Source organism: Enoplosus armatus, chromosome 18 (genome assembly GCF_043641665.1).
Source record: "Enoplosus armatus isolate fEnoArm2 chromosome 18, fEnoArm2.hap1, whole genome shotgun sequence".
Taxonomy (NCBI): Eukaryota; Metazoa; Chordata; class Actinopteri; order Centrarchiformes; family Enoplosidae; genus Enoplosus; species Enoplosus armatus.
Window position 1 is genome coordinate 16,613,348 of NC_092197.1, and position 72,089 is coordinate 16,685,436.

At 41.1% G+C, this 72,089-nt stretch overlaps 1 protein-coding gene across 1 annotated transcript; it reads right to left on the bottom strand.

The window, feature by feature from the left end:
- Window positions 1-2,357: 2,357 nt before the first annotated feature.
- On the bottom strand, window positions 2,358-32,134 carry lrrtm4l1 (leucine rich repeat transmembrane neuronal 4 like 1). Its single transcript, XM_070925105.1, has 3 exons — window positions 32,107-32,134; window positions 29,786-31,416; window positions 2,358-2,423 (listed from the first exon to the last, which is right to left on the bottom strand). Exons 1-3 carry the CDS (start codon window positions 32,132-32,134, stop codon window positions 2,358-2,360), a joined length of 1,725 nt encoding a protein of 574 aa, XP_070781206.1.
- Between the last annotated feature and the right edge of the window lie 39,955 nt (window positions 32,135-72,089).

Genomic DNA, 72,089 nt, shown 5'->3' on the forward strand with positions numbered 1-72,089 from the left:
TGAAACAGAGATGCAGGAGACTGACCAGAAACGTCATAAATAATGGGGAGAAACCGAAAGGGAGCGAGATGTGGGCACCCGACAGAGAGGGAGGACGAGACGAGCGAGGGAGAAGTGTAGAAGCAGGGGGAAAAGGTAGAGAGTACATGAAAATACCACAGGGAGTGCCGGGCAGATTGGCCATCTGGACCTCTGAGCTGACAGCTTGACATGTTCCGAGAGCAGCGAACGTGGAGCAAATTCACTAAGCAGGGCCCCCCTCGTGACATATGCAACACATTACACAGGAAGCGTAATTAGAGGGCTGGTGGGACCCGCAGTGAGCGTCACCGTGAACAGAACGGTCGAATGGAGATCAATGTTCTGCTCTCTAAATTAATGAGGCTAATGGTGATGTGACAGCCTCGTCAGTGGAGATTGGTGGGGAGCGGGACGGATTCCAACGGCCGTGAATGGAGACGTGGAACAGGGTACAAGCTTATTAAATTACAGTGGACAGCAGAGCGCGCACACACAAACACACACACACACGCAATAAGGAAATGCTTCACACACACATAGAGCTTGAACACAAAAAAAATGATTGATGAATATTTTAATTTGACCAATTCATATCGCTCACCAATAAAGTTATTATTTTCATTATAAAACATACTGCTGAAAGTGAACAAAGAATACAGCTGCTTACTAAATATCAACAAATCCAAGAGGGGGAGGGGGGGCGGGGAAGCGGAAATGTACAAAAGAAAATGAGCATTTTCCAGTGTAGAAAGGTTATGTTTGAAGGTTGAAACAAACAATTCACAACTCAATGCATCTCAAATATAATTAAGAACTCATAATGGATGAAACACAAGCACACGCGGAGCCGCGCACAGCAAACATCTGCAGTCTCTCCGAGGGGAGACACGGGCCGAAGGTTTCAAGGAAAGTGAAGCACGTATTCAACAGAAGTCATAAAATGTAAACAGTGCTCGAAGGTATCTTTCAGACAGGATCTTCCTACTGAAGACTGTCGCTGCAAGATCATTTGTTCACAAAGACGTACACATTACACACATGGAAAAAAAAAAGCCAATTCAGTAACGGAGCACTGCTGGATGTGAGGGGAGGTTGAGGCTTCTTTTTGATTTTTATTGTGGACTTCTTTTAGGACGGTAAATCCTTGATTGGTTACAACCCATGTTCGGGAGAGCCAAAAGCCAAGAAAATGCTCCATTTGGCTCTTTGGTATTTGGTGTTGAAAATGGCAGAAACACATATTCATAAAGTACAACATTAACAACATTATAATTTCAGAAAATTACATTTTACCCTTGACAGGAGCTTTTTTTCTTTTTCCCTCTCCTTTGCGTCTGATTGCCCTCTCTGTCCTCCAAATCAAACTACATAGTCGAGGTTTGATTGCAATTAGAAACAACTTAGAAAAAACTTTTTAAAAAAGCAAACAAACAGAAAAAACTTCTCCAGTCATTGGCTGGGGGATAGTTTGCTTTCCTCTGGCAACTTTTTCACCGGCGTCAAACAATCTTCCAGCTGCTGACTTGATTTCCACCTGATGGAGCGGATTCCTTTCTACTGACAGGTGCACAGAAACTCCTTTTTTATATATATTTTTCTGCTCCAGTGAGGCACATTTACACCATCCTAGCCTTTGATTAGTCTTCCTTTGAAAAAAAAACAAAAAAAAAACTGAAAGAGATTGAAAGATGTCAACATGATGCTTCATATGGAATCAAAATATGGAAACCCACTTTAAATTATACACAGCTGTGTTAGCAGAGCGGTCAGAGCCACTCGTTCAATGCGTTTTCATTAATGATTCATTGCTCAGTTTACACTTTTTAAAGCCTCTTGAATGTGTACAGTTTTTGCCTGTGTTTAAAACAATGCCACGTTGTCCTCATGGAGACAATAAGCTATTATAGTCTGTACAATTAGCTCTCATGTTGGTTATAACCATCCAATAGTGCTCATGAGTCTTCCTCCGAGGCTCTGCTATTCACCATAGGACTGCATTTCCACAACCATCTGTGTCAGTGTTTGTGTAGTGATGAAGCACGATGGGATGCAGCGAAGCTGATGACCAAAGACCATAGGCTGAAAAAAAAGACATTATAAAATCTTGAGAAAAAGCAAAAGACAGTATTATCTCCTCTTTGTCTTGGTCAGTGGTTGCCCTTGTTAGCGTGGAGGACCATTTTTAAATGCATCCGTGAATGTGAATTATGGGAGTAGGATCCTGATGGCTTCTCTGCATATGTCTCTCTCTCTTGTATCCCTGTTTCCATGTGGTTTGCTGCACCATCCAAAGCAGTTCCTTTTTTTGGGGGGTGGGGGGTGGGGGGTGGGGGGGGTTAACGAATGGTAGACACATCTCCCAGCCAGGAACCAGGTAGAGGGCGTGGACACGTGTACTCATTCTGCAAGGCAAGGGAAAGAAACAAAGTTAAAACCATTTAACAGCTGGTCTGTGCCAGTTACAGAGGTGGTGGTTACAATGTAAAGTTAATTACAGTGCCCAGTGATTTGATAACAGTACAATGGGGCTGTGACAGTGCCAGCAAAGCAAATTAGGGTAAGCAATTAAGCAGATGATGAAATCCCATGTGCTCAGATATCTTAGAAGGCTGAGGTGGAGTGACTCGCCCAATGTCTTTTAAATGAAAGCCCAACACAGAACTCTTACAAGTGTTCATTTTGAAAAGTCAATCTAAGCTTAAATTATTATTATTATTTTTTTTTTTAAAAGCGTGTTCAGTTGAGCCAGCTCAACTAAACATTATGTCACTTTATGTCACGTTGTTCCCAACAACAGATGTTTCAATTAGTCAAGCACTGATCGGCTCAAATATATAACTATGTCAGTGTACGTAAGTTAAGAACATGACTCGTGCCAGAAGTTGAGGGTACATTTGCCATATTTACATATTTACATATATTCAAAACTCAATTAGTCTATAGTATATTTTCTGATTACTTCAAAGGGACCAGCTTTCACGTAAAGAGCATTTTCTTTTTTCAGACGACAGCCATATTGACGGTGTAGGGGTTAGAAGAGTGGCCAAATGAGCTATTATTAAATACTTTAAAAGGATGCAAAGAATCATGGGAGCAACTTTTACATTCACGGACTATACAGCCATATGTAAATATAAAGCAGTGAAGAAAACATCATGTTATGATTCAATACATTTTCAGTTATGCAAAAAAGACATATTATTACATTTTCAACGTCTTCCCAATGTAATGTGTGGCTACACCCCTATAATCAGTCTAAAATGCATTTACTTGAAATAAACAGGCTCGTTCCTGTCACACAGCATATTTGTATCACTAGGAACAGTAAATTAGAAATCATGACAAGTGAATGATTCGGGACCTTTAAATGTCAGCGCTTTCCCACAGGTCAACTGCAGCTTGTTGAGATGTCGCAAATTAGTAAGAGATTTTGACATTTTCCTCTCATTTAAGTGCTACAAGCTTTGAATTGATCCCCACACTGAAAGAGGCAGAGGCACACTCGGCCCACATATCCAAGTTTGCCTCTGAGCGTTTGTGCTCTGAATCCCTCTACTTTACAACTTAACCTTTAAAGGAGCCTATTTGCGACTTGGCTACAGGTAAATCCACATTGCCTTAATAACACAAACGCTGTGAGTTTTGCCAGGCTAAGCAATTTTTTGTTAAAGCTTTCAGAATCTGCTCGAAATTATGCCCGGCTCAACTTTTTGCTGCTCAAGCCGAGATTGTTGTCAGTGTGAAGCAGATCTCTGTAACATAGGGCTCAGACGAGTATGCCCTGAGCAGAACTTTTATTTAAGCGTTATCAAATAGGCTGATAAGCCTTCACTCAACTCTTTATCTGCCTCTCAGGTGGATGTGAGTGAAGTGAGGGCGGCTGCACAAATTGCCATGCCTTAGACAATTTCAACGGAGCACAAAAAGTGACAACAACTTGCAGCAAAAGCTCAGGCTGTGCTGAGAACACATGCGCATTAACAGGAACTCTGAAGCAGGCAACACAGACACAGAAGCAGAGGCACACAATTCTCTGAACAGGCAGACAAACACCTAAATCATCCTAACGATGAAATGAGTAGATCATCTACCCAGTTAATTTTTGTCATTACACAGTATAATCAATATTATAGACACGTTTTGCCCCATTGCAACTGGTAATGGAGCATGCACTGACAATGACGGCTTGTTCATTTGGCATAACTATGGAAATACAAGAGGGTACAAGAAATCTATGATGACGTGAGAAAACGATGGCAAGTTATACTAATGACTGTATGAATTGTACATACAGTATATTGTATAGTCTTATTTAGCATTTGGTCCAAATCTATGACATGTTAAAGGTCATCCAACATTCTGCCAGTTGCGTAGTTTTAAAAATGTTCAAAATGTTCATTTTCACACTTTGCTTTGTAGAGCCTGAATCAGTCCAGTGTGCAGTCAAATGCAGTGGCATGGAAGCAATATGAATTAATTGCAGTCACATCTCTGACATCTGAATTCAAGACATCATCTTCACATCCCTTGTTGAGCGACTGCAGGTTTGCATTGCTTGTACGATAGTGGCCACAGGGTCAACTGACTGTGTGGCTTATTGTGCTTTATTTGATGGTAAACCTTGACCCACCGTTTTACTTAATTTGTCCTGTTTCTTTTAGTTTCAGTTCTGATGCTGTCATAATGTATTATATAGTTGTTTTTCGGCACAGCTCAAATGTTTGCTTCGTGGTCACGGACATCTGAGCTGTTATTTGCGAACACTCATTATGCTCCTTCAATGTGATTTTCTTCAAGTGTTTGGTTAAATGAGGATTGTAATTCACTCTGCTGCTCACACCTCTTCAAACACTTGCATTGCAAACAGCCATTAGTTGTCTAATGGCTTTCAGCCATAAGTTGGAGACAGTGCTTTTTACATTACTTTGCATGAAAGGACAGGATGGCTATAGATGTTTTTGTCCCCAGACTCCGCCAGTCCTCATTACTTCAAGATGGACTGCTCACTTCCTTTATGGCGACAAGGAAGACATGCTGCTGCCCAGCCAAAAGGAGCTTTAGTGCTTCACCTCTGCACTCTCCCAGAAGTTGAACTTTGCAGTGGTAGAAAGGGAACTGGCCTCTGAAAATACTGCTTCTACTTCCATGAAAACTGCACAAAAGTAGGGGAGTTCTTCATCTCCTATAACAAGGCCAAGGTAGCTTCCTCGGTTTTAGCCAAAGTGGGAGTTATGACAAGTTGGCAAGGGCCCAGGATAAACTTGGCAAAAACTATGGTCAGGGGTCCTTCCTTCCCACTAATGCAGGACGGCAGCATGGGGTAGAATTGTAGCTGTTGGCTATTTATATACTGTTCAAGATCTCTGAGAACCTATGTCACTGGGCCACAAGGAATCTCCTCTGCCTCCTCTGCCTGCACATCACATTTCACGCAGAAGAAATGCTGCGGATAATGTGATGTCCAGAGACAAGCCAATAGCTGTCAAGATACAGCCTGAATTTGAGTCTGAGTTATGCAGAGAAAGAGGATTTGTTTACCTCAAGAAAACACACCCACTGTCCCATAAAAATCTACCCTTGGGAGTGTTGTGTTTGCACAAGCCCTATAGCAAAACAAGGCTTCTCGTTGCCTTTCTTACCCCCGCATGAGCTTCTAGTTGTTAGAAAAAGAAGACAAGAGAAGCCGGCGGTGATCCTGGTGGTTTCAGACTGGACAGCTTTCCCTTGATAGGCAAAGATTAGATTACTTGGCTGATGTAGCCACGACCCATGGTCAGTCCACTAACACATTGTCACAGTAGATGAATTACATGCATAGCGTCCAACCTGTGGTGTGAAAGCCTCGGAGGGTTTCGCTTGCGAGTCTACAACTGTCATCTGTGGTGGTGTGTGCATTCTGGAAACACACCGTACGAAGAGACAACATGGGAAGCTTGAATGATTCCTGATGCTTTCTGAAGGCCCGCATACAACCTATGAACAGTTGTGCATGATATTATTGGAAATGCCTCTGTGCAATAGTGCTTGCTATAAGAGCGGATCTGGAAATGTAGGTGTAATTTTCGATGTATGCGTTCGTACAGGGGAGACTTTCAATGGACCGCTACGACCCGCAAGGCGAGGGTGACATGACCGACGGGGGTAGCTGAGCTAACACTACCGCCTACACACTATACTGCTCCCATGTTTACTGCCAGCTGACCGCTACGGGCTGTGCAAGCTGTTATTGCATTATACTATACACTACACAAGCTGTGGGTTTGACTAAGTTGTTTCATGAGTTTTTGTTTCACAAAAAAAAAAATGTTACAATGGACAAATTTGAGGATGAAATGATTATTGATGTTGTCTTTTTCCTACGGTGGCATTCAGCTGTGTCTTCTGTATTATTTGACATTTCTTCAGCTAGACATTCTGAGTTTGTGCAAGTCTTTTCTTTTGGGCAACAGACCCACACATGAAGGAATCTGAGGGAGAATTGTATGAAAGCACAAACGCAATACAGTAACTGAAAAGTAGCTTATCGTGGGGGTCCTTCAGTTCTCTAAATCTGATTAACTAGAAGTTCTGTTTGCATGAATATTCATTATGGAGAGATTTTAGAGGGAGGTTGGCTTGCTACAAGTCTTTAGTTGGTTTCTCATCATCGTTAAAACTAAATAAAGCAGAGTGAAAGAAGAAAGAAACCAGACGGCACGGAGCTTTACTGCATCTTACACATTTTGCACTAATCTTTCAAGGTCTTTCAGTTTTATTCATACCAACCTAATAAGCTGAAGCATTATACTGTAACTTTGACAAAGTACCTGCAGTCTGGCTGAATATCTGTAAAGACTGGAAACAATGAACCTCATACACATGACTGAGCTGTGTTGGTTTGTCCACACCGCTTTGAAATCACTGCATACACAACAACACTAATAATCATAATTGAAAGGCACACAATTATAAATGCTGTTCCCCTTCTCTGCAGGCATTCCAAAGGACAACTGGTCACTAAGACTAAGACTGCTCTTTTCAAGAACACAGGTTACATGTCCAGAGCTGTCCCTACATCCATCCGCCCCCTCTAACGCCTTTTATGTGTTTTTAATTAGGATACTAATTAGCAGGATACGGACATGATGTAATTAGGTTGCTCTCAGTCAGGACAGCTGGACGTAGCACAAACATATGCCAGCCACTCTCAAAGGGACCACAAGCCTCTTACTCCACTCAGGGCTCCAATTATGCTGTTCTATCTCCCCACCCCGTTGCCCATGTGTTCGTGTGAAGTTGCATGTGCCCTTCTTTCCCTAAAGACCATGAAAAGGAAATAGACTGCATGTGTCACTTCTTTGTGAATAGTAAAGGTAGTGAGATAATTGAAATACTGCAGCTTTGGTCTGGAAAACATAGCAAGGTCTACGCAGTAAGTGCATACGTCTAGTGTGTTCTTGCATCGTCTGTGTTAGATTCATTCACTCCATCAAGACTTTCCGAGATCATGGCAGACATGGATCAGGTCTGATCTCGACATGCGATACAGACAAAGGATGGCAAATGAAAGCACCACAGCCAAGCTTATTTCTGCTCAAATACAAACACAAGGAAACTCGTTCTCAGGAGCTGATGCCTGTATATACTCTTGATCTCTGCAACACAGATGCTAACACTTTCTCTGAAGCTCTCTCTCTCTCTGACACGCAAACACATGCTCCATCTGATTAATCAATACCCAGTTATATTTCTTTCTTAATAAATTGCAGTATTGATTCATTTCTGTTTGATGTGTCAGTAGCCGGTAAAAAGAACATGACAGTACCTAAGCCGCTGTGAACAAAGGCGTCTGTAGAAGTTGGTTTGGGGTAATTGGGATCTTCTCTTTGATAACGAGACAGTGTTCAGTGGAAATAGAAGGTAAATTAATGAACTTCCTGCTAATGGTCTGACAAAAAGCCATTCATTAAAGGCTTCTAATGTTGTTTTCAGCAAGGTCACAGCAGTCGTGCCTGACTATTAACACAACACATCAGTGATGCAATACATGTATCATGAGAACATTCAATTATCTTAATTGTCTTTTTTTTATCTAACTTGTGGCTCTCATTTATTTCAACAGACATCTGGGAAGAATGACATACAGACAGTATATTGCACAAACTATTTGTTCTCGTCGAAATGCATCCCCGTCCCCCGTTTTTACATGCATAAGTGATGTGTACCCAAATTAATATTAGTGTTGAGAGCATGAACATATGAATGTATAAATGTTGACAGCAAGTGCAATATTCTGCCTCCAGCCATTCTTTATGACTAATATTTAAAATGCAAACTTTGCAATGAATGCAATCAGAAATGTTCAGGATACCAATAAAAGTGATGGTAAGGAAACTGTGTGGATATAATACCACAAACACATCATTACAATTTGCATGTAGTCGCTGGATGCACAGCGAACAGAGGCAGTTTGATTGGCGTGTAAAAGGGCGAACACTTAATTGTAGTAACCTCATCACTTAATTTGTACTACAGCAGTACCAGCCAGCCATATTATGGAGTTCTAGCAAATGAGTATACTTTTGTGCAGCTCAAATATTTTCAGTTGCTAATATGAAGATGTCTGTGTGTTGGGTGAGACAAAAGGAAATAATCTCAACTGAGCTTAAGTGCGTTTACCCTCTACACTACCCCTGTCTGTAACAACACAAAATATAGGCCTATTTCATTAGAAGCGATATACTGACCCACATGTAAGTGGGCCAGCGAGAGTAAGCCGCTCTAAAAGAACATCATTTGAAGTTAAACACAAAGGGATTTTGCGTGTGTATGCATTGAGCGAGAGTTGGCAACCGTGGTCTAAAGGTAGAGCTCAAAGATCTCCCAGAGGAAATCTGATCCAGGGAAATGTGGCTGCGATCAAACTGAGCATGTCCCTGATGAAATGCTCGGTGTGTGCGCATATTTATCTAAGTGCATGTTCATCTGCGCTTGAGTGTTGTGATTTATGATGATTGTGATTCATGCAGGTGATGCATGGCCACATTAGGACGAGCAGCAGCACCCCCAACCCCCCCCCCACATGCCCGAGTCTCTGTCTGCATATATCATGCAGTACAATATATTCTATTCCACATGTCTGGAACAAAAACTAAATAAAGCAAGAAATAATGTCTTACCCTTGTTAGGACACATGTATCATCTAATGAATTATATATAGCTATGTTCTGCTAGCGTAATTGAGGACGTGGCCACAGCTTCATCCATTACTCGTGTTATTCCACTAATACCATACACGACTTCCATGTCATCAAATTAAAAAAATCTTGTTTTATTTGGTTGTATAAGTTATATTCCATCTTTCTCTTTTGTTACAAATACTATAAAAACATTTTTTATGATTGACCTTTATTAGCTCCTCAGCCGCACAATTTTTGCTGCTTTTGTTGCTAAACAACATGTAGCCCTTCTAAACATGAAAAGGCTGATATCAACTTGACGAGTATATGATTGTGCTTGGATTACAGGTTTTCTTATTTTAAGTCTTGACCAATTTTGAAATCTATTTCTTTCATGTTTGGAAGGGCTACATGTTGCTTAGCAACAAAAGCAGCAAGAATGTAGCATGTAGCATCTTGTAGCATGTTCATGATAATAGAAATAGATTTCATTACACAAAGCTTCAGTGATTATCATGAACATGAACAAGAATACAGAGTAGTGTTGCGCCATGGACAACAGAATATTAAGAGGATCTTTCCAGCCGAGATATGCATCATCTAACTTTCCCTGTCTTATGCGCACAGGCTCACCTCGCTCCCTACTTTCTCAACCTCCCTCCATTATCACACACAGTTTAGCACACAGTTCTTGCTCTCTCTTCCTCTCTCACACTTGAACTTGTGAACTCTCCCCATCTCTTCAATTCCTGTGCAGGTAAAGACATGTAGGCCTCAGCAGTTTTGGCCACAGTTTCCTTTGCTTTTCCCCTACAGCTGTCCTTCAGACCTGCAGACAGGGCTTAAATCCTGCCGGAACAGGATCCGGGACCTCCCAGATTTGGACCGGCACCTATTTGATTTGATCCGGCACCTCCTTTGTCACTATCAAAATCTGTAAATGAATTTGGTTTTAACATATAATGTTATCTAAATTCGGGGGTGCGAGTGTAGGTGTGGGACGCTGTCTATATTACTGAAACACAGAGGAGGAGATTGATGATTGACAGAAGACGTCACTTAGTTAATTTTCTTAGCCTGCTTGTTTTTTGTGGTTGTTAATAAAACTTTCAGCCCTAATTCCCTTTTCCCCCCATTTTAGAAATCCGCAGACAGACGGGGAGGGACAGGGAAGTGAAGGGACAGAGAGAGAGAGATGCTCCTACATGCCTCCCCCTGCTGATTTTGAGTGATTAATGCGAATACTGTTATTACAACACATAAATAAATGATGGTTTGTGATGACAGTTTAGTTTAGTTTTAACAGCTAGCACCTAGGCGTTGTCCAAAACACTATGGATTTTTGTGTGACTGACCCGTAGGAACAGGACCCTCTCCGACACTTGTATTGCCTATCAGTTTAATTTTCCATTAAAAAAATTTTTGTTGGCAGATAAATTGACATCTTTTGTCAATTTCCTACCTTTTTGGATTATGTAAAAGAAAAATCAAAGCATTTTTCATGTCCTCTCGTGCGGTGCAGAAACCCGCTCAATTTCTGTCCGATTGGCTGATAAGTTGTCAGGAACAGATCCAACTCTATCGTCAAGTGTGGTGATGACACTGTAGTGGCAGGCTGGATCACCGACAATGATGAGAAGGCCTAATTGGAGGAAGTGGGGGAGAGCAGAGCCAACAACCTCTTACTAAATGATAGCAAAACCAATGGGCTTGGATTTTGGGAAGAAGCATCGCAGAAACTTCACACCCCTGAACCACAACCTCTATCCATTGCATATAAATGTATAGTTACATCTTCAGAAGGATAGTGTATAGTTTGCTTTAGAACTGTGACACACTGTACGTACATTTTCAGATTGTTAATACACATTATTCTTTGTGTATGTGACAAATAAACCTTTGAATCCTTGAATTCAAAGGTTGATTATAGATAAATTAATTGGATTGGAATGTCTGATGTTGGCTGATTCAATGAATGTTATACCTGAAAAATCAAGGTACTAGCTTTTGATGCAAAAAAATCTTCTGAATCCGATACTCTGATGAAGCAGTCCAGCTCATTGATTTTCAACAGTGCACACAATGTCTTAATACAACCGCACATACTGCAAGGACATAGCTTAGTCACTAGAAACACTATGGAAACTCTTCCAACAGTTGATAAATTTCCATCTTCTCTTGGCATATATCATCCTACTACCCAGCCCTGCTGTGCACTGTGTACCACTATAAGACCGTGTCTGTGTTCAAATCCAAATCTCTCTCTGTTCTGTCTTCTGGGACCCCGTTGGAATCCGAGCAACACGGGGTTCTGCTTTTTGTCATGTCGGCTCCCCGCAGATCCTCTCATCTCAGCTCAGGACATTCCCTCAGCTCTTCTCTGCAGGCTAACACTCCGCTTCCACAACTGGGTTCCTATGCTTGTTTTGATAAAAAAACAAAATGAGTTTGTCCTTCATAGTTGTGTTAGGGAATAGTGGGTCATGTCTGAGTAACAGGTAAAAGGCATCAATATGCTGTGATTACTCATAGCTACAAAGGTGCCACAAAACTGAAGTACATTTTTCTAATTTTCTATTATTGACTTTTATTTTTGCATGAGAAATTAGACTGATAAGTGTTTGACTGCCTGTAATGGCTTGCTGTATGAAATAACCCAATAATTACTAATTGAGGAAAGGAAAAGTCACCCTAAATTAGAGTTCATGTGTATTATTTCTGTGGCCAGAGACAGTTCAATTAATCAACATTTTATAAGCATGAATAACTCATTACCAAAGCCACAGAAGGGAACCAACACTCTGGTTTGTGATTTCATATAGTGCAAAAATCTGCAGCAGCAAGTCTTCTCAGCTTGTGTTCAGTCTCACAAAATGTCCTCAATGCCAATGATGTGAGAAAATGTCACTTGTTTTTGTGTTTGTGTCTTTCCTTCTGACACTGACTCAGCAAACGTCTTTATATGTAATCAAAACCTGCACTTGTTGATTTAACGGAATTCTGTTCGGGCCTGTCTTGATGCAATACACTGCATTTTAATATGATTAAGTATGATCGAATTGTTGTAAACACTTTTATTATTCCATTATTTCTACTGGACAGTATTTTGGCCACTGGTCGCAGGAGGGGATTTTTTCTGGCATCAGTAAGAGACAAAGATGTAAATTAAAATGGACTCAATGTAATGATCATGAGAAAACCCTTTTTAGATGATTAATTATACTCGGTTTGGACTGATATTGGCACCATCTCATTATATTAGAGGTAAAATAGAAATCAGTCAACTCAAATGAAGCCTTTCCAACAGGCCATTGTTTATTCATAATGCAATGCTGCTGTAGTTTATATACTGTGTATGCAGGGTCTTCAGTAATTGATTTTCACCATGGTTTGTGAGTGGAAGATAGCTTCTTGATGGCAGTGTTACGGCTGGCTGTAGATAAAGTGAACCGGATAGAAAAAGGGTTCGAATCCAGGAGTTGTGTCAAGGTGATTTGACGTGATTGTAGTCAAACTTAACTGATGTCAAATACCATGTTTACTGTAGCTGTGATAAAGATTCATAATGATATTTTAAAATGTATGGCTAGTATGCTGCACTGTGTGGTGTACCATTTGGCTACATTTTTTTAAATCAGCCAACCTTTTTAGTTTTGACTAAGATTCAGATTCAGATATGACGACTTTGTGAAAACATTTCACTTTGTATTTAATGCGAGAATATTGAGGTTTTCCTATTCACTTCAACATGAAGACATTGTTCGGGAGTCAGCATCTAGCAGCCATTACAAAAACTTGTACATTGGATACATCATTGCTGGCTACATATTAGTCTCACTACATCCTCATAAAATTGTCATAAAGTGTCATTTCACGTATGTAAAACAATCTCGCTTACACGTTGGTGTTGAGAGAGTGTTGGTCTGTTGTAGCGTGATAAGGAGGATGATAATACATTGTTTTATATCTTTCACAAAATAACTGACTCCAATTTTACCTCTTTCAATGAGAAAGTAATGAACCTTGACACCTTGAACCTTTATACAAGCCTCTTATTGTATAGTTATTTTATTTTTTATATATATATATATAATATATAGACCATTTCCTGATTTCGTGGCTCACTTGACCTCGGAGTCACAAACAGGCCTGCCAGGACTCAAGGACGACCAATGGACAGTTTAGTGACAACTGACCATGCATGACACCGACATAGCACGGACCCTTTTAAGGGCCAGTATCCCAGGCTCAGGATGATCCCTGGATTTCAACGAGAACTCATATAGGAAATGAGGAACAAAGGAACTGACTTGGCAATGAGAAATCTAATTTACACTAATTGATATGTGATGTTTAATCCCCTCTCTAGGAAGAATGTGAAGCTTTGGGTCAACATGCTGATTCTGATGCTGCTACAATAGAAACTGAACCAACAGGAACAGTTTACACAGACCTGCCAGCCCATAAAAGATAAAGATGGGATGTCTTTTTTCTTCAATAGCTCATGAAACAGTAAATATGCATTACATTTACAAATTAATTGATCATAGCTTGCAATAAGACAAAATCTCACACCCCCTTAGAGAGCAAGTGTGTCTGTGTGCCTGCCGGTCACCCCTCCTCATCTCATCCCTCTGAGGGGGGAGAAGGCAAAGATACATTCCTGGGATACAAGGAACACTGACATGTATTATGCTTTACTTTACTTTCACTACTTTATCAATTTGCTGTGCATACATGTGTACATATGCATATATATAGACGTATATATTTACATATGTTGTCGTATATAATTGCCATTTATGCCATTTAAACATGGGTCAACAGTGTCTATGACGAGGTGTTGGGAGAATGCCACACATGTGGTAAACTTAATTACCTAAATTAATTCTTTAGAAAAGAAATTGGAACAAAAAAAATAATTAGGACCAAATGGAGGTGGGATGGGAGGAGTGAAGTTTCGCAACCTGGAACACGGCAGTGCGACATTATCTTTTTGACAACAGCATTTAAGCTTCCCACCCTGAGTGTGATGTCAAAGGAAAATGGCCGCCGTGTGATTGCGGTGAATGGGGCCAAAATGTCACAATTGTGCCTATTCAGACCACTATTTCTCTTCTGAAGAACAACAACCTGTATCTCATTCATGTTATTCTTCCACTCTGGAAAAACAACTTTGTAACATATTGTGCGCAGGGCATTTGAATTTGAAGACAATGGTGCAAATTATACGAAATCACAGGAGACTGGGCTCAGAGTGAATGGTGCCTCATTCAGTTGTCTTTTTGGTATTTGTTGAAAGAGGTTAGAGCATTAGTCATACTCTTTCCCACCCAGGAGTCTGAAACAGCTCTGACCTTTTGATCAAAAAGCTGTGTGTCAAAATTTCTATTGGTCTGATAAGTATCAGTGTTGGATGGTATCAATTATTCCATGACACTGTCTCCCTATGTGATGATATATAATTATTATCTCAGTTTTTACAAAAATAGATGTGTCAGTTTTAATGTTTTGTGTAACTGTGAGGGCCAAATGTTGACGACTCCCCCATTAGTTTCCCGGCTTGGTTAAGGCAGGATAAAACATGACATCTTAAAACTCACATTACACAAAATTAGATGTCTGGTGCAGACATGCTACAGAAATTTAAATGCATCCAAATATAACAGGAGTGCTCTTATCAATCCAACAGAACACAAACACAGTTTTGTATTTAGGCTACTGGGTCTCTAGTTTCTAGTTTTCTAGCCAAAAGGACAAGCATGATTCATTAATTTTTATGGGGGATTTTTTCCAATTTTGTTTAGCTTAATTAATTAATTTGCTTAATTTCGGTCACTGCCATGCTGACGCAGTGCCAGTGACAGAAATGTGTTTTGCTGTGTTTAATGTCTTTGGACACCAGTGGAAACTACAAGGCATGTGTTTTTTGTCTTCCTATCCTTTGTTAAAAGTTCTTAATGCAAATCCTGTTCACATATTCCAAATCAGCTGTGACTTATGATTATAATAGGACGTGATCCTGAAAAACTGCCAAATAGCTGCAGGAGACATCTTTTTCATTTCCCTCCCTTCCCACTGGAGTGGCTGTTGACACTTGCCAGAGGGTGCAATTGTACAATTAGCACTCCTACTGCAACTGCTAGCGACAGTGTCATACTCAACTGTTCATAAATAGCAGGCATAATGTGACATTTAACAGAAAATGGAATGCAAATTACATCACGATCCTGAATGTGATACCTTGAACCTTTCCATTGCCCTGTTATAAAAACACTATCAGAATACCAACCAACCCCAATGTATTAAAATGGAAACCCTAAAATTGCAAAGTTTTGTATCAGATGAGTAGACATATTAACCAAAGAAATCGTTATTACTGTTCTGTATTTAAAAAAAAAAAAAACCTTAAAGACTTAAATGCATAAATTGAGAAACACGTAATAAGAGCATTCAAGTCTTCCTTCCCACACTAGATTTACAACCTCAGACTGTCCCTCGGAAGCTCATCTACATGTGTTTGCCATTTAAGTGGACCTGTGTGGCGTCGTGTTAGCATATGCACGCCTTGTGTGGAGTAACAGGCTGTAAGGTTCATAATGGGTAACCTCTTAAAGGCTCTCTCATATCATTAGTTTTTACAAGAACTGATTAAAGAGGAGGGGAGTCCAATTTGGTGGAGTGATGTGAAAGAAGAAAAAATATATTTAATCAGGGACTCATGCCAAAAGGCTAATAAACTGGCAAAATGTAACCAGGGCTAGACAATACTGCATGTTTGGTAACCATCACATAGACACTGAATATCGGCCTGTTTTATGAGTCATCTGATCACTACTAGACTGTATATAACATAAGCACACCATTCTACTGTACATACTATTTATCAGGTTCTGTTCACACTGTAAATATCAAAGTCACATACCGACATATCATGGCTGCTTTAACATAGTCATCTCATGACACTTTACAAATAGAGCAAGTCTAGACCGTACTCTTTCTAATGTTATTACAGAGGCCCACCATGAGCAAGCACTATGGCGACAGTGGCAAGGTAAAACTTCCTTCCACATATATCCTTGTTAAAACTATAAAACCTGCTTTACATGTGTAAAAGCATAAATGCTTAATAAGCCAATACATACATATCTGATTTTATTCACTATAAACAATTATAAAAATTACAGGTTGAACTCTAACCTGTGGAGGTTACAGTTTTTAATAATTTATTGATTTATTACACACTATAAAATTGCAGTGGGCTAGTAGAAGGAAATGTCCTTATAAGTGCTTACAACTCTACCAAAGTGTGCCATAGTGTTATAAACTATGTATTAATTGTTAATATACTGCTTATAAATGCAAAAGAGGGGGTTAATATGAAGTGTTCGAAGTATACCATAGTACTACTATAGTAACCCAATTATTGAATGATCCAAATAAAGTGTGATGACATGTAATAACAAATTGTATTTCATATTTCTCAACCAAGACAAATGACTTGGCCTGGTCAGACAACATATTATATTACAATGTGTATGACAATGTGGTGATGTGATGCAGTGCTGCAACCATCACGTACATTGATTGATTCATCTGTTGATTATTATTTGCATTCTTCAGATTGAGCTGAAGGTCAATCTGATCTACATAAACAAGCAGTCTTCTGATTGCTTGTTTAGTCCACCAACAGCCCAAAATCCAAAGATATTCTATCGTGTATTCATGTCAGCTGCTTTCTGTTTGGGAGGGGTTGTCATTTTGTGGTAACCGATACCCGTCTGCATAATTTTCAGTTGATACAGAAGTTGCAGTGGTTGGAGCAGTTAACTTAGCATTTTTTATGCCGTTGAATTTATTTATATATTCATTTATGAGTTGTCAATTCTGTATGTAAACATGTAAACAACTTAACCCAATCAAACTGCTGTGAATGTTTTTTTGTATTCAGTGTACATGAATACAGCCTGATCTAGCTGATGGTCAGAACTCTTTCTCTTCATTATTTCCCTCTGTTACAATGGCATAAAATGTAAACTTTTCAAACAGGGGTCTCTCTAAGTAGAAAAGCAACTTTAGGCAGCATTTCTCTGTTCTACAAAAAAGACTGGCCTCTGTGGGTGGCTGCGGCTGCTGCCTGATTCCAACAAACGAACGTTATGCCTATAGGCCATCATTCAAAAATATGTGATCTCCACAAATGTCTCTGCTCCCTTCTAAAAACCACACTTTAATAATTCAAACATTTGCAGAGAAAGAGCCAGAGCCTCCTGAAATTAAAATTCATGTGACAAGAGGAAAAAAAAACGTACTGCAAATACAGTATATTTTCAGAAAGCTACTTACAGCAAAATGGTCAAGGCAAGACAAGGTCATAAAATATAGACAATGTTGTACAATAGTTGCAATAAAATATGACTCTGATATAACACTGACAAGTTTTGATGAAGCACTCCAGAACAAATAGAATCCATATTGTGGCACGAAGCAGGTAGAGAGATAGAGAATGTTACAAAATTACCTTGACAAGCCAAATAATGGCTCCCCTTCATTAAAAAGGCTGAAGGCATGAACATCCTTAATACCAGAAGTAGCGTGAATTTCACAAAATGATAAAATACGGTATAAACTACTAAGGGCTCTTATTGTGAAATATCTGAAGAGAGAAGGGATTTAAGGGCTTCCATGTGTACATCCGCACAGTTTCAAGGCTCATGAAAGTGCAGAGACAGCTTTGTCTCAATCCTTCATCGTTAGGGTAAACTGGTCATTGCTGTAAGCGTCCTTACGGAGCTGCAGCCCAGCTCTCTCTGCATAGAGGTGATTTCATGCCACTTCTTGCCCGACTGCACATTATCCACCAACCTCATAATGATATAAATAGTACTTGGAATGGCATGGTGCCTCCTTATTCCCTCTTTTGATTCCAGCTGATTTCCTGCAGGCTTTATTTTCCCACATTGTCGAAACTCAGTTGGCTCACAGTTGGCGATAAAACTGCAAACGAGGAATCAAAGGTGCTCCAAGGGAAGCTTAAATAAGACAAATGGGTTGATTGGTGTGTATGCCCATTCCCTGTAGGAATACAAAGTTACACTAGGGCTCCAACTAACAAATATTTTCATTATCAATTAGAATTATTTTTAATGATTAATCATTTAGTCCAGTGGGTTTCCAAAAACGTCCTCCTCCAAGGGTTCAAATCTAAGGGGTGGCGAGATGATTAACAGGATAATAAAGAAAAAACGAAAAAACACAGATCTGCTAATTATATTATATATGCTAGCGGTCGGTTCAACACTTTGGTCCAGACTGAAATGTCTCAACAACTATTGGATGGATTGCCCTGAACATTACTGGCATTCATGTCCCCATCAGGCTGATTTTTAATGACTTATGAGTGATCCCTTAACTTCGCCTCTAGCAGGTCAAATAAGGTATTATAACCAAATACCTGCAAAACTAATGACATCAGCCTCGGCTGCACTTTGTGTTTAGTTCTAATTTGCAATTGTTAGCACACTAAAATGCTAAACCAAGATGGTGGACAAAGTAAACATACCTGCTCGAAATCAGCATGTTAGCACCGTCATTGTGAGCATGTTGCCATGCTAGCATTAGCATTTAGCTCAAAGCGCCACTGTGCCTATGTACAGCCTTTTCTCTAGCATGGCCGTAGACTTGTCTTGTTTATTATAACATCCAAGTAAAGTGACAAAATGCATACAAGAGGGACCCTGAAGGCTGTGTTTTTTGAATACATGCCATATGTACGCTGAGAGTGCTATGGAACGCTGTAATCACACCTGTCAGTCCCCTTCACGCTGGCCATTAAGCTTTACCTTGTACAGTGACTGCACTGTAAGACGTGGGGGACCTAATCAGAATCAGAATCAGAAATACTTTATTAATCCCCGGGGGGAAATTGTACAGTAATCCACACTCGGTATTCAGTGAAGAATGTAACACTTAAGGGAGTGTAACATTGGAAGACACCAACAACTCGGACTGCTAAAGCCTCATATTAGCAGGCTGAACTTAGGACTGTGGAGAGTTTGTAGCCCAAATGCATTGTGGTTGTGACAAAAAGGAATTACTTCATGGCCAGTATGGACAGGAGTGCGTCTGCAACTAATGGATATTGTGTTTTTTTTCTCTTAATGAATCGTTTGGACTATAAAATGCATAAAATTGTGAAAAAAGCCAATCACAATTTTCCAAAGCCTAAGGTGATGTCTGCACATTGATTGTTATGTCACACAGTCAGATAGACCAGATTTACTCTCTATACACCATATTAGAGCCATTGTAGGTAAAAAAAAAATATATATATAGTCAGAGAAAAAACTTCCAGAGATTAAAGTCGTAAAGGTTTTTTCTTTTTTAATTCTTGTAAATTTAGGACTGAGTTTTTTCTCTGAATATTACCCCCTCCCTGGCTTTTTTTAGAATTTTTTAATCCACAATAGCCCTAATACGGAGTCGTAGTATTTACCGTCACATAAGACAAAGAAAAGAATCCTAACAATTTAGAAGCTGGATCTAGGTAATCTCAGGTAATCTTTGCTTAAAAGTGACACTAACAATTAATAGCAGGAATTCACTTTGTAAAGAGGCTTTGTGAGCGTGTGTAGGCAGGTGTGTTGTTCATTGTAATCACTTACACTATGCCGTGTTGTAATGTCATCTTACTGCCAGTTACACTTATTTCCATACGTATGTATTCGTGCTGGCTTTGCAGTTACAAAGACTGTGGTAGAATAAGATGTTTGTGTGTTTTTGACAGAACAAATGAAGGTGGGTGGGTTGATGCTACTTTTATCTGAGGATGAAGTATACAGTGGCTGCCAAAGCCCGTGGCATGAGGAAAAGGGGGGCAGGTAGGATTATAAAATTCAATTTAGGGCAATAGAGGGGGTGGATCTTTTATATAAGGTGCCACTGAGCGGTTTTCCCCTTTTCAGTCTAAGACACAAACACACATGCATACACACAAAAATCTGCCGTAGAATCTTCTCTCTCTCTGTTTTTGTTTTGATATCCAGTAAAACATAAGATTCCCTGTTTGTCTTAGCTGCAGGGCCAAGCCAAGCTCCAGATGCTGCTAATAATACTCTGCTCATTGGGTTTAGTGTTGAGTGAGTATGACTGTATTTCTGCGTGTGTGATAGGGAGGAGCGCCCTGGGGTAAAGAACCACGTTTACAACATTTCAACACATGCATCATCATCCTGCACAGCCTCTGCAGGGAGGAGCTCTTTTGAGGATGACCCAGCAATCGAGGGAAGAGGGCATGAAATTGCCCCTCTGAGATAGTTAAGAGGTTGTTGCACCGAATAAGTGGAAATACTTCTCACCAAGGGGCATTGTCGTTCGAGTAGCTGTTCTCACGTCCGCATTTTGAAATGATGAGAAACGAAGATGTTTTCAGTTTTCCTCCGTTTTGTCAACCAGAAAAACACTTGAGCCAAGCAGTGAAAAGCATATATCTTGCCCTCATTAGCCCTGTGTTGCCATTAATAGCGGTTCATTTATTGGCTGACAGGAGCAGCATGATGTTGCTCCCACTCAAGTGTTACACACTGGGAGTTTAGAGGCTGCAATGAACAGAAACAGAAAGCTTTCTATAAACTATCAAAACCTCTTAATAATTCAATCTCTTAAAATTCTATCTTGCTTGATAACAGAAATGATGAATTGAATAATTTAAGGCCGGAGAGGATTTCATGATGCACACATTAAAAAACTGCTGTTTCTGTGCCTGCGAGGGGGGAAAAAAGTCGGAGAACAAATTATTTAACTGGAATCTGGAATATGAGACCTACTGTTTATTCACTGAGATCTTTCTCCGTGATGCACGCCTGCTTGCACTTAAGCTCTTAATGGTTTCTTAAAACTGATGAGGTATGGGGGAGAGGGAGCGGAAAATGAAAGTGTTCTTCTAAATGTTTTTTGGTGGAACGCGTGTCAAGTGGAACGGAACTGGAGGGGAAATTAGCCAGGGGACATGCAAAGTGAGCGCTGTGGCTGGCTGTGTGACATCCTTCTCTCTTCAAAGCTGTCTGAGGGGAGGAGGGGTACAGGCACAGTATCTCTGAGAAGGCAGGGAGTGCCAGCTAGAGAGACGGTGAACTGGCAAATCTGTTTTTTCTGTCTCACAAGAGACCTTAGTTACCTAGTGCTGATTTCTTGGACTGTTTTTGTGCTTGTTTATACCGTACAAGTATTTCCATCCATTTACTAGTCCTTCCAAAGTTATACAGGCTTTAGTTCAATTTCGACCATCTCTCATTCAAATTAATGATGATTTTATTGACGCTATCGATGCCTGTACCATTAATCAGTGTAGATACTCCTCCTTAATTCTAATGGGATTCAAATTCATTGTATTTCAACTTAATTTGATTTACTTATTTTCAAAGTGACCATGGCATATTATTGTTGTTCACAGGGACATAGAGAGAATTGTGTGTGAGATCTAGATCTACTGATTGGCTGTCTATCTTGCATGTGGTTTGTACAGAAAACAAATGCGAAACACAGCCAACATACGGCCTTTTGTCTCATCAGTGTTACCTCCTAACAGCTGTTATGTAGCATTAACTGGACACTGTCCTCCCATGGAAAACAACGCAATTCTGCAATGTTCTGTGTTTCCATTCAAGTGGCAAAGCCCTCGAGCGGCTGTAGTAATTTTGACTCTTGTCCGTCAAGGGGAAAGTTGGGTGGTGTTATTGTAGAGCCAGAGAGAGATAGTAGAGTAGAGTTGAAATGCACCTTTTGTAAGTCGCTTTGGATGTAAGTGTCAGCTAAATAAATGCAATGTCATGACGTCCGGGTGAATGGGTGGGTCAATTAAATGTGAGACTTTGCCAGGGGAGACGGCTGTTTGTTCCCTGATCATAACCAAGTGATTATTATTGTAACCATGGCGATGGCGACCCCTAATCTTAATGAAGTGGTAATTTTAACTCAAAGGTGTCGTGTTTGAGACTAAACCTAACCAAAACTTGACTATAGCATTGTCTGATCATAAAACGGATGGTTTGTCTTGGAAGACAGTGACATATGATGCCTTCCTGCAGATAGCTTATATGTATATTGTACATCCAAGATGGCGCCGCGGATGGCTGCCTCGGTCTAGGAAGAGGCGTTTAAGAGTGGCAACAGAGCAGAGTTTAAGGAAGCCAAGTACAAGTTTAGCAAGGCGGTGAGGGAAGCTAAACGACTGTACTCAGAGAGACTACAAAACCAGTTCTCCTCCAACAACTCTGCTTCTGTGTGGAGGGGGCTCAGGCAGATCACCAACTACAAGCCAAGAGCCCCCAAATCTGCTAACGACCGACGCCTCGCCAACAGCCTCAACGACTTCTACTGTCGCTTTGAAAGACAATGGGACAGTCCTGACACCATCCCCCACACCATCACCCACCAGCTCCAGCCCAACAGCCCCAACCCCCTCATCACACCTGGGGCTGAACTCTCACACCTCTTACCACCACAGCTGCCCCCCACAGCGCCCCCCACTCCTCCAGCATCGACACCTCTGTCTGTCCTTGAAAGAGATGTGAACAGGCTCTTCAAGAGACAAAACCCGCGTAAAGCTGCTGGACCAGACTCCATCTCCCCATCCTGCCTGAAGCGCTGCGCCGATCAGCTGTCTCCGGTGTTCACGGACATCTTCAACACCTCACTGGAGACATGCCACGTGCCAGCCTGCTTCAAGGCCTCCACCATCATCCCCGTCCCCAAAAAACCAGGGCCCACAGGATTAAATGACTACAGACCCGTCGCCCTGACCTCTGTGGTCATGAAATCATTTGAACGCCTGGTTTTGTCCCACCTCAAATCCATCACTGACCCTCTGCTGGACCCCCTGCAGTTCGCCTACAGAGCCAACAGGTCTGTAGACGACGCCGTCAACTTGGCTCTACACTTCATCCTCCAGCACCTGGACTCCGCAGGATCCTATGCCAGGATCCTGTTCGTGGACTTCAGCTCTGCCTTCAACACGATCGTCCCGGCTCTTCTTCAGGACAAGCTCTCCCAGCTCAACGTGCCTGATCCCACCTGCAGGTGGATCACAGATTTCCTGTCTGACAGGAAGCAGCACGTGAAGCTGGGGAAACACGTCTCAGACTCGCGGACGATCAGCACCGGCTCCCCTCAAGGCTGCGTTCTTTCTCCTCTACTCTTCTCCCTCTACACCAACAGCTGCACCTCCAGTCACCAGTCTGTCAAGCTCCTGAAGTTCGCGGACGACACCACCCTCATCGGACTCATCTCTGGAGAGGATGAGTCTGCCTACAGGTGGGAGATTGACCACCTGGTGACTTGGTGCAACAGCAACAACCTGGAGCTTAACGCTTCAAAGACAGTGGAGATGGTTGTTGACTTCAGGAAGAGCGCAGCCCCACCCGCCCCCATCACCCTGTGTGACTCTCCAGTGGACACTGTGGAGTCCTTCCGTTTCCTGGGCTCCATCATCAGCCAGGACCTCCGGTGGGAGCTGAACATCAGTTCCCTCATCAAGAAAGCCCAACAGAGGATGTATGTCCTGAGGCAGCTGAGGAAGTTTAACCTGCCACAAACAATGCTGGTTCACTTCTACACCGCCATCATAGAGTCCATCCTCACCTCCTCCATCACCGTCTGGTACGCTGCTGCCTCCACCAAGGACAGACGCAGACTGCAGCGTATCATCCGCTCTGCAGAGAGGGTGATCGGCTGCAACCTCCCATCTCTTCAGGACCTGTACTCCTCCAGGACCCCGAGGAGAGCAGGGAAGATCGCTGCCGACCCCTCCCACCCCGGACACCATCTGTTCGACCCCCTCCCCTCTGGCAGGAGGCTGCGGTCCATCAGGACCAAAACCTCCCGCCACAAAAACAGTTTCTTCCCCTCTGCAGTCAACCTGACAAACTCACACTGACACCCCCCCCCCCCCCCCAGAACACAAACACAAGCTATACGTTATATTAACGTACATCACACCTGTCCCCCCTGCGTTACATTAACGCACCCACCCCCTACTGGACACTTTACTTTACTCTGGTCAAAACTGCACTGTTTGTTATCTGCACTGTTTGTTATTTATCTTGTTTTTATTTATTTATTTATTTATTTTTTATTTTATTTTTTTTTTTTTTTAATTCTATTTTACTTTTTATATTCTACTTATTTGTTATCGAATCAATAGCACCTTCAGACCACAGCAAATTCCTTGTAATGTATGTTACTTGGCAATAAACAGTTTCTGATGTTCTGATTCTGATTCTGATCATTCTGGAAGGCAGTTATAAACCACGTATCTTGCCGTTGAATCTGGAAGACTTGCTGGGTAACGGTGTTTGCTTTTACTTTGCTATCCCACTCATCAGAGCATTTCAACCTGTCTGCTGTATCCACAGTCCACAAAAGATAAACTCAACCACGACGCAGTGACGCAAACTCAAGGAACGTGTCATCAGAACTGAATGGCTGTATGTACAGAAAAAGTGGGCAAATTGAAAATGCTGAATGTTAAATGAATGAATGAATGGCGTTCAAATACCGTTAGCAATACCGACTGCTTCAGTAGCTTATCAGTTAATTTTGACCAATTAGGAACCAGTACCGATTTAAAATTGGTACCTACCCCTTAAACAACATTAAACTAATGTATTTATTTCCCAGCTGTCTTTCTTTTAGATATTTTAGTGTAATCTCAACTGCAGCAATCTGGCAGACATTTGGGGCCACACATAAGTATGAAACTATAAGGAAGCATGTGTAACTTAACTGTGTTGAACTGTACTATTATCATTAACTCGATTTGCAATTGCTGAAGTTGATTTCTTAATATTAACTAATACCACTATATATTTTTGTATTGTCCAAAAAATACTTAAAACCATTCCATAATCTGAAAGTGAGAATGCACTCCAAAACTTGGCTTTAATTTATTATGATATCATTTACTCTTGAATAGTTTGATGTGTATTCATACAATTTGCTCTTAGTAAATGTTTTAAAAACGATTACTATATACAGTTGATGCATGGTGTCCACTGCAGTGGACAAATCAAAATAAAAGATATTGGGGAAAAAAAGTTATTTGCATGATTTTTCACTTGTTTAAAAGTAAAATCAAACAAAAAAAAAACATTAACATTAATAATTCATGCATGAAAGGGTTCAAAACTCCATACAACGACAGAACATGAACATGACAGACTAACCCTCAAAGCAATGAAACCAAACAGTGTTCTTCAGTGTAAATGTGGTCGAAATATAGCCAGATATCACTGAAGAACTCAGTATGTCAAGTGCTGAATTATTCCCCACAGCTACCGATGCAGCCAGTACTTTCTAAAGATGTTTTTGTCTTTAATGGCTAACCTAGTTCATCAGTTCATAAAGCAAACCCCTGCTGTCTTTTATCAGCTCATGAAAGAAGAATCTACAGTATATGAATATTGTTGTTTAGATAGAACTAACAACTTTATAAAAAGCAAGCAACAGTTAATCTTTAATGTAATCACTTGAATCTCTTATAGCCATTTAATAGAAAGTTAAGTAGTGGATTATAAACACTCTAGTACTATTATTTGTGGTTCCCCCACATCTGAATTTTCACCAGAGGTGTCTGATTAGACCTCCTCTAATGACTGTGTGGGCCTGTACACACCATGCTGGATTGACATTTTTCTGACTCAGGAAAAGGTAATTAAAGTAGATATGAGTAGTGGAGACAGAAATGGTAAATTAATGCTATTCCTGTATGTGTTTGTGTGTGTGTGTGTGTGTTTGTATGCACGCGCCCAAACTTCATGCTACCCCTGCAAAAGTCAGTGCCCCACTTGAGCCAACCCAATCAAAAAAGTCTGGACTCGCCACTGTGATAAACAATGTGGGCTCCTGTTTAATTTGCTGATTGTGCTGTTGTTGGATTTGCCAGAGCTGATGGCTTTGCAGTCATTTTAAGACCAGTTTGTTCACACTTCTGTATTTCCTTTCTCCAAGTAGGAGATGTTGTAGCTGTCAGAAATTCCCATGAACTCCAACTCAAGACGACCTGAACTATATTACCCATTCAACTGCTCACATTGGCATTCTGATGTAAATGCTGGCATTAGTGAATGGATTTTGGTGATCTCAGCAAACTCCATCCAACTTCCACTTGAACAGAAGTCTAATCAGCCAGAGTAAATGATAACACCTGTCTAGGTTTGCGGGGACTTTTAAGTTTGGAGTTTCCAGCCCCAAAACCGTTTCACCAAAGTGAAAGAGACAGCGAACCGTTTCCTGCTGGGCTCTGACACAATTCTGTGCAAGTCTTGACAATACCTCACTGAATCCCAGCCACAGCAGGGTAAATGTGTTGTGTTGGCTTTTGTTCTTCCACATTGCCATCCACAGGGACTGCTGGTGCTGCACAGACCCATAATGAAAGGCACAGCCAGCTGTGCCGGCCAGCAAGGTGGCACTTTCATCAAACTAAACCAGGCTTATGCCACCTTCTAAATTATTAAACACCTGAAATAAGCAACAGTGTAGAACCCCCCCAACAAACCACAGTACACAGCCGTCTGTGATTTTGAAAAGGAGAGATTGTTTTTGAGATGATAAGGTTTGGATTATGGTTATGTGGAGAGAGACAATATACTGACACTGATTGCGACAGAAATACTTGCAGTGTTAGAAGAGTGAATCCAAACAGAGCTTTTGTTTTGTGGCAAACAGTCTAGCTGCATATTGGTGCCAGATGTCTGACACAGCACGCTCAGGACTGTACGTACCACTGCCTAAGCCTGGGTCTTTCAACCTTTTCTGGGCCTGTTCTTGGGTCCCAAAATAAATTTGCAAGTCATAATGTGTATTTGTTTATGACATACTATATTATATTTAGCACAGGGCAGCAGCTTCAAATTTATTATACATAAATGACTTGCTTTTCTACCCATGTCCCAGTAGGATTGTAGAGTAGAACTGGATCACTCTGGATGCACACAATTAGCTTCTACAACAATATTCTCTACAGTGAGATTGATGCCGTCAAAACTTCTGCCTCCTGTCAATGGCGGAATGCCATTAGATGCACACCAAGGAGGTCTCCATATTAGGTGTCAAAGTTGAACTTGGTGCATTGAAAATATTGGCTCTACACAAACTTGCATGTTTGGTGTCAAAGCAGGGTTAGCTATCTCTAGCGAGCCTACATATCAAGCAACGAATACAGATTTAATTTTTTTATGCACACTGCACAAGCCCCAGATTTATTTATTCTGAGAAAACTCTGCAACTGCATTTTCGATCTCTAAAGAATAGCTCAGTATTGGGCAGATGTTGCTGAGCATGCTCAGGGACTCGGTTCTGTGTTTACAAAACCAAAGGTATCATTCTTTTATGTGTTTTCAGTTCTATGGTATACGCTACATCAAGCTGTGGCTCATCTAGTAGCACAAAAATGAGTTTTTTCCTAAGCAAACATAATCTTCCTGAAAAAAGAACGTACCCGCCCTGCCGTGACGACAGGAGTTGCAGTTGAAACTGAAGAAGTATGTATGTGGAGCTGCTGACTTTTTGACAGCAGTTAAAACGTTCTGCATGAATAGCATCCTAATTGGCTTTACATTTAACATTGGTTTCACCCCTTAACCACCACTGGACTGGACCGTTTTTGAAGTGCTTCTTCACTCAAAGAGAGCACCTACGGGACAGTCCAAGTCACTGATTGCTTGATTAGCTGCTACCTTACTAAATAATATGCATACAGAGAAATCTGTCAGTGAGGCAAGATGCAACAGACATCGATTTGGTCTCACCATACTGTTCTTTACCATTGCCTTTTAAAAATACATTACAAATAATCTACTGATGCCACTGCAGCTCCAAATGTTAGGGCTTATCATGTAAGTAAACTAGCCCTGTTGTAACTGTCAAGCTTTACTTCTGAACAAGAGGAAAGATGTCATAAGCAAATTGCCGGAACTGCATGTGGGAGCTTAAGAACAATTTTACAGCCGATGTAAAAAGGTAAAAGCTGGAACTGCTCCACTGTCAATACCAAGAGAGATTTATGACTTATACAGAGTGAACTGACTTGCTCAACTTGCTTTATATTTATTTGCAGTAAGGCTGACGGATCCCACAATACAATATGTAGGATTTAGAAAAGATAGACTCCATTACTGTAGCACAGGGCATTCAGTAAATACAGAATATCACAAGGAAACATTACTTTTTATTTCAAATATCAAATCTTTTTCTTATTGGCATTTGTTCATTTACTGTACCTTCACTATAATGAGATAATGACATTATGAGCCCAAAGACATTTAGCTATTGCAGCTTACTGTAACTAGAGGAGAAATTACCGTTTGAGGTGGTATTATACTCCTTGTTGTCAGACATTTTGCAGCCTTTTTTGTTTTTTGTTAATTGAAACAGAATGTTAATTGAAACAGAATGTTTCAATTAACCTTTTAAACTTTTAAACTTAAAACTTTAACTCTGTTAAACCCATTAGTGAATCTGTCTAAAAAAGCATGCTTCCTGAGATCAAACAAAGATGACCAGTTTTCAGGCGGGTGATTGTAATTACCCTGGTTTATAAATATACTCCTTATCACAGCAGAGGGATCCACATTTAAGCCATATCATAAACTTTGGGATTACAGTAGTGCCTTGCCTCTGTGCAGATTACCGTAAATCTCCCCACATAACTGAGGAAGTGTGTGCCGTTCCAGAGAAACTCAGATTAACATTGAAGGACAGTTAAAGTGCACATCCATACATGAAGCCGTGCAGATCACAAACCCTAGTCACCTATAATGGATGTGCAACCTCGTAATGAACAAGTTAACTCCTCTCACTTTGCCATGTGATAGCAAAACTGTCAAATCTCGATCAATACCAATGCACTTCATCCACCCTTGTAGTACATTTTGCACGAATTGATTATGTTGTCTCTTACAAACGGAATAGAGTTGTGGCAATTTGTAAGTTTGCATTAGTGATGTAAAATAAACATTCCCAGAGAAATATGTTCTGTAGACACACATTAATAGCAGTGCATCCGCCCCCCAACCCTCCCCCAAACACAAACACACACACACATAGTCAAACACACATGCCAAACAACAATGAGCCATGCTGATGTAGAGTGGTGTCTGCAAAATAGTTAGACAGTGTCCAATTATCCATGGTCCCTTAAAGTTGACATACCATGAAGAACATTTGCAAAAGTGTAGCTTTAAAGTGAAAATTTGGATAACAAACAATACAAAGATTAATTGCTGTTAAGCCACACTCAATTAACTTGAGAGAACACAAAATTCGATATTGCATTGTTATAACTTGGTCCTCTGAACCCATGTTGTGCATTGCTTCCCCTGAATCAGATTATTTTCAAAGTTCCACTTTAAGGTTTTAAAAGTAAAACCTGAATAATTGGAGACTAACATTTGAAGTCAAGCGTGTTATGAACGAGGAGTCAAGGGTGCTTAACTGTGATTCAACAGTGTCTTTTTACAGGGCATACGTGATAAAGGATTTACCTCTCTGTTGAGCCTTTGTATTTTGATTTTGAGTTTTTATTTTTAGGCTGTTGCGATGGATCATACCTCACACTCCCTGGAGCCAGAAATTGTGCAAGTGCAGGAGCCAGTGCCATTGCCTAGCACCTCCAATGCCTCTGGTGTGGCAGCAGGGTTGTAGCTCATGTAATACTCTTGGAGCTGGGAGCTCAGGTTCTGCTCAGGCTCTGGACTCTTTTTGCGACGCTTCCGCCCCACCATGGATCGCTGCTGCAGCAACCTGGTTGCACCTGGATAGCGCCGCCACAACACATAGATAATTGTCAAGAGTAGGGACATGGTGAAGAACAGTGCCACACTGCCTACCACCACTTTGTGCAGAGTCATGTGCTCTATCTCAGGTGGTGGTATGGGAGTGGGTCGAGTGCGAGCAACTGAGTCTCTTGGGTCTTTGCTCATATGCCCTGGAAAGGTAGGATGAGGAAGAGGTCGAGGTCTGAATGGTGGGAGAGGACCAAAGGTACTGGTTGGTGGCATAGGTGGAGAGCCACTAGTAGGGGCAAAGGTTGGTTCAGCGGTGGCTTCAGAAATTAGCTCTGACATTGGTGAGGGTGTTTCGGTCAGGACGTAATCAGTTTCCTCACAAATACCATGGCTCCTTGTGGCTTCCATAAGTTTTTCTCCCTGGAGATACTTTGGGCTGCTGCATATCATAGTGGTGTCTTTACTACCCCGAAAATTCCTCAACCAAGCCACAAGTGGGCATATGCCAGTTCCACAGTCCCACATGTTCCCAGCAAGGCTGATGGAGGTCAGTGAGATCCATGCTGACACTGCTTCCTGAGACACATTGGACAGTTTGTTGGATTCCAGGTTGAGAACTTGAAGGTTGGGCAAACAGTGAAACACAGCTGGGTCCAGGGTCTGAATTTCATTTCCAGACAGATCAAGTTTCTGCAGTGTATACCAAGTCCATGGAAGGCCCTGGTTGACCACCCTAATGCGGTTCCACTGCAGATAGAGTGATCTCAGGTTGGCTAAGCGTGGAAACAGAAAAAAGTTGATCCGTGAGAACTGGTTGTGTTCCAGATGCAACTCCATCAGCTTCTGTAACCCCAAAAAGGTGGTGCGGGTAAGAGCCTTGATTCGATTGTAGCCCAAATCCAGAAACTCTAAACTTCGACACTCCAGGAATGCTCGAATTGGGATGTTGGAGAGACCATTTGAGCGTAGGTGTAGGTTTTGTAGTTTTCGTAAGCCATGGAATTGACCTGGCTGCAGGATTTCCAATTTGTTGTAGGACAAATCCAAACTGCGAAGATTGGGAATTCCATGGAATGTTGAATTGTGCAGGGATGTGATCTTATTGGAGCTCAGTATTAGTTCTTTAAGCCTTCGGACACCCTGGAATGCTCGACTGTCAACAGATGAAATCTGATTGTGGTCCAAGTATATCCATAGAAGCTGGCCAAGGTGAGCAAATTGATATGGTAGCAGGGTGTGCAGTTCATTGTAGCGCAGGGAGAGGCCTTGGCAGCCTACTGAGATGTTTTCTGGGACATCTAAGAAGCCAGCTGAATCACAATGGACAGTTTTCCCCTCACATCGGCAGCTATTGGGGCAGGTGCGCTCACCAAAGCTAAACAACAGGGGAGCTCGCAAGAGGAGGAGGAGAGGAAAGAGGAGGTGTGTCAGTCGTCCATCACACAGCAATGGACCTATAAGAGAAGAAAAGACAGAGAGACAAAGAGAGGAATTTAAGGAATTAGATCAAGGCACATTTTTAGATGTTATTTGCAAATAAGCCATGGGAAAGTCAAAAATGGAGTATCCTCTGTCAACCAAAAAGGATTCATAACTTTTCAAACAGATTGTGTGAGAAGTCAAGTTCTTTGTTAAATAGTACCTGAAAGGCTGAATCATATGAATGGAAAAACTAGATGAAAAACTCTAAGTTGATTTAAGTAAAGGAATTATGTTCTGAACATCATGCAAGGTTACTGCAAAATTCTAACTTTTTGAAACTGATTTCTGCAGGAATACAAATGGAATAATGCAAGCTCCATAAGAATTGTTTTCTGGTGCCTTCAATACTGATACTCATTCTTAAAGCAACTATAGCAAGAATCACAATCCATACTTTGCATACCATCCTTTTTAGTCATCCTATGAACACAGGTCTTGACGCTGGTTTCTGCAAAAGTGCACTTAATTGTAAGACAACCTCCAACAAGTTGGAAAGTTTCAGATGATCATGTAAAATTACTGTTTTCTCAGGATAGTGAAAGCACTCAACATTCAGTTTTGAAGACTTGACACCATTTGCAAGACCAATTTGACCCGTGTTTATTGACAGAGAAAATAAATCTTTTCTACTTCACAGTGAGACATGCTCTGACATTTCTTACACTCTGCAGAGTTCTCAGCACTCTCCATCTCCTTTTTCTTGGACAAGCTAGACCCCACCTTTCCCCATTTTAGAAGTTTTCACAAAATCCATAAAGGGTCAAGATTCAAGGACCATTACACAGGTTTTTTAGGTTAAGTTCCTCCCACACAAAAATTACCTGGTACCCTGTATGATCCAAACTGTAGTTTTAGGTATATCAGGACCTGAGTCCAATGTCCTGTTCACTAAAAATGACATTGTGTCACATTTAAGCACTGATGACACAGTCCTATATTGTAATACCTAGCCTATAAACCTGTCATGGAAGGCAATCAAGGACTTTTTTTCATGGACAAAGGGTGGAATGTTCTTGACTGTCCGAGTCAGTCACCTGATGTAAGCAGCAGCAACTTAAAGCTGACAGTTGAACCTTTAACCTCATAGTCTTGGCTGATTTCAAACTCTACATCCTGCAGTACAGAGCCAACACGTTAAAAGATTTGTCACTGTCCTAATACATTCTGACTGCACTATATGTCAAGGGACACATCCTTGACCCAGGGCTCTCATCTGATCTCACTCTGAGTAATGCTCAGACTAAGGATATTCATATCTCAGGACAAAGCTGCTTTCAAATGTACTGTTACGACCCCTCAGGCACCTGTCTGCACTCGGCAGGTTTTGCGGCAGCTGCTTTGCTATTAACAGCTACAGATTTGACAATTAACAATGAGGAGCTTGTCTACAAAGGCATGAAGGGAGGAAGGTTGTTAATTTTGTTTGGACAGGTTGGGATGGCAATGTTTCTGAGGAGGAAGTGGGTGAAGGCAGTGGAGATAGAGCAGTTGTTGCAACAGGGATATAATTAGGTTTTTTATATTATAGGGGGTTTCAAGGTCTAGTGCTTTTTAATAATAATAATAATTTTGATAATACTGTTGCCACAGGTATGGCATTTGTAATTTAAGTGGTGGGAGAACTATAATTTATTGAATTTACATGATTGTCTGTATGTGTCACACGATAATTACATTACCAATGAATCATACAATGTATTGACATGACCTCAATCATTTTTGGTGACTTTGTAACCAACTTTTTCGCCATCATAATGCCAGATAGGGTTTTTCCTACCATTATAAGACTTGGGCCCAGCGCCTAAACTGAATGTCAGTTTAGAAGAATAAGTCCAATTGGACGTAAGCGGTTTAAAAGCCACACTCCACAGCTCCGGTAAAGGAGAGCCCATAAACGTGAACAAGCCGGTATGTCGACTTTGTTTAAAAAAATGGCAAAGTGACAATACAACTAACCTAAAACATAACCATTTATTTAGGATATTTTAATTTTTTCTTTTTTACATTCCAATTCTAATGTCTGAATGTTGTTAAGAAATAAATGTTAATTGCTCTTTGAAAGGGTGTACTTGCATCATTATGCTATTATATTATCATTATATCGGTGGCATAAAATGGTCTTAAAATGACAATATAGTTTTCAATTATTTCTGGGACAGTATACAGTAAATAATTACACTGTAATTGTCATTCTATTTTAGTATTTTATGACATTAGATGGTGGTTGACTTTTCTGTTCAGGCCTTTGAGTATTCTGTTTAGTTCATGTCTTTTTTTCTCATTTGTACTCCACAGCACATTTGATTTTTTTGTTTTTAAAGTTTTGTTATTGCACAAGCTTTAATCTCTACATATACTGTACAAAAACAAAGATTATCTTCACCTATCACTTCTCTTACAGTTGGATCGCCAATATGAGAAAACACATACTGACAGAACAAGGAAATCATATTCCTCATGTTTAACATTAGCATTAATTAATGCATACTTAAATATGACTTATGAACAGTTGACCAGAAATTAGCTGCACATGCAACTGGAACTGACTACTTGTACAACACACACATTTGTACTGCTACACTTCGGAGGACCCTCACTGACACAATGCATTCCCTAGCTCCTAACTGTAGCCATCACTACTACATACATAACCCCTATCCCAATACTAACCTCAGCCATTAAATCAAGTCTTAACCCCCAAACTGTAGGGACCGGACAAAATGTCCTCACTTTACGAAAATGTCCTCACTCTCAAGGTCTAATACTCAAATTGGTCCTCACAAAAATAGAGGTACAAGGTCACACACACAAACACACACCAAATGTTGTGATTTGTTTTGTATAAGCATAAGAAGTTACTGTTTGACTTTGGTCAAGGTTTATAAAATGACAACAAGTGAATGACATGAATACTAAAACGGAAATGCATCATATTACTGTATACATACATTTTGGAGAGACATATTATTTTCCAGAACTGTGTGGACAGACAGACAGACAGACAGACAGACAGACGGACATCACTAAAGATAAACGGACAGAGGGAGCCTATAATAATATAATAAAATGGCATGAATTGATGTTGCAAATGTGTGAACTTGTTGTCACTTTATATTCACATTGACAGTCCAAACTGTAAATGAACAGTAAATAAAGTGCTGTTACTCTTCAAGCTTCAATATATAGCTTTAATATATAGTAAGCTGTAAACATAAAAAAACAAAACAATTTCATACTAAAATGGGTAACTAGCATGCACTGTCCCACATGATCTGCATTTATTGCATGTCACTATGCTGTACTTTGCTACAGGCTGGTTAGTTTTGAACCATAAAATGACCAAACAAGGACAAGCACACAAATTAATGTCCAAAAATAATTTTTAACTGGTGATTGAATTTCATGTATTGTTTTAAAATATATACACAGTTTTTAGCCATCCTTGCAATTGGAATTTCTTCCACGCTGCAATGACTTGGGGGTTGAACTGGTATCCCAGCTGTAAATTCTGCTCAACATGAATTAGGGTATGTGCGCTAGAGCATACCATTGCACAATCTGCCCATTACCATGTAACTACTAGAAGAACACTCAAAAACAACACATCAACACATACCTCTGCCAAAGCTGCGCAATCCTATGCATTTGTTTTAATTAATTTTATTAATACAAAATGTCAAGAAACAGCCCTGGGATACATATAGATGATTTTCTAAGTAGTTAGTAGTTCAAATGTCAAAAATGCTCAAGTATCAAAACTTTGTAACTGTTGACCAACAACCAGACAGACAATCAGACACTGTGTTGTGCTAAACTTGATGTTTAATGCTTTTAGAAAACTACCATATCAAATTAAAGAGAAAGAATGCAAAATATTGCTGGATTTTCAGGAATATGCCAGAACACAAGCAAAACGTAGAGTAGGGAGGTCCTGTGATAGTGAGTATATGAGAGTGAGAGAAGATGCACACTATGTGAGAGTGCGTGCTAAAAATAAATCCCTCGAGTCCTCCAAGCAATAGATGCACCGCCACTTCCATCACCTCCATTAGGTACTCTGTGAACTGGCCAAGCATCCACAGCACTATTCACCGTCATCAGTTTTCTCCTAAACGGTAATCCCATTGGAGCATTTAAAAAGGTCTGTTGTGAGCCCCTTAGGGAAACCTCACTATGTCAAATCACTAGAACTACATTTGGGATCTTGCGTGCTTGTGCCCCAAACAAAAACACACACACACATTTTAGATGGTAGAAAACTCCAGGCTGTGCGATGTGAGAGAAAGACACAGCATTCAGCCACTGGCTCATTGACACCTCTGCATGACAGCATCTTTAATTAGTACACATTGGTTCGGCAAGAATTTCTGCGTAGGCAGAAGACTAATAAAAACCCACCCACCATTGTGGCAGTTTGGGTCGTACTAACTTAAGATAAGGATAGCTGGTGCGTCACTGCCAACAATCACAAGTCACCTTACAAGAGCGGTCTTAAAGGATGATTCTGGTTTCTGAATTGCAAGAATAAAATGACAAGATACAGACTGTGCAGGTGCCAGCGACTAAGCCCACCCCTGGATGACAGAGACTCTGGTTGTGGCTAATTGCTCTGCAAGTTGACCTAAACACGACTCTGAGATGTCATATCCTTTTTATTTTTTTACCCACAAACAATACTTCAAAGACAAAGTGGAGTAAAACACAGCCTTATGACAGACCCCAGTCTCTGTTAGGATGCTAATGAAAAAACAGACAGACAAAAGGGGATAAATAAGAAAGCCAGATACTCAACAGTGCATCATGTTGTCCCAAAATTAAAACACACACACACACGCACAAGGATGCCCGATTGCATGCACATGCATACATTTTAAGGCTGAAATGTTCTATTAGAAAGCAAAATATATCTCATTAATTAAAATAAGATTAAGCGAAATGATTCAAAATCTCCACACGTCACTGCGGATTAAGTTTGTAAATAAATAAAAATAAAATGCTACAGCCATGGTTCAGGGAGGCATCGCTATCTGTTCCCTCTCAGAAGAGATTTGATTTCGCGTGGTACGCTACACACATCTGTGTACCTGACTCTCTCTTCTCAGTAGAGCATGACCGATCACAGCCAGAGGGGTTTGGAGATTTCATATCTCTTGGAAGTTAAATCTTGGAGATTTGAACAACCTGTAGTAGAGCAATACAGAAGTATACTATACTAGTACACTATACATTAGTGTAATTATCACAAAGGTAAATCTGTTCCGAACAACTTTCAAGTCTCAAGTCACTGAGACACTGTTGTCACTATTTAAGTCTGTTTTTCCCACTTTTTTTTTTACATATGAATGGCAGTGGATGGGGGTTTGTGTGGTAAACTGTGAGTCTTTTAAAACTGTTGCACAGATTAGTTTTTTATCATAGAACTTAAGAGTAGATTGAGCGTACAGTATCTCTATTTTTTTCTGCAGAGAATTACACGTATAACACTCAACCAACAACGACCTCCTGCCATCTTCCAAGAACTGTATGCCTCATTGATCCTTGGCTAAATACAAGTCTAGAGTTTTGGTAACCTGATTTAACTTGACTCTGAAGTTAAAACTGCAATATAAAAACACAGATTCAATCCTACATTAAAAGAGTACAGCACTAATTTAGCATTGCACTACTGCACACTACTACTACTAAAAAATAGAGGATCAAAATCAATACCGATGCAGCAGAATCAGAGATCATTATTACATGCATTCTTCTCCCTTGTCGAAACCTGGTGCTTACATTGCCCACAATGCAAGTTGACCATTGACTTTTTGGTGGGAGACTTGGGTGTGTTGTGCTAGTACTGGCTAATGTAGCCTCAAGCCTCTAGCCTCAGGCAGAGGGGAGAAGCGGGCTACAACTCCACACCCCCAGATTTTCATTTTCAAACTTGTAGCAACTGACGCTGACCCAAGTCACTTGAGGCAAGTGGAGGCAGCCCCCTCAGGAACCACGAAAGGCTTTAAACAACTTATGCAGTACTCCGTCAACTCTGTCAACAGGCCCCCCTTTAATTAGACAATTTTTCTACAGTAAAACATTGACTTTAAGTGAATTCAAATTGTAATTCTAGTTGGTAAAGCCCAGTGTATTTCACTTCAGCCAGTGGAACGTGCTCTTAGAGAAGGACAAGATGGGTAGTTGTGCCTCAAAGCAAACTGGAGCGCATTGCTTTTTTCTTTTATTGTGTGCAACGGATGAAGCTTCAACACCATTTACGTCTGGGAAAGTTGCAACTGCAGCCAATAAATATCAATTAAAAAAACAGGCTCCGCGCTCCAGTGTCCCTCTGGGCTCAACTACTCACCAACTGGAAGTAGTTTGCTGATGTTTAACTCAAACGTTAACGCCAACTAAAATGGCAAACGCACAAAATAGCAGAAGTTAAATTATTATATAATTTCCTAAAATATACCTTTTCCCCAATTACCTCACCTACGTTAACGTTCCAGTGGCAACCTTTGTGAAATCCCATAAAAGTGAGCCCCCCCCGCGGACAGAGTGGATTCTGGCAGGCCCAGCAGAGTCAGCTGTCGTCTTCCTTGGCGGGGCGACAAGTTGATATTTCATTTGAATGCAAGGTGCTCTGAGCACTGATGCAAAGGCTATTACCCAGAGTGCCCAAGTGGGTTGGCCAACAGTGCTAAGGCCGCACTCTGGGGCACTTCAAAGAAATGAAAAGTGTGCAAGAAAACAAAATATACCTCCTATTTCTTCTTATTAAATGGTCTGCTGTACCACAGGTTATACACATTAAAGGAAAGGTTTCTTTGTAGCAGTTTTGCAATGTTATAGACTGGCAGAAATGTATAATAAACATAACTTAAGACATTATATACTATACTAAACTCTTGATCATGTATATGCCCCCCCCCCCCCCCCCCCCTTCTTTTTGCCACGTCTCCTTAAACAATGTTGACATGGTGCATTCGGAGGGAAAGACTGGTCGCACCAGAACTAGGAGGCTGTATTTTGTACAATATTGTGTATTTTTCACAGATTTTACAGCTACAGGTATGGACTTATTATTTCCTCCTGCCCCCTCCCCCCCGACTCTTCCTCTCTGACACGGGAGCCAGGGGTTTTAAAGTGTGTGATGTGCGATCGAGCTTAGGCAAGCAGAATACTAGGGCACTACAGCATGTGTGATATATTACATTATTGAGTGTGTTCACTCAGATTTAAGGCACATAAAATTAAAAATACTTTCAGGGCACAGAAGTGTGTGACATATTACCAGTCACGGGGCCCCATCATGCAACGGTGATGAATTGGACACACTGGCATTACAATATTGAAATGAAGTACCTTTTACACACTTAAAACCCATTATTTTACGCCTATTAATTTGAAAATTGGAGTCGGCTGTAATTTCAACTAGCAGCAAAAGCATGGAGCAGTATAAAAACGGCTGATTTATGATAAAAGCTTATTTTACTACTACTGCAGCTGCACATACATGCAGAGATAGGAGGAGCAGCCAGTCCGAAATACACTATACTGCACAACAGGAACAAGATGTATGGAAAAATAGAACGTAGCTGGTTAATATCACACCAGTAATGGCAAAATGCAGCTTAAATGGGGCAGCATCCATTCCAAATTGAAATGAAATGAGCAGTCCATCTTGTTAGCTCAGTTATTCTGTCTGGATTTGTAAGAGATGTAGTAACTGAGGTGTAGTGAGTCCATGACCTACTCAAGCATAACAGTAAAAGAGGGGAATGAAGGCTGACAGATTGTCCTAGCTTTGCCTGCTGGTACCTTTTTTTTTTATAGGAAAAAGAAGAAAGGCCTAAATTATTACCACTTAAAGACCTAATGCCATCATTAGGTGTATTGATTTGCTAAGTCTAAGCATCAACAGATCAATGGGATTAGCGACATACGCTATATAGAATTCTTATTTATCCACAAGAGAAACTGCCTGTAACGTACATCAACTTTTCACTGTAAGTGCAGTGCAGTCTTGCCGGTTGCCATGTCTATTGATTGACATGTTTATCATTCTCATGTATACCACGGTCGCTGTGAATTCCCCGTTCTGATTGGCTGGCAGGCGTGGATAAACTTTTAGTAACCACACAGCATAACCGGACTCCTCTGACGATTGTGTTTGTCTGTTGCTCTAAATGAATTAAACTGTATGTAAAGATAGCAACAGGAAGGCGTAGCTAAATAGCTCTGAGCTAGCGTGATTTGTGTAACTAATAAAATGAAATGGAGAAGTAACTTCTTGGTTAAAACCACCCAAATGTCATTGCGTGAATCTTGGCGTACAAACGATTATAATTAGCTATGTTAGCTTCAGTGCAGCTAGCAGCCTGCAGGTCTGAGGGAGGCTGCATGAGAAAGAGGAAATGTGACCAAAACCCCACGCAAAATAAAGAAATACGGTACTGAAAAATAGAATACAATTTTTTCTGTTGATGCTAATTGATTAATCAACTAAATGTTTTGATGCCTCATGGGCTTTTATGTGACTCAACCAATCTTAAACTAACAACACACAACAGGAGAAACAGACACACAGCTATACATAGAAATCACTACCTGTCACAGGCTGATACATCCGGGGCAAATCATGCGTGGACATTATATCGACTTTCATTGCAACGCTGATGATATGCCACTGTATGTTCCTTTTCAAAGCCTGGTGCCACCGAGGTTTCCCCGTATTAAGAATTGGATGAATGACTCCAAATCAGAAATAGTTATAATTACCCCCACCGGGCCCGGCACCAGCAGCATTAAGAGTCTTATCTAACACTGTTAATAAGGAGACCTGTAACCGAGGTGTTATTTCTCACTCAGCGTTGTCTTTTGATGCTCTGGTGACTTAAGTGGCACAGTCCTGCTTTGCCCAACTGAGACACTTAACCAAGCTCATGTTACTCGTTTGCTCTGCACATTTAGAGAAGGTCATCTGTGCTTTTATCTTCTCCAGGCTCGACTGCTGCAACGCACTTTATTCTGGTGTCAGCTGTGCGAAACCTTCAAAGACTGCGACTTAGACAAAATGCTGCTGCCGGGCTTTTCACATCACACAGGTGCTCGCTGCCCTTCATTGGTTACCTATTTTAGAAATGGTTTTAAGATTTTACTGCTTGTTTTTAAAAGCCTTGAACAGTCAGACTCCTGCCTATATCTGTGATCTGCTAACTCTGCCTGGGGGATCTCAGGCAAGTAAACTCAGTGACCCTTATCTTATCTTATCTTTTAGATCTTATTGACTTTTATTACTATAAAGAATACGGTCTAGACCTGCTCTATATGAAAAGAACCCTGGGATAACTAAATTGAATCAGATATTGTTTTTATTGTAAAGCACTTTGTAGCTTTGTTTTCGAAAGGTGGTCTATAAATAACGTTATTATTTGTACTATTATCTGTAGAAACCACATAGTCCACTTGTCATGGGTGTAACATATAATGTGCAAGAAGGAAACCGTGGTTATTTTTAATGTCAACATTTCTACACCAGCAGGTTTTGTGTGACCCTCGGAAGTCTACCCCCTGTGGAACAAGGCAGCCTTAATGAGAAGTCTTAGATGGAACTTTTTTTTTACGGAGCTACAGCCAAACCATTCTGGTCGGGTGCTTCCAGCTTTCTCTCAGCCAGATGTTTCAGTGACTTTCAGCCTTATGAATATCCACTAATCACACATCTGTTGAAGGATGTTTGTGTACTATTTTCATAAAAACATGCATCGCTTTTAGTGGACAAACACAAAAACATATGCTCTCTTTTGAAAACTGAAAATGAAAGCCCATAGTTCTTAAAGAGATGTGAGGGCAAAAGTGTAATCTGCAGACTGCTTTATATTCACATTAAAACTTTAATTATCTATTGCTGCAATGTTTTGATCCGACAGGATGTTCGTGCCTGATGAAGATCCATGAAAGATAGGAAAACTGCAGCAATGGATAATTAAAGCTATGAAACGGTGTACAGATTTTACTTTTGCCAAGATATCTGCTTCTCTATCCGGCTACTTGTGCTCCTTATCTTTATTAGACATTGGCAGAAGCTTCATTCCTTGGCTATAAAGATATACAAAACTTAATGATTTCTTCCCCTAAAAATGATAAAAGCACAATGGAAACTATTTGGTATAATGACCATACAAGAAGTCCGCCTTTTTAGTTTAATAAGCAATGGAGGAAATACATTTTCCCTTTTACGACATACAGTGAACTGCATGAGGCAGATCGTTTGCTTCTCTAATAGTTGCACCCACCCAACAAATCAGCCTGGTCACTCATAGCCTTCAACCCTGACACCCACAACGCTAAACATCTGGACTCAGCCTGTCAAAAAGTGACAGCTGAAGTTCTTCACAGGCCCGTAGTATCACACACATCAGGAACTTTACTGACACTGCCTTTCCTATGGACCTACACACACACACACACACACACACACACACACACACAAAAGTTATTGGTTGAGAAATCTGTGCAGAGAGGCAGAGAGCGGAGCTGATCGATATGAGTGCTGATGTCAAAAGATCAGCACAAACCAAGACGTTCAAGCTGGCTGCTGTGCGGCGAGCCTGTCGTTAAGGCTGAGGAGTTGACATCATCGATGGTGTGTGTGTGTGTGTGTGTGTGCGTGTGTGCGTGTGTGTGTGTGGTATGCTGGTAATCAGAAAAGGTCAGAAGTGTTCATGAGTGTGAAAAGCAATATGTATTCTTAATCAGAATTCAGCACTTTATGCGAGGGATTAGTCAATCCAAATGTGCGTCAGTGTGGATTTAATCATTTCTGCTGTACATGCTGTAACTGGCTCATTTTATCTTGAGAAATCAACTATAATACACTTAATCATCTAACTGGTCTTTACACTGGTCCTTACTGTGGAGCTCTTGGACGGAGGAACATACTATAAACCTATTTTTAATGTTTTATTATTATTTATCATTTTGAATCCTTCAGAAAAAATATCTGAATAAAAAACAGTCTGTCATAGGTGCACTGTGCTGGCGCTTATTTCTCTCCATCTCCCAGATGTCCAAGTGACCTGGACCAACATTAACCTGTGCGTTTAAACTTAAACGCATAAGTAGATGTTATTTCCTTTCGTATCTATATCTTTCTCCATACTTTACACAAAAAGGCTGTTCTGATCAGAAATATGAAAGCAATGGTCGTTTGTTTAAAGGCCCTGAAAACCTAATTTCTAAAGCACCTTCTTATCATGAGCGATGGGCTGCTGCATTAACTCACCACTCACAGTTTAAGTTATTTCATACATAACATGTTATCACGTGACTCTTGTTGCAGAGTCTTTTTGGATTTTTGTGAAACACGGGCAGCCGTGTTTCAATGCGGAGGACACATTGTTTGTGGAAGTCTTTCACAGTTATTTCAGAATCTCAAGGAAAATACCAAATGAAAAGGAGGAGACGTACAAACTTGGAAGAAGTGTTGCCATTCAAGATAGTCCAGAACATTGCACAACAACACACACAAAGACTAGAAATCTGAAATGAATGACCTAGAGGCACAGTGAGAGTTCTGTGTGATATGCTGTGTTATGACGGTTTCATGGCGCATGTGGGTAGTGGTGAAGTGAATATTGCTAAACTGCTACAAAAAGTGCCTGATGGGGACTCTCAGTCAGGCTCAGAATGAGGAAACATGGCTCACACTGACAGAATAATCCTTATTGATGGCTTCAGCCATTTGAAAAGGAGCCACAGTACAGCTGCAGCCATTTAGGCTGTGCAAGGTTAGTGAGTTTTTTCGTCTTTCTGCATGCAGGGTTTGTCTTTATACATAGCACGGCAATGGAAGAAGCAACTGTAAAACCCAACAGCTACATGTTATTGCTTTAATCTGTATATATATATATATATATATATATATATAATCTGCCAGAGAGACCTTGTCTTTCAGTTAAAGGTATTTATTTGATCTAATTAAAACTCTTCAGTCTGTTATAATGAATTCATAGAGCTGAGAAACTAGATCCACATCTACTGTCCACGACTGTGTAATGGTCTTAAGGCAGTAAGGTTTGTTTTGTGGTTTTATGCCAAAGGCGAACCTGTGAACACAGGCTCTGCTAATTATCCGCACCATTATAAGCTTGAAGAAGTGGAATGGAAAACTTCTTTTTTCTTTTAAGAAATTCAGCAGCTTAAGTTTTCAAGAAATGTGCTCCACGGATCAATTACCGTCTCTGTCTGCTTAAGGAAACTGATGGATTATTGAATATTTGAAGGTTATTTGAGCGTAATTGCCCTGTTGTTCTTGCCTAAGCACCTCTACTAGAGCTGAGTGTGCTCCCTCAGCCCGGAGACCACTGACGCCCCTGTGATGTTCACGACGGCTCCAGCATTTACATTCTGAAAATGCAGCTAGTTTTGTTGCTGTGGGAGGCTGGGCTGAACATGAATTGAACAGCTTAGGCCACAAATAGGTGATTAGCATGCATCAGCGTTGGGCTCGTTCGTTTAAGGTGTGTGCCTCCTTACCTGTTACACATTTTTAAAAAAAGCAATATCAGATTACTTGATACTAGTTTTGAAACGATTAGTCGACTAAATTCATTGTCAATCAACAGAACATTGGTTGGCAACCATCAAACATTCTCTACTTCCAGCTGTTTTATATAATTGTAAATTGACTACTTTGGTACTGTGACTTGTTGGCATTGGATTTGAAGGAATGGACATTATTCACACTTAAACTATCCTCTACCCTGAGCAGTTGTAACACAGTTGCTCCAGACATTGCCAAAAGTGATTGCGCCCTGCTGTGTAGATGATTGGGATAGCCGAATCATGTTGATGTTGAGTTTTATTGTCGATTTCAGGGGGGAGAAACTTCAACAAACTTTTCTTTCCCATTGAACCTGTCTGCTGCGTGAGGACAACAAGGCGATGGACGGAGGTGGGAGGGATACTGTGAGGGAGCTCCAGTCAGAAGTGTTGATGTCCTGACGAATGCAGCCGCTTATTTTGGCTCATAGTAATTGTGATGACATAATTAAAACTGCAATAGCATGTGCTCATTAGTTGCACTAAGCTGCTCATTACTTGGGAAAATGCCACAATTCTGCACAGATGTGTGGGCAGCATGCCTCCCCCCGGCCTGTGTCAGCTTTTCAGTAATTTTTGTGGGGGGAATAGAAATGAAGCATAAATCCAACAAGTGAGAGGACAAAGACAAACAAAACGAAGCAGTGGGTGCAGTTTGAAGACAACTCAAGCGGCTCTCCCTGCACCTAGCCGCCTATCAAACATGCCCTTCTCTAGAGTGTGTGTGTGTGTGTGTGTGTGCGTGCGCGCCTGCGCTCGTGTGCCTACATATGAATAATCTCACTGAGATATTCAACAACAAAAGTTGCACTGGAAGAAATGACATGAAACACCGTGAGACTTTCTATTAAAACAGCCCCAGACTGCTTGAAAGTCGACATCATTTGATCGCAGTGACAATTCTGAACACCCACAGTTCGTTTGAGCCCCCCCTCAAAATAATATGCAAAAACATTGACTGAAGCTGCGCAACACTGAAGAGAAGTGTGGGTTTGTGAGGCTGAGCGGTGAATTTAGCTTTAGAGCACCCACAGTCAGTAAAATGGAGGAGGTGATAGGCAGTGTGGGATGAGATTGTAGGTGCCCAGAGCTGTCAGGAGAAAGGGGGGGAGGCAGAAGAAATAGGAGGGAGTCAAAACATGTCAAAGCTTTGAAGGGAGAAACGGAGGGGGGGGGGGGGGGCACAGCAAACAGACACATCTTCCCAAATTCCGGCCATTTAAAGTCCGATTGGGATTTTTTGGCTGAATAAACTTGTCATTGCAGCTTCAATATTCAAGGACGTCATCTGACAGATGATGGGCTATTGTTTAGCTCCAACTCACTGTGCACGTTAAAGAGGCACGTAGACCCAGTCGACTGATTCAGATTTTTGGGGGAGCAACATCACTTCCACATCATGAAGGTGAGAGCATTATTGTCTCTCTCCTCCCCTTGATATTCAGGAGCACCAGCACTCCCGCCTGCAGTGTTTGCTGTCCTTAATTCATAAATGGAGAAGGAAGACCTCTCAGTGGAGATGTCGGTCTTAAATGCAAAGATATATATATATATATATATATATATATATATATAAATCTCAGGAAATATTTGCAGAAAAATAGGACAAAAGTACTGCTCTGGAACACTGGGGATGCCAGCTTGCTGCGCAGGAATAAGCCGCGAAAGATTTCTGAACATCCACACACTCGCAGATGCGCCAGTGGAGACAAATCAGCCCAGATATTTATAATAACCCAGTTATTTTAAGCAGCACGAGTGCGCCCAACTAATAATATTAATGATGATGATTTCCAGACTCATGGGCTCTTCGTCCTCTGGCGGCAATCGTTCCTAAATGAAACAGCCCTCCACTCACTTACCCATGTTGTCTCATCGGTGCGTTCCCTCCGTCCTCCGTGGCGCAATCCGCCGCTCAGATCACGACTTGGTCCGTGTCGCCTCTCGTCTCCAGCAGCCTACCTGGAGAGCCCCAGGAGCTCTGCGCGCCTCTCACGCGAGTGGCGACTCACCTGCCTTCATTCTACAAAGAAAAAAAGAAAAAAAGGAAAAAAAGAAAAACCCTGTCTCTTGATTATAAAAAGCTTTTAAAGTTTGCGCCCATGCTCCTTGGCGCTGCGCAACTTTCCAGACCTGTCAGAAAATAACCGTGCCATCAAGCCCCAAGTTGGAAATCAAACGCCTGGCTCTGCAACGTTTTCTCTCTCACCCGACAGGAACATAGTCTCGGGAACAGGTGCAAGCAACAACAAAAAAACCCCTCGCACGTCGCAAAAAGTTGAGAGGCGAAAGCGAGCTGGATCGTGCCGCTGAGAGGGGGGGGGGGGTGAATCGGCGGAGGGCAGGTGTCCTCTGCGCAAACATCCAGCGGTCGGAGCGGCAGAGGCGCCAGGCAGCGACGGCAGGCAGGCAGGCAGGCTCGGGCACTGTCAGGGGCTCACTGTGCGAGTGCAGCGGCGAGCAGGTTCGCGTGTGCGCGCCGGGCTGCGTGGGGACGTGTGCGCGTGTGCGGGCGCGCGCATGTGGGAGAAAGAAAAGGAGAGCGAGAGAGAGAGAGAGAGAGAGAGAGAGAGAGAGAGAGAGAGAGAGAGCATTAAATGCAGTGTTTAACAGCTGCGGGCAGACTTGGTCAAATGTGAGGTTTGATTTTGTGTTGTTGTGTTTTTTTTTTTCGTTGATCAGATTTTCTTCCAGTCTTCATCACCACCAACACAAAGAAAGCAATGCAGGAGCCGTCTCCCCCTTTTCTCATGCTTTTCTTCTGTTAGTCCATTATGCAGGTGTATGTGGAGGATATGCTGAGGGCTATATGTGGTCATCATTATAGCATGAGTGGGTAGCCTGCCTGATCCCACCTCTTGTTGCATAATTATTGTGGATGGGGAGGCTAAATGCAAGGGTGTTTATTTTTTTTGCTGGCGCAGGGATACTGTTGGACGGGCTTTCCTAGACATTTATTTATTTCTTTACATTTCTACTGTATTGAAACATTTCAAGCTCTCTGTCATTAGGGAGCATGGCATTGTCCAAACCTCAGAGGAAAAAAAAGGGCCGTTTCAAGCCCTGATGTAGGTTTTTGTATAATTAAAAATAGCTGTAATTGAGCCTTTTTGGCAATAACAAAAGTCCCGCTGGAATGACATTCCTCTCCAATTTCAGTTGAAGTTAAACCCACAGTCCATAACACGTTCAGATATTTGATTTAGTCCCACCTTCTTTAATGACTTCACATTGTGATTAATTCCTGAGATGGGGTTATAGTCTTCCGATTGGTACTTATTTCAGATGATTCAGACACAAGAGATGAAGAAAGACGATAAATTACAAAAATGTGCCCATTATAAGAAATAGCTCCAGCCTGACTTGACTTTCGGTGGAGCCTTTGTCGCACTATTTAGTGACTTGGTGAAAGTTTTACGACAGCCTCGCGTTGGAAAGTACAAGGTTCAAAGTGAGCAAGTACAGACGATAAACTCTGTCTTCAAACAGGCTTTGAGCTTTGCATCGAGACCAAAATTTAAACTGCGGAGGACAATTTTCAAAAACAGTGTGCAATGTGTGACAGGAAGCCACATAACGAGAGGAACTGAACAGATCTCGATACAAACTGAGCAACAGACAAAACAGCATGTTTGCCAACCTAACTAGTTGTTTGTTCCTGCTGTGGGCAAAATGGCTGCAGCATCCGGCTTTGTGTGGTCCAAGTGACACTATCACAGTAATCTTTTATGGGTCAGAGATCCTTTGAATGTCAGACCTGTTCAGTTTTTGTGAGCCAGTCACAAACTAACAACAGCACTTCCTTCTTTTTTGGATGGATTTCACCTAACAAGCCAACCATTTTTCCTAGAAACTCCTCCAGATGTGTGCAGGATTCAGCCCTTCGTCTCTTTATGTTACATACAGCATTTGGCTCCTGTTGCAGTTAGTGTAATTTTTCCACATTTGAATTGAATCTGGAGATCACATTTGGGGAAGTGTCGCTCAAGCAGGAAAGACACTGGAGACAAAGAGTGACAAGAGCCATAAAATGAATCTAACAAGCACAGGGAGCTGCGCGATGGAGGTTGGACACCTGCCTCCGTCGCCGGGAGCCACAGTCACAAGGGAGGTGGGGCCGTAAATCAGCAGGGCTATGGAGATACCTCCGCCTCCTCTTCCTCCACCTCATCCTTGACCACAGACAGGGCCTTGATGCTGGCGGTGAGGAGGAGGAGGAGGGTCAAACTGCGACAAAGTGCGGTGTCAGCAAAGGGATGTTGAGTAAATACAGGAGGAAGAGGAGGAAGGCCACCATGACGGAGGGGAAGAGGGATAACACGGGGGAAAGGACAGGTGACACCTCTCAGGTGAGCCGCCAGAGGCAGGTGATGGAAGAGTCTTTGTCTTCGAACTTGTGTGAAGAGCTTCTTTAATGCTATACACATGGGGTCTGTGTTGTGTGTGTAGCTATGTGTGTACCCCCCCCAAAAAAACATCATCAGTTGTTTCAGCAAATGCATGCGTTTACTGGTCAAAGCCGTGACAAAGCCCCCTAGTGGTAAAGGAGGAAATACTGTGATGTTACAGAGCTGTGGTTAAGGTTTGGTTAGGTTTAGGCCTAAAAACGACTTGGTTAGGGAAACATCATGGTTTAGGTTAAATTGCCAACTTAGTTAAGGTCAGAGGATCTTCATCGCTATGATTACAATAATAACTATGTGGTTAAGGTTAGGGAATAATCATGGTGCCATGGTTTAAAAAAAACAACGTTGATTGTCTGTTTGAAACAGGAAACGAACAGCGTTATGGACGGATGTCAGACCCATCCAACCCGACCCCCTCCCTCTGCTGGTTTTTGTGGCTCTATAACAGCGTGACACTATTTCCTCCTTCGCTCTCGATGGATAAGAGTTGCAATTACTATGACAACTAGGGAGCTTCATCACTTGAATGTAAACATACAGTGGCTATGTTTGTTTTTTTTGGCAACAGCTGATACTCTTGCTTTTCTTGGCATGTGCAGGTCAGTTACAAATGACATATTCTGTCATTTGATTTGGAGGACTTGTTGAGCCATGAACATAGTTTTGGTTTTATGCACTGAGCTTTTGAGATGTCTGTCTGTGTGACATTTTTGCTACCACCCCAATTGAAAGGAAATTAATGAAATCATTTTTTTCTGGTTCACAGCTTTGGAAACTCCACTGTACTGGGGTGATTTGAGAAGGAGGAATTTGGATTTGGAGAAGAGGTCATTGCTAAGTTTTACTTTTGTTGAGATTGCTACAACCTTGCACTCACTCACTGTGTGACATGTATTGATACATGTGTGAGAATATTTTGTACAAAATCAAATTTTAATGATGCAAGAGCTCAAAAGTACCTTCAAAGTCCACCCACCGTATGTATGTATGATGAAATTGTCTTATTATTATTTATGACATTGCTGCACGGAGGTGTTGTCATGCTGTAAGGTGCAGTACCTCATGTTGGTTCTTTAAAAGTTCAGGAAAAAGCTCATTGGCTGTAAGAAAAAGGGATTCCTTCAATGATTAAAGTTGCCTTCAAATTTCCCCAAAATGTTCAGTGCTCTGTAGTTTTGATGTGATTAGGATAAGGATCTGTGCGTGATTCTATTGTTGAATCAGTTGCAAGTTTAAGTCAGTGGTGAAAACTTTTTGTCATATCTAGGACAACAAAATCTTGTTCTGTGAATAACAAATGTTAAATGTCCCAACTAGGCTGCCATCTTTCTTCATCACATCACCCCTGCTGTTGCAATCCATTACTGTCTGAAAATGATCACGGGAGAATCACCACTCTGAAGAAGAGAAGAATGAGATTTTTTAGACAGACTTTTTAAGCTCTTTTTAATGGACAAATGGAAGGAACTGGCGGGACTGCATTTCGCTGTAGTATCTTGTATGATTGCATGTGACAAATAAACTGATTGTTTGATCGATTGAATTGAGACATTAAACATATTGTTCACTATTAAAATTGATTGGTGAAGGTGGGAGGTGCGTACCTGGGCCGCGGTTAGTTAGTGTGTTTTTCCAAATAATGCAGAAAATGCAGATTAGGTGAGATAACATCAGTATATTTTTAGCTCAGCCACAGTTTGATAGAAAAACTTTTTTTCCAGCTCTCTGAAACATCAGACATTAGCTTTTTGGTGTCAGTGCCTCATAATCAGAGAGCAAAGGCTTGTTTCTAGACTCACTACTTTCCACAAACATTCAACAGGGAGAGGCTCTTTGTTCAAGAGGCAGGGATAAGAGCATCTCCACCAGGAGCTCGCAAAGCTGTGCAGCCACCAGACATGGTGTGATCACAGACATGCCTCCGTGCTCATCAGCCAGCTGACTGGCACTTTAGCACTTAGCGCTTTTGCATTTTAATTCTTACAGTTTCTCCTTGAGCCGCCATGTCGTCACTGTCGAATGTATAGTCAAATCTCTTCTTTGGATGTTTTCATGTGAAGCAACTGTCTACTGTCGCGCCAAACGCTTCTCATGTTCTTGTGATGTTTTTGATGTGAAGCAACGGACCGTAGTACTTTGCCCAAGACAAGTTTCCCCTCTGGGACAATAAAGTTTACTCTATTCTACACTACTTCACTAGCCACATGTACTTATATTCCCAGTCCTTCACCATTTCATTGAACACAGCTAGTTCGTGCCAGTTTCCTGTGGAAACGTAGGACGTAAATAACTGAAGTACAAGTAGAAGGGGGAGACTGAGGAGGAAAGTAAATTAAAACATTTCATCCACTGGTTTGAACTGAACAGAAATGTTCATAATTCATTACAGTTCAGCTCATTCCATTTCCATTTGTTGCGCTCAAATGCGGCTGCAACCAATCATTATACTTGTTAATGATTCATCTGCTGATATTTTTCAGATTAATTGATTAATTGCTTAGTCTATAAAATGTCAGTAGGGAAAAATTGGCCCAATGTGATGTCTTTTTACCTACCAACAGTCCAAAAACCCAAAGATATACAATTTCCAGTGATATGGAACTGACCAGAGCAGCCTATTTTTATATTCAAGAAGTGTTAGAGGTGATAAATGACCCACTAATGACTTATGATTGGATAAATGGATGGTCGAAATTATGGGTGATACATTTTTTTGTCAATTGACAAACAAATACTCAAATACGCACAACTCAAATTAAGTAAACAACAGCTTATTTTGGACAGTTTTCATAGGACAATGGTTGACAGAGAGGTCCATGGATTATCCAGCCTTATTGGGACATTGTCTTTGGAAAGAGGTGTTGCTGCTGAGCTTTTCACAGTAAGTCTTCTCTGGTTGCCTGGCAACACTTGGTGACAGATAACTGGATAAGACTCCAGGAAGTCACCGCGACCGTCCACTGATCGGCAAGACACAGTTACAGCACGTAACTCCCCATAAAACCCCAGCAGAGTTGTTCATTTGTTAATTAGTGAACTTCAGAGGTGTTGATTTTGTTGAACTTTGGAGTGACTATTGGACACTTAAAATGTACTGAGCTTTAGGGCTAATACATTTTCTCAAATGAGTATTTTGATCTCCGTAGTTCATCTGTGCTTACCTTTGAAGGCCACCAGCTCTTTAAATACAAGTGAAGTACCTGGTCGTTGTCTTATTGCTTGCTGGCTGTAGCTTTGAGTGACGTGCTGCCACATTAGATCTGCAAATCAGTGGTTTTCAATTACGGCTCCAAGAGACACAGATTCCTGCTGGTTTTCTGTCCTACTAGGTCGTTAATTACATTTGTCTGGTTTCCAGAGTCTGAAATCACACCCTTATCAGATGGCTGAAATTAAAGGCAGCGGTTGGGATCCACACTCGTATGGCTAAGATTTTAAGTTTCCGTGTCATTATTTCATAACATAGTTAGACAATACAGTGGGAGGTTAATCAAATAATACTGCAGAATTCAACGAGAGCGGGATATTGATGGTGTTGTACAACACAGAAAGAGGGAGGATGAAAAATATCCAGATAAATATTTATCAATTGAATGATCGAATGAGTCACTCATTCATTCATGAATCTAAATGGTGAAATGCTATGGAGAATATCATTTTCTCCCAGTCAGACACAAAATGAAAACTTCAAATAGTATTTGAAATCTAGTATTTCAAATGCACTTGCAAACCTCTTGCTGCTATATTATAACTGAGGCAAACACACAGCATACAGTATTTTTGCAGTTAATTGGAATTGGCTGCAACAGTGAACAGCAAGGATTTATATAAAGGGAGCAACAAATACACTGACGAAGAGAGGAATTGTGGTTGCATGATCTTTCAGACGTGTAATGTGTAAGCCGATGCAAAGCTAAGTGCAGGAGATGTCATTTTTTGTCATTATGTAAATCTGTTTAGAAACACAAGCTTTAGGCCTAATCTTTTTTTCTTAACTAGGCTAAATGGTGCGTGTTAAATTTGACATGAATTGTGAACATGCATATCAGTTATTCAACATCATACACGGAGGTCAGTCAAGCAGATAAGGTCACATTATCATAATAAGCCACCACTCATCCTGTTGAGTGAAGTTTTATCAATATGCAGCCACTGACAGCCCAAAAACATTTCACTGCATGATCTCAAATTAGTGTGCAATGTAATTTCTCAATGCAAACATGTGGATACTGTGGCTCTGTGAATTCTGGGTCACTAACAGCCGCTGGTATTACAGCTTTGCAGCTGGATATCCCATCACATGCACATACAAGTTAAGGATCTAACAATCAACAAAGACTTTGCCAAAAGCCCATCTATGAAAGACCCGAACACCCAGGCAACATTTCTTTTGGCATCGTGGAATCGGAAGGCAAGCAGCGCGGCACTTAGACACTGAACCAAAACCCCTTCTAGCCTATGCCAGCGCCCGATCCAGTCAACCAGATCTCAAGAGGCAAAAGCGACTGAAGGTCCAGGGGAACCACTGAGGAGTCAGCCATAAACATGCCCAGTGGATTCAGCACGGCAAGGTTGTAATTTAATAAGAAGTAAAAAAAGAAATGGTGTCCATTCTTAACCACAGGAAACTGTGCTAGCCATATGTGGTGCAGGGTCAAAGTCAATGTGGACATTGCAGCTCCCTAGTCATTAAAGCAAATGTGTGCAATGAGGCATCACTAAGGCTCTGGACCCCTGGTGCCTGCACAGTCTAGGACAGGTCTTAAATCAAATTGTGAAGAGCTTCCATTATGACTTATTGGAATCACTGTTTTATGGCTCTTTGTTGTGTCAGTCAGCGACATACCCTCATCTGGCCCCATGCGAATACACAACATACAATAACAGTGCTGCAAACACTGTCAAAGTCAAAATCAACTTTCACTCACAGGCAGCTCGATAACACATCCCATGAACACTTTAACTGTGACTAACATTACTCTGCAAATTGAAGCAAAAGCAAAAGACCCCTGGCCACCACTACAATATACATTATTAATTGAATTCACACACACAACTAATTGGGTGAGGCAAAAGCACCTTCCAAGCCAAGTAATCAAAAATTTGGGCAAGAAACCAAGTGGAAAACGCTCCACTGTTGCAATACCATGTTACAAACACTATGTTGAAAATAATCTAGAATGCAGCCAGGCTTCAGAAGGAGCTTCACTGTTTCTCACCAAAAGAAGTGTACAATAAAGTTTTATAAGAACACAACTCTGCAGTCTCTGGAGGATGAGAAAACCTGCTCGAACTGCAATAGACTAGAAAAGAGATTCTTGAACTGCATTAGCACCACCGTAGCTGCCATTAAGGTCCCAGAGGTCTGAACCTCTGACTTTATCACAAGTTACTCTCTTTTTGTTTGTTTTGGTGACTGAATCACATCGACTTTTGTGAATGACATCATTTTAATTCCCCCTTCGATCAAGTCTTTGCTAATAGTTAACAGTAGCTAGCAGTAGTTAATTTCTTAAACATGATAAATACAGCGTTTGTGTAGGCCTACATAGTGTACCTAAATATGTAGGATAACAGCATTTTCCCCAGGGGCTATTTCGGCTTGCAGTAAATAGTAGTCACGGCAACCATTTGACTCATATCTGCTGCAGTGTAGACTGTTAGCTAATGTTATTTCCCAGATAAGTGTCCACTTTTATAGATTAGATCTGAAAACTTCATCATTTAGTCATCTCAAGCTCATCATTTGGTTTCCATAGCAACCATTGTACCAGCGCCATGTGAACAGATCCTCCCGACTGGGAATGCCACGATTTAACAGTATTTTCCCAAGATCAGACTTTATTTGTTTGTTGAATTGGTTGTTTGCTCTTTTGAGTCTCAACGAGGCCAGATGGTTACAATCTTTTCTCTTTTCTTTGGTGGATATAGTTTTTTGAAGGCTGCCTCTGCCTGACCCCTGCCTTGTCAGTCTGTCAGTCAATTCTGATTTTAGCATTTGGCTAATTAGTTTCTTGTTGGTTATTCCAAAGAAAAATAAAACAATTATAAAACAGGAAACGAATCTACAGTCTGAACCAAGCAGTGTGGTTCTCATTTATGTCATAATATTTCAATCAGTAAAATCATAGAGACCATACAATTCAACATTAAAAGGCTTTGAGCCCAAAACACAATGTGATTCCCCATTACTGTCACATCACACAATAAATAATTATAATTATAATTATAATAATTCTTTAAAATAGATTTACTATATGTTGAATTTACACACTTATCATAAGTTACGGTGATATACTGTTTTTAACTAGTATCTGACTTTGTCTGAGAGAGTCCAGCCAAAGAAAAGTCACCTTCTCTGACCAAAGCCCTTTAGTGCCGGGAGTCAGCTTAGACTGAGAGAAGGAAGAGGAGGTACAGAGGATCCGACAGATTAAATGTGCATTTAAGAATTGATGGACGTGTAACATTTTCTCTCCTATACACCCCACAAGCCCCCATGGCTGCCGGTGGACCTTGGTTAAAAATTGGCTACAGTTTTGGTGCAAAGCACCCCCTCTGGCAGTCAAAGGGTATGGAACAAACAGATTTTAGTAATTGTAGGTACTCAAACTAATCTGTCCCCCTTATCCCACCTAGAGGACTTAGATTTTGCTGACGACCTGGCTCTCCTCTCATCCAACTACAACCACCTTCAACAAAAAGTCAGATAGACTCAGCATGTTTTTTCAAACAGTCTTCATATGAACATCAAGAAAACTCAGGTCATGTGTGTAAATGCACCATCAACACGTCCAATTACAATCGATGGAGTGGCGCTGGAGCATGTTGAAAACTCTACCTATCTTGAGAGCATTATCAATAGTGACAATGGAGCCAAGGAGGACATCGAAACCAGGGTTAACAAAGCTTAAACTGCCTTTAGACGACTCTGCCCCATCTGGAAGTCTAAGGTCTACAGCCTCAAGACAAAGATCAGGCTTTACAAGACCAAGGTGAAGTCTATACTGCTGTATGACTCAGAGTGGCATCAAAAATGAGCAAAACAAGGTTGATGCATTCCACAACACCTGCCTCCGCAGAATCCTTAATATGTACAGGCCTAACATGATCTCAGTTGAGAACCTGTATAAGGTCACAGGCTGCACCAAAGCGCCCGAAGAAATGACGACACGGAGATTCTGTTGGCTTGGACACGTACTGAGGACGCCAGCAGAATGAATCCCCAAAGTCGCCCTCACATGGACACCAACAGGGACCGACCAAAAGCAACGTGGCGAGGAAGGGTTGCTGCTGAGATGAAGGGGATGGGTCTCTGATGGGACTGGGCCCAAGCTGTGGCCAAAGACAGACTCGAAGAAGATTGTTGCGGTCTTATGTTCCACATGTCACGAAGAGAGTTTCAGGAGGGAGTGTGATATGTAGCACAATGAAAAATACCTCTAGCTATATCTCGAACGCTGGATTCTGCACCTTGCATAAAGCACCACCTCTGGCAGTCAGAAAGCATAGAATAGAACTGACTATTGACAATGAAAAGGTCATAGCTCATAGACTGAGAAAAAGATGTGAAAAGAAAGATGGCTTTATTGAGAAAATGAATAGGTAAGACCATGGACTGGAGCTGTAAAACCTCAAGCAATGACTCTTGGGAGTATTTGAAACGACTTTTCTGCCCTTTTGAGTTTCAATGAAGGCAACAGTCGCGTTCACCTCTGTGTTGGATAAAGCACAGGCTTTAATGAGGCTCACCTTGCTCTTTCATTGTGAACACAGTGAAGGCTTTATGAACATTCTGTCTTTCTGTTTTACATATTCAAATGTCTGAGTTGTTGTGATTTATTTCTTACTTAATTACTCTTTACCTTTCTTTAATCTACATTAGGAAAAGAGATTGGCGCTAGTAGTATTACTACTAATACTGTGAGCAGTGGTAGAAATTTCTCCATTAAAAATACACTTTAAATTCCAAGCAAATTCAGTGACGCTTGGTAATAAATACATAAAACACTTAAACTGAACTGAAACTCAACTGAACTATTGTTTCTTATACATTTTTAGCAAAAGCATAATAGTTTTTGAAACTTAGTTTCAGGGTTTTAGAAGAGAAGAGTAAATTCACCAATGACATCTATATTTATTGTTGATTGGCAAGTATTCAGATTGTTGAGGTGATTTTTTTTTTTTCTGTTGAGGATAAAGAATCAAGGTCTTCTTCTCAGCAAGCTGATAAAAGGAGAATCTCTGGCATAGTGTACTTTATTTGGAGTTTTTCAATTTGTACCATTTCATACAGGTTAATCTTAATAGAATCTTCAGTGTGTGTGTGTGTGTGGGGGGGGGGGGGGGGGGGGTTTGAAAGGCCGAGACGGAGAGAAACACCAGAAAAGACAAAAGGGAAAAGAAGGTACTTTTCATCAATCTAGCAGACATTCATCACTGTTCATTTGTATGGCTCACATGGGGCAAACGGTCTAAGTGTGAACACAATTGAGCAGAATGGCTGCTTTTGCTGTGTGTATGAAGGTCGGCCAAATAGACACCTATGTATTTTGCTGTGTATCACAGTATCAAGTTGGACATGAATACCATATTTTTCACACTGACCGCTCCGCATCAAAGTGTACACATGCACAGGGAGTCTAACTAAGGGCCGTTTCCCATTTTGCTCAGTTTAGTCTGCCTCTAAATGGGTGTCCCACTCATGATGTAAAGGCATAAGCTGCAGATTTGGTTGCTAGGTTGCAGAGTCATGAGCGTGTACAGTGAGAAGGGAGGGAAGGGAAGCAGCAAAGTAGAAGCAGCAGCAGCAAAGATTCATTTAAGCAGCGTTGTTTTCATCAGTCCACACACTGAAGTCTGTTTCCTCTGTCCACTGCATGCTTTACATTGAATGTGCTATTACATTGCTTCAGGTACATTAGGTTTAATGGCTCTGAAAACAAGGTGAGTGAATAAAAGCGAGGTTTGTATTTTTTTAAAGAATGTTCAGTTTAAGTTAAATCGATATCAAGGACAGAAACTAGCAGACGCGTTCGACTTATGCTTCTTACTCAAGGGTGGTTTTAGCAGCACTAATACATCTGGCAACTTAAGACAGGCTAAACGTTTATGTATATAACCTCTGTCTGCAATCAACAAGCAGATCCACGGGGTGTCTGCAGGCGGGAACCACACTGTTCCCCCATGCTAGCACCACACCTCAGCCCCCTGCTGCATGTCAGCGCCACAGCTTTGTCAGAGTTGAGCAGAATACCGGGAGAGGTCGAACTTTTTTACATGGCTCAAAGTGTGGATACAGCTCCACTCTCCTCATCTGTGCGCCTTGTCTTAATATGGTCTAGTATTTAGCAATGCTGGTCATTAAAATGAAGGCTGTAGCCTCCATACGTTTGGAATAAGTGGGATGTGGAAATAAATGCTACTCTGTTTTCAGACTCCACGTGTGTGTGGAGAAAAAAAATGTTGTGGTACATGAGCTCTCGGTGGGTAACTGCAAAGTCTCACATGAATGACTGCAAACCTGCTTCTTATGAATTATGTTTAAATGCAGCTTATTTGTATACTTAAATGTTTAATACTAACGGCAACATTTAGTGCCAATGCAGGAATTTGTGAGCCACAGATATAGTTTAGAGCAAGGATACTCAAATAAAAAAATAAATGCTGTGTTTGCCAGGTGGAGACACGATTGTTAATCTTCATTAGAGGGTCTGTTGCAATATTTCATTGTTTCATTGCTGATTCCCCTGCCTTCTCTCCTTGTGTTATAGTTGTTCTGCTGGTAGCTTAATATGAGGATTTCTGATGGTGAGTTTTTTGCGGTTTATACCTCTGTGTTCTGTTCGACGGATTTGTCAGAGTGTTGAAAATTTTGCGCCACTGTAATGTTATGATTCAGCAGGGTATTTACTAAGACCACAGATGTGAATGGCTGTTTTGATGTGTGTTTCGCACTCAACTGCAAGCCTGTATCCATCCTGAAGAACCGCGGTATTTGTGGAACCATAAAATAGTCTGATGATGTCGGCTACACAAAGAGACCAGTGATTGAATGACAAAAATAATGAAAAATCAGCACGGGGGCTTTTTCATGCTCCTTGTCTTGATTATTTCTGTAAAGAGATAGAAATAATAAACTGCCCCCTTAATAAGTATTACTGGCTGCTGCAATCATATGGCACTGGACTGAAGAGTCAGGATAAATAAGATAGAGGCAACTACAGGAAACAGAAAGGTAGTCTTTTGAAGTTTTATTTTTGCTTTTATTTTCTTGTGGAAAATGCATCATTTAAATTTTTGTATGTCTCTCTCACTATTTTCAATAAAATGTAAAGCAAATTTGAATCAAATTTACTGCAAATTGGCAAAAAAAAAAATACAAATGAACGTGCGTTTACATTCACTACTTGTATGCGAATATTAGAAGTGGGGCGCATCAAGATAAAGAGCTGGTGGCGCCACTTTCTTTAGTCTGGTGCCATTAAACTATTGCAGAAGAAGAGGCTGCATCGAGAAGACGTTAAGTCGGCAGTCAAACTTCATATGAACAAAAACGATGTGGATGACATGATGGAAATATGCCATTTATGTCTGTTTGTCTGGAGCACTACAGTCTCCTCATCGCTCCGCACAGGTCTGCCATTACTCGCCATTACTCACCATTACTCGCCTCTCCAGTGGAGTGGAAGCTTCAGTGGACGTTTAAGTCAGATACTTCATTCATTCGCCTTCAAGTCTGTTTCCATTGTACTTTGTTGCATTTTCTATTCTATAGATTCGCCAATGAACTGCCAGTTAGATCGATGAAAACAAACTTAATGGCAGTTTCCACGTTGCTGCAGTCTCTCTCTGTGTGTGGGTTACATTTCAAACGCAATTTCCTCTCCCGCTGTGGTCAATCTTCGGTGATTAATCAGCTGCTGAGGGTATTTGTATACATTTTCTTTCCCTTCTTTTCCCTACATTTTCTTTCTTTTGTGGCTCTAACATGCCTTGGAATACATATTGCATGAGTCCAAACATGCAATTTTCAACGGTGGCACTTTTTTCACCAGTGCAAAAAGTGCAGCCAATGCAATTTGACTGTTTAGCACTGAACAGCTTAGAAGGGGATGTATACAAACTCTCTTGACTGTGGTGTCTTTTGTCTCAGTTTCCTGTTGTGGTTCTTTGTTGGCATCTCTCTAACCTGTTGCAGCTCAACTCTTACTAACTAAATGCTTCTGATCAACTTTATTGTTGATCAAACATTTCTAAACCTTCATATTCCCTTTTCTGCCTTTGTAGTCGAGCCATTGTTGTTGTTGTTGTTGCTATTCTCTGAGGCCTTTTTTTTTTTCTCTTTGTCACCTCTATTTCCAGTTTAAACATGTTATAGTTGGTCTTTAATCTGCATGGGCTCCACTGGCACAGAGTATTAGTAAACAAAAAAGAAACACCAAGCTGCAGTGAGCGCACACACATTTGTATGCTGTGCTGTTTTTGGCTGAGTTTCTATCACAGGCAACTTAGACTTCATTGTTTTTAGCGTTGTACCGAGAGGAGATACTGTGGAGACCCCCAGAGGATATCAGCTACGGCTAAACATAGCATTCTCAGCATATCAACTGGGAACGGAAAGGAATGTAAATGGAAGAATATATATATACTATATATATATATATATATATATATATATATATTTTTTTTTTTAACTGTTAATATTTTTATCTGCTAGCTTGCCAGCAGGCAGTGTGTGGAGACCTCGGTTAGAGCTATTGGCTAAGTGGCTCTAGGCAAGGAAAAAGTGGCTATTGGTTGGTATTGCAAACTTGGGTGAACTCCATCATTGGCCAGAATGATATTGAATATAGAACTGGCTCATGGCAGTTTTCACTCCTGTCATTTTGTGTTTTACAAACACAACACAGCCCCCCCCCCCCCCCCCCCCTCCCCACCCCATGTTGGTGTCCATTAAAACACTTTATTACTATGTGTGAATAGTGACCTTTGGAAAAGCACTCAGGTGTATAGCAATGACGGTTTTTTGTTACTATTACTGCAGACTCTCCAGACAAACATGGAAATCCACTTTAGAGGTGCAAATATACAACCTGTCCCTCTCTGTCTCTCTCTGCTCTGTGACACTGAAATCTCTCTCCCTTCTTGTTTGCCCGACCACCTGGACTCACCTGGACATTAACTTGATGGCCAGTTAAATGTAAGTGTGTGTGTGTGTGTGTGTGTGTAATTAAGTAAATGGGCTAGGACGTGAATGAATAATAAATGGGTAAGTCAGTAGATTGACAGTTAAGTGAGTAAGTCAATGCTCATTGCGGATATACCTGCTGTTACTGAGAAACCGTGTGTCTATCACAAAGTTTGTCCACCATTATTATGAAAGTTTATTTTTCAACTGGGATCTGAGAACCAGAGAACACTATGCACGCCTACCTATACCGGCAACCTGACTGCACCTGGCTCCTGGCTACGCCGCGCAAAGTAGCTGCTAACAAAGTTAGCTTGTAAATGTACTTACCGGAAAAAAGGAACAGCCGACTCCTAGAGTGTCTTTTAGTACAGCCAAACGTACAGGGCGCCGTGGTAGCAACTTGACAATCACAAGGTAGACACGCCCCAAAGCACACCCTGCTTTATCGTCTATTTTACTTTAAATGGGACTTTAACAGAATGAGCATCATGCTGTTTTGAAGAAGACTTAAAACTAGCGACTGAGACCATAAACCCATTAGGAAAATGTTTACTGAGGTAATAAATCAAGTGAGAAGTAGGGTCATTTTCTCATAGACCTCTATACAATGGAGTCGCCACCTGCTGGCCATTAGAAATAATGCCGGTTGAAGGCACTTCCGCATTGGCTTCACTTTTCAGACCCAGAGGTTGGTGCTTGGTCCTGTTACATACCTGCTATGGGAGGTGGGTCGAGTAGCCAGTGATATCAAGTACTTGGGTATGAGTAAAAGTAGTCATCAAAAGAATTACATGAGTAAGAGTACAAAACAGAAAAAAACAAGAGAAGTGAGTAACTTCCTGACTAAAAAGAAAGGGGAAAAGAAATACCAGCAACTGTTTCTACTGATGGTCTTCTTCAGGTAAAGGTAAACAAGTGAACATACATACGTGGCATTTATTTATTTTTAAATGTCATGTCATTATCTCCTGATGAGGTAATTAGTCAAACATTTACCATGTCGACCTTCCCAGTGATCACAAAACATTAAACTTTATAGAGCCTGTTGTCTTGATTTGGAAGATAAATCAACAGATCAGCTGGAACCTGTACTGTTATGTGAAAAAAAAACTTTGAGATAATCCCAGAAACAATGAAGTGGCAGCACATCAAATCCGGATTTATATGTCCCATGTTCCCATCGCAGTCACCTTTTGGATCAGGTGTGAGACCACCACATCCAGGACACTAAGTCATCTGTCTAACATCTGTCCACAGGCATACAGTGTTATTGAAAACAGGCCTGTGTTTTTTTCCATAATCTCTCTCCCTCCTCAGATGCACATCATCAGCAGTATAGGAGAAAGCAGGAGTACTAACAGTTTTGATGCATGATACTGTGTACTGTAAGTACATAAGCAGTCAGAGCTGGTGGGCACAAACACAGTGTAAACAGATAATAAACTCGCTGCTTCATGTCAACTCAGTGTCAGTGCAGTGCTACGATGCACTGACCTCAGATCAGTGTTCACAACTGGAGCCTGAGCTGTGGCTTGTTTGCATCCAAATGTAAGGGAGGAAACTGCATTAGGTTCACCTTATTTCAAGTCACCTGCTTGTGTGTGCACTGAGTGTTATTGGTCGACGTAATCTCTTGTCTGGCTGCAAAGAGATCCCTTTTTTATAGCGTTTTCAATGAAAGTGACGGGGGACACAATCCACAGTCCTATTTCTGTGCAAAAAAATAAGTTCAGCCAAACAGTCTGGAAGATACCCGTTTGATTTGTCTAACTCAAAGTATTTTTAGTACAAAATGCCCTCTTTGTGTTTCTCCAGTGTTTCCATGCTGAGCTGCAGTGGATGGATGGTAACAAAAAGAGGGAAATACGTAACTTTGTAAGATCCGCACTTCATTATCTAACTCAGACTGTTGAAGCATCTTATTATCTTTAGATGAACTTTAGAATTATTTTTTGCACAGAGGGAGGACTGAGGATTTTGTCCGCCATCGCTTGAAATTGCTCTCAAAATAGCCAGTGTGGACAGCGGAACTTTTAAAGCAACCAACAGTGCTTTTCAGGACCGCACGTAAACTTCTTTTTTCACAAAGCTATATCCTGTTATAAAATTCCATTTACCACAATTGAAAAGTTTATCCCTATCACCCACCCCTAATTAATGGATTATCCTGCTGTTCATCAGCTCTACTGTGCAGCCTGGCCTTTCAGACCACGTTGAAACTTTCAATATATTTCACATTATTTTGGTCAATTCCATTGAGCTGTATAGCATCGTCTTATAGCAGCCATGTCAGGCCCCATCAATGCCACTGAATGTCCACAATGCACTTAAGCCAGCATTGATTGCCTGAGTCATAGTGGAGCTCCACCTCAGGGGGGGAAGTTGGATTCCTGCTGGTTCCATGTGATTGGTGCTCAGCAGAGTCCGTTAGTGGCAGTGCTGAGCAGGACCCCCACAGACCCTATCAAACACACTTCGCTCTGGATCAACAGCCCACTGACCAGGTTTTCATCACTTATTGAACGTCAAAGACTCGAGTCACTGCTTGAAAAAGGTGCCTGGCGACTATTTCAGTCTCCATTCTCCTCCCCTTCCGCTAACTACGTGTTACTGTTTTCAAAGTCTGTGGTTTTAACAGGTCCAGTGAACTCCTCCTGAACTAAAGCATAGATAGGCTTCACCTCTAGGACACCGATGATCAAGTCATGTTTGTCTTATTTAACTGTAAAAGTTGTATCACATAGTCTACATATATTGTTTAAGTTACTATTCTATGTGGTATTTTCTTTAGTAGGGATTTAACCGTTTTAATGCCAGGGCTCGCCTCCCCACATGCAAATGTTCCACCAAAACAACCCCCCCCCCCCCCCAGACACTATTTTACAAGGCCACTGTCACTGCATCCTGGGCTTAGCGCCACCCAAGACGATTGCGATGGGTTTAAAGAAAAACAAACAAGCCATTGCATTTTTTCCCCTATCCCAGAACAACGATGGTTTGAGCCTGACCTTTCTCCAAAGTGTGGGAGCGTGGCTAGGCGAGACTAGTCTCACAAAGACAGTAGATGTTTCCATTTTTTGAGCAAATGCCTCAGAGAATGAGCCAGCAGTTCATGCTCTGATTTGCACCCAGGTATTCTCATCAAATCATACAATACAATTAGTGTGAGTAGAGGATGACACCAACAAAAAGTATTCTTTAACCAAAAACCCTTACTAAATCTCTTCATCAATATAAGAGACTGAGATTAAATGTATCCGTGTAATGTAGCACAACTGTAAGATGCTGTATTGCTTTAGTCCACAAGGGATGTTGCATTTGTCTTCAATTAAAACAGCAATAATATCTTCAATATTTAATGGTAAGTCTCATAACGGCTCTCAAAGAACGGTCTTGATTAAGAAACTTGAGTATTTCTGCCCCGTCCTGAAGCCTTCCACATAATTTCAGAATGATTTTGTATGAATTTTAATTGGCTGCAACTCTAGATGTCACTTCTTTCAACATACTTTGGGAAAATACTCTTCATCTTTGTCTGCTTTGAAAACATCTCCTCTTCAGATCTTTGGAGCAGTATAACCCACCTCCCAAAAAACGACTTGCTTTATGCCGCAAACACACAAAACGGCCAGGCGATCAACAATTGCATAAATACGAATTCTGCTGCACAGAGGTTGGACAGATGTTTTCCAGATGCCGAGTGATGGTAACTGTTTGTCTGGTCTGAAGCAATGAGTGAGTTGGTGCCACGCTGAGATCACACACTGTGTGGGAGGAAGCACGAGTGGGTTTCTGATTATAACCAGAGGGAAGACAGCTCGCATAGATGATGCTCATTATTCTAAATATCCCCCCTTTTTGTGTGAGTGGCTGGTGGATGGTACAACCGCGAAATAGCAGTTAATTGTGAAGTTGTGAACCCCCCCCCCCCACACACACACACACACACACACACTCCCTTGTAGGCATACTTCCTGTCAACACTGTGCCCACGACATTTCAACCCCAACCTGAACAACTTTTCCTCGTTGCCCTCCATGTGATTCATTCATGTTTGCCTGACAGCGATGCCTCCTCTTTTCCTGACTCGGAGAACGAGCAGGAATGACAAGCGCTGCCTCTGGCTCATGAGTATCAACCGTTAATGACCTCGCATACTGCAGGGGTAAGTGAATCCATTGACCGGACACCCGGCAGCGTAAAAACTCCCAGCCGGCCCCATGCGTCAGTGTCTGTGTGGGATGGCACACACTCCTGACTGCTGTTCCAGTAGTGTGACAGCAGACACGATAAGCAGGCATTGATTTTTCGCCTCCCTTGACATTGGCTGAAAGCAGAATCCTGCCCTGATATAATTGTGTTGGGGGCCCTTGCTTTGCAGCTGTTGAATAGGATATGAGCCAGCAGATGTGTGTAAGCAGTGAATGACTAATATGACATCCACTGCACAGGCGGAACTGACCCTATAAACTTCTTCACGCTTGTTTCCCAGAGTTACCCGAGTTTCAGCTCGCAAGCGCTCGCTGCAGACGGAACTGTGATCCGCGCAAAATGGACCACATCAGCTATACGTTCACATCATTCAGCTGGTGCTCCTTGTTCAATTTCCCTTCTACATACAACTCCACCTTTCAATCCGCGTCGCAAATTTGAGGATTTATTCGATCATTGTTCTTTCATAAATCACACTGCACATGCACACACGGTGCCCAGAACAAGCCCGCCATAATCTCTGTTGTTAATCTGGATAAACATATTTCTATAAACATTTTTGAGAGATAGTTAACATTCAATTCATTCATTTTGATTTCTGAGAGGATGAAATCCCAGCAGCGAAGCAGATCAGACACATGGCAATTTCATGGAACACATTAATTTATTTATAGACCTGCTATAGTGGTTTATGCTTGCCCGCAAAAAGATGCATATACCCGTACAGCGCGCATATGTGGTGATTTGTTCCAAAGAGACAGTAATATTTTCAGCACAACTGAAATGCAGCCTGTGGCAGCGACTTTATAGCCAAGCTGATGGACCATAACTTAGTCCCTTAAGGAGTTCACAGAGGTTTTCTTCAGCAGCCTATAGCAGAAGGTTTGACGCAATTTGCAGAGATTTAGACATTTAATTGTCATTTAATCGCCCTAGAGATTTCTGAAGAAAGATTTTTGGAGTCAGTAGTCATATTCGGTTAGTGTAATTTTCTTTTTATGAAAATATACCTTTTACAGTGTCTCAACATCAGAACATTAACACTATTTGGCTATCAAACTATTGAACAAGTGCTCCAGATTGATTTTGTGTGACACTGACATTTGCTTTGGCAAATCGACCTGTGAATAAGGCTGAAACTGCGAGAATGTAGGTTAATTCGGGATCACATAGCACTCAAATTCTCTATGGTTGAATAAAACTCAGCTATAGCAGTAAAATTCTTTGAGGTCTGAATTATTCATCAAATTCCACGTCTGCAAAGCTTTCTCATATAAACGCTTCACAATTTTTGTCAAGCTTTTTATTTGTTGTTTTCATGAGAATAAGCTGGGTGTTGGCCTTGACTCCACTCAGAGCTAACCCCGTAATCAGAGAGCGATGTGACCCCTCAGCTCGGCCATTATCACTGTGATCCTGGACAGATGCTGGCTGCTGGATGCGGTGAAGGAGGATGGTCGTCGGATGTCAGGCATCAGCGTCGGGTGCTTGAGGCAGTGAGCTACAGGAGAAGCTGATTGGGTTAACAAAGAGCACGCTGATTAGTGATTGGCTCCCATGTGTGTGAGCCGGGGGAGGGGTGGGAAGGGGAAAGCTTGAGGCTTAATTGGAGGGTGTGAACCAGAAATTGAGTTGCTCATGAGAGAATGACTGGGACCAGGAGGATTTGCATTAATATGGGTCCTGCTGTGGCTGTTTGTCCGTAAAAGTCACATTGGAAGTTAGTAGATTTTGTAGGATTACAAGCCTTCTGACTTTTTCTTGAGTGTGCCTCCTTTGTGTCTGGGCTTGATCCTCCTAGGTGGCTCTGTTGGCCGAAACATGCATGTAGCTTCAACAAAGTGAGTTTCCAGTTGTTTTACCACAGCAGGAGGAAAATCAGTTGTGAAATAATCTCCTCTTCATTAACAGATGTTGCTCAGTCATTTGAATCATAGCTCCTACTGCTCACGCTGTTACCGGTTATCAAAGCATTGCTCTTGCCAAGTAATAATCTTTATATAGATACACAAACAAGATCATTTACTCATGCTAAGGGTCTTTTGCGCAACGGTCATCATTGATCATGATGATGCTCTGAATATGCTTGCAACACGTAAACACTGTGTGTCACTTCTGATCCCGCGAGCAGGTTAAGACAAAGACATGAATACTGATGGTATTCAAATGATCACCTTTGGATCTGAACACATCAGATGATTAGTGGCCTGCCTCCTAATTAAATGTTTTAGTTGAGCGGCTTCCACCGCCGTATCTCGGGATATATGGCTGACATTTTTTTTTACCAGGCCACTTAGGAATATTTGAGCCCCCCGGCAGCTTGGCTCTTCAGCAGCGATGCCGGTCATACTCCAGCATCTAGCTCAGCAATTTAAGCTGCTGCTGAGCTCCGACACAAAGTTTTTACATTGACTTTGTGAGTCCTGTTGTCATGTTTGTAATGAGAAGAATGTATGTGAAAGGATCTCATGAGTGCATTAACCTCCTATAATTATACGTCTTGATCAGATACTGTCAGTGAACAGCCATCATACATGTAGACTCATCACAGCGAGCATCACGTAGTAGCATCACATTTCTCACAGGAAATAATTGTAGAGTTTCACACTAAAATGAAATGATGCAAATGGCCTGATCTCTCTATAAAACTACATTTTGAACTTTGATTGGAACATGAACTTCCTTTTGTACACAATGGGGGGGGGGGGGGGGGGGGGTTTCTTGAAAAATCTTATCTGGCAATAAGTGCTGCTTTTCTCAGTGTTGATAAGAACAAGCTTACATGTCAGTTCTGTTTCCCGAGTCTGTCTAAAATGAACACACAAAAGGACTGTTATAATTTTGATATTCTGGAGATTGTTATCTTCTGTTCAGCATATTGCACAATCTGAACAGCCTATAGCTGTTTTTACAAAGTTAGATATTTAAATCACATTTTCATATCAGAGATATTCTGTGGTTAGATATTTGCTGCCTCTAATTCGGATTATACATGCTTTGTGGTTCAAGTCTAGTGTTGGACACCTCTTTCAATTTCAATACAACTCCTACAAAACTACTTTTATAGATATCATTAGTACCAAACTCCTAAATTATTCCTATTAAGTAAACCTTAATTAATAGAATGTTTTTATCGGTATCAGATGACATTATTGCCTGACAAGTTACTAATTTGCTCTTTTTACTGTTACGCAAATTTTTCTTTTAACTGACGGGTGCAATTAAGGCAAAGTTATTGTAAAAGTCAGTGAATGGAGCCGCCTCGCTCGCGAACCGAGGCGACATGCATGTCAGACCGGTTCGTCGGAGAGGAAGTGTGTGAACTCAGCTGTGACAAGTTTCATTAATAACTTTCTCACTACACCTCATGTATTTCCTTTCTTAAAATCTTCTTAAATTAAACAGAATGTGTCAGACTCTGCATGTCAGACGCATCTAGGAAAGCCTCCACGACTGTGTTAGTGTCTCTGTCACTTTGTCTCTCTATTCTTCTCACCTACTATAACAATCACCAGGAAAAAGTACCAATCGCAACCGTTTATCCAATAATGGGGTGGGTTTAAGTGCAGTTGAGGCATTTTCTAAACAACCAGGGTGGCTGCCATTCTGAATCTGCTTCAGTATTAAACAAAATGGACGGTAGTTCATGTTACGTACAAATGGTTGTTGGGTTCTAAATCATGTCATGACAAATGTCTGTGTATTATGTTGAACTAGAAGCCATATGAATTGGATGTTGGAACTAGCTACCTAGCCTAGCAACCTACCGCTACGTCACACGTTCTTTCCTTTGCTCTGATTGGTTGTGGTTATTCTTTATCCGCTTGTTTCTACACTTTATTGAAGCTATATAATGCTCATCTTAAATCTTGAATCCAAAGTGCCATTAGCCTTTTGCTAGCCACTGTTCACCCACAGGATGCTAGCACTATGTAGTACTTTATATCCCTAAACAGGGATTGCAGCTACAACACAATTTAGGATAGACTAAACTGTTTGTGTTCAAATAAAATTGAATTTGAAACTAAATTTTTTTGAAAAGTGACAGCCCTAGTCCTCACTAATCAACTCTATGCAAGACTTCAACATAATTAAAAAAAAACCTGTATTGCAGTGACAAGTAATCAGAGGTGTTCAGGTATATAGTTGAATTAACACGGTGCAGAGATCTATTCTCAGGGCAGCGGAGATCAGAGCTCATTTGTTTTACATGATGACTAATAGTGTCGTAGACAGCGTATCAGAAATGTTTGTCACGTTTTCAGGGTTCTCAGGTAGCCTGACTGCCGTTATCAATCACAGATGACATTTACTGTTGCATATTAATGCGCTGGAGTTTCATCACTGGGTTCCCCACAGTGATTGATGCAGCCGATTGTCCCCATATCCCCCACGCCACAGCACCGCAGAACACAAGATAAATAGGAGATCTTCTCCCAGACCCGGTGTCACACAGAGTTGTATCAATGGACAGTTTTCCCACTGCGCCTTAATGACAGGCAGCGATAAGCCTGTTTACACATTTACAATAAATGCATTTTTTTCCCCGTTTTCCTCTCCAGCCCGAGCCGCAGTGGCAGTTTTTGTGTTGCCCTGCTGCTGACTCACTACATAGTTTGTTCTTCTTGAGAGAACACATCATTTTCTTCCTATATCCATTTTCACAGTCAACTTAATCTGTTGAAATTGTCTGCAGCATGTGTTGACATAATCCCATAATTATTCACCATATTACTCTGATTATTTCTTCACTTCCACATTTCTCATAGTTTAGCTGTGTACTTATGTTATTTGTCATTTTCGCAGCTCAGTCGTATTAACTTTGCCTCAAGAAAATGCTAATTTAACTTATCATTATTTTCATTATTGATGCCTTTTTCAGAAAATGTTATCAATCATTTTGTCTGTTAAGTATACAAAAAAGGTCAAATCTGACAATCCCAATTTACAAGAGACAAAACTTCAAATTGTTTTTGTCTGATGAAGAGTTCAAACCCTGAAGATATTCAATTTATAACGAGGAAAACAGCAAATCCTCACTTTTGAAAAGGTGTAATGGTTGGCATTTTTGCTTGATAAATGACTTTAATGATTAATCATTTATCAAAATGGCTGTTGATTAATTTCCTGCAGGGTTGCTGCATTCAGTTGTTTGTTCCCACCTGTCTGATGTGAATCCCAGGTTTTTCTCCTGGAGGTTGGTCATGCAGGTTTGCCATTGTTTGGTTTTGTGAAGACAGCTATTGAGGATGCCCTGATGTTCAACTTGCCTTGTGAGATGGGTCCCTGGGCATTTGGACTGATAAAAAATTCACTTTGAAAGTCCAAACAGGAAATCAAGTAAACAGCTGCACAGACGCAGGGCCAGCTTTCCTGCAGTTGGTAGCCAGAAGGTGGTGGAGGCATTTTTATGTTCTCATGGGAGACAATATAGTGACACACAGCAAACTGATGCAGCCTTTAAACATAACTAGTTGCAGACATAATTCTACATTAAATTGAAAGTGCACTATTGTTCTTTCCATGCAGGAAAAAAAATCACCTCTGGCATTTGTTTACTCATGAAGTCTTTCTCTAAAAATTGCTTTCACGCTTCATGTCACAATTTGAGTGGAAGGAAAGAGCGTGTGATCACCGCTGCGGCAGGCACTCTTTTTGTTTTAGCAATTCGGCAGTCGTAAACAAAAGATCCCACCTTCAGTGTGCTCCAAACTTTAAATAATGGTTATAAAGGCATCAGCCTCATGTGTCAGCATGTTCTTCACTGTGGCCTTGCTATCTTTGTGGTTATGTGCACGCTTTAATATTTCTCTGTAAACTCCCTAATCTTCCTTGGTGCTCTTTGCGACTTGTCAGCTCGCACAAGACACAATTTGACACCCGATATTATGTGACACCTTATGCCTTTCAGAAGAGCCTTCTGTGTCTGGCACACTTCTGTGACTGAAGAAGCCAACGTGCAGACTTAATGCCTCCTCCAATTACTATAGTTTTTTTTTTAACCTTGACTGTAAGGAAACCAAGCTATCATTCAGTTCATTATCGTTCATTTTGATCAGATATTCCTGCAAGGAAATCCAATAAATTGTGTTTATAACCTTCTTTGAACTCTGGAAACTCTGAAATAGTATTAAAAACGCAACAGTTAGCAAGGATAGTCTCAAAATAATAGTTTGTTTGTGCATGCGCAGCATGTGTGTTATGTATGCTTTCTTTGACTTTCCCTCAGGATCTCCTGTCTTTGCCGGATCAGCGTTTATTCTCAACCTGTGCCTCCTTGTCCTTTATGCACTTCACATCCCTCTGCAGTTGTGTCTCTAGGTAATAAGACACGAGAAGAAGCAGGATAGTGAGGGAGGTTGACAGTGGTAGAAGTTGTGGGATACATTATTATGGATTTCTGTGCAGCACACTTGCGCACACTCTTTCTCCAGAAATTATGCTGAAAACACAAAAAAAAAGTTAAATACTAACCAAAAACTCACAGCATCTGAATAGTTGAAATGATCTTTACAGTCATTTCTTGGCCTTGTTTTAGTCTGAAACTGAAATGTGGGTTGGATGTAAAAAGAATCCTTGATCTTTGGCCATCAACTGCCCTCTGGTCGACGACTTTGACCCCTTCCCAGCAGATGCTGTGACCGGTTTTGGTCTAGTGTTCACAGACAGCTGATGTGGTCCGCTTCCAGAACTCTGTCAGTCTCTGCCGATTCACCATATGACCATCTGTTATCATGTGACCGAAGCTGTTGTTTTTCTGTCCGCCCATGCAGACGGATAACTTCTTCCCATATTGAACATTTCATTTTAAACAGCATTTGCATAAAGCAGCAACAGTCACCATCCCACCATCTGCGACACAGTTTGTGATCACAAACAGTGCAACAGATTGTGAACTGCAGCACACATTAGCTTTTTAAATTCTAGCTAATGTCTCAATCAAATCAAAGACGCGACTCAACACATAACGACAATGAGCGCCAGAAAGCGACGTTCAAATGTCAATATTGGTCAGTTTAGATAAGTGGTTCCCAACCTGTGGGTCTGTACCCTCTATGGGGTCGTAAAAAAGACCATTGCAACCATTGCTGACATTCATGTTCCCCTCATTTCACTGTGATTGTACCTTATATGACTACATGTGACACTTAAACCCTCTGTTTTTCATCTAGTACCATCATCGGGTCGAAGTTTTGATTGGTCCAATACTTACCTGAAAAACAAATGACATTCCCATCAGTCTCAGATG

Bases quoted from the DNA above. Each gene is read 5' to 3' on its own strand.
- lrrtm4l1 (XM_070925105.1), bottom strand. From the start codon at position 32,134: ATGGAGAGTGCTGAGAACTCTGCAGAGT. The intron at 31,417-32,106 runs GTAAGAAATGTC...CTTCTCTTATAG, and splicing joins TGCTGAGAACTCTGCAGAGT to GTCCATTGCTGTGTGATGGA. The intron at 2,424-29,785 runs GTATGATCCATC...CTTGCCTTGCAG, and splicing joins CTGGCTCCAGGGAGTGTGAG to AATGAGTACACGTGTCCACG.